The sequence below is a fragment of the Salmo trutta genome, chromosome 23, assembly GCF_901001165.1.
Source record: "Salmo trutta chromosome 23, fSalTru1.1, whole genome shotgun sequence".
NCBI classification, from domain to species: domain Eukaryota; kingdom Metazoa; phylum Chordata; class Actinopteri; order Salmoniformes; family Salmonidae; genus Salmo; species Salmo trutta.
In genome coordinates, this window is record NC_042979.1 from 14,561,711 (window position 1) to 14,633,799 (window position 72,089).

The 72,089-nt window shown below is 42.7% G+C and overlaps 2 protein-coding genes across 4 annotated transcripts; both read left to right on the forward strand.

Moving 5' to 3' along the window:
• Window positions 1–2,013: 2,013 nt before the first annotated feature.
• Window positions 2,014–32,345, forward strand: LOC115159434 (protein phosphatase PTC7 homolog). Its single transcript, XM_029709147.1, has 6 exons — window positions 2,014–2,587; window positions 24,634–24,813; window positions 26,839–27,037; window positions 28,391–28,514; window positions 28,624–28,753; window positions 28,908–32,345. The coding sequence occupies exons 1-6, from the start codon at window positions 2,386–2,388 to the stop codon at window positions 28,964–28,966; spliced, it is 894 nt and encodes a 297-aa protein (XP_029565007.1). The 5' UTR covers window positions 2,014–2,385; the 3' UTR covers window positions 28,967–32,345.
• A 6,327-nt stretch (window positions 32,346–38,672) lies between these two features.
• Window positions 38,673–56,553, forward strand: LOC115159437 (TBC1 domain family member 10A). Of its 3 annotated transcripts, none has more exons than XM_029709155.1 (10): window positions 38,674–39,485; window positions 52,087–52,186; window positions 52,509–52,616; window positions 52,714–52,820; window positions 52,906–53,020; window positions 53,144–53,209; window positions 53,796–53,985; window positions 54,261–54,415; window positions 54,699–54,777; window positions 55,859–56,553. In XM_029709155.1, the coding sequence occupies exons 1-10, from the start codon at window positions 39,283–39,285 to the stop codon at window positions 55,876–55,878; spliced, it is 1,143 nt and encodes a 380-aa protein (XP_029565015.1). In that variant the 5' UTR covers window positions 38,674–39,282; the 3' UTR covers window positions 55,879–56,553. The 3 variants fall into 3 exon arrangements, with proteins under 3 accessions (XP_029565013.1, XP_029565015.1, XP_029565014.1); XM_029709154.1 differs by adding an exon at window positions 39,648–39,738 and having other exon boundaries at window positions 39,396–39,485; window positions 54,699–56,553; XM_029709153.1 differs by having other exon boundaries at window positions 38,673–39,485; window positions 54,699–56,553.
• The last annotated feature ends 15,536 nt before the right edge of the window (window positions 56,554–72,089 follow it).

Sequence of the window (72,089 nt, forward strand, 5' to 3'; positions counted from 1 at the left end):
ACTACCTCAATTAGCCTGACTAACTGGTGTCTGTATGTAGCCTCGCTACTTTTATAGCCTCGCTACTGTTTTTCACTGTCTTTCTACTGTTGTTTTTATTTCTTTACTTACCTATTGTTCACCTAATACCTTTTTTGAACTATTGGTTAGAGCCTGTAAATAAGCATTTCACTGTAAGGTCTACACCTGTTGTATTCGGCGCACGTGACAAATAAACTTTGATTTGATTTGAAGTTGTCATGAAAGCAAAATGTGGCTACTTTATAGAATCTAAAATCTGAAATATATTTTAATTTGTTTAACACTTTTTGGGTTACAACATGATTCCATATCTGTTATTTCATAGTTTTGATGTCTTCACTGTTATTCTACAATGTAGAAAATAGTCAAAATAAAGAAAAACCCTTGAATGAGTTTGTGTGTCCAAACTTTTGACTGGTAGCTCTTTGTTCACAATGTTCACATCAGCAAACTTGTATAAACGCAACATGTAAAGTGTCGGACCCATGTTTCACGAGCTGAAATAAAATACATTTCGCAGAAAAAGATGAAGAGATGGTGGTGGTGGGGTTATGGTATGGGCAGGCATAAGCTACTGACAACGAACACAATTGCAATTTTATTGATGCCAATTTGAATGCACAGAGATACTGTGACGAGATCCTGAGGCCCATTGTCGTGCCATTCATCCGCCGCAATTACCTCATGTTTCAGCATGATAATGCACAGCCCCATGTCGCAAGGATCTGTACACAATTCCTGGAAGCTGAAAATGTCCCAGTTCTTCCATGGCCTGCATACTCACCAGACATGTCACCCATTGAGGATGTTTGGGATGCTCTGGATCGACATGTACGACAGCGTGTTCCAGTTCAGGGGGGCGGGACAACATTCCACAGGCCACAACCAACAGCCTGATTAACTCTATGTGAAGGAGATGTGTTGCGCTGCATGAGGCAAATGGTGGTCACACCAGATACTGACTGGTTTTCTCATCCACGCCCCTACCTTTATTTTTAAGGTATCTGTGACCAACAGATGCATATCTGTATTCCCAGTCATGTGAAATCCATAGATTCGGGCCTAATGAATTTATTTCAACTGACTGATTTCCTTTGAACTGTAACTCTGTCATTCATTTTCACGTGTTTGCCAAAGAGATCTTAGTCGTGCATCTAACTGACTCATCTCTCCTTCGATGATAACAAATACTTAATTGAAGAATCCCTATTGTTGACCAATCACCAATGAAGGGGCGTAGACTTCGGCTCCGAACTTCGCTTGCCTCCAGAAAATGTTTCCTGTTCCCGAACAGCGTTGAAAAAACTCACTGAAGTCCAAAACGTCGTCATAATATATGCACAAACTCTATGAACTGTTTCGGCTGGGAAGCATGCGGACGACTTCAAGCGTCGGGGGCACAATGCTGTTTTCCTCGAAGAGGACGAAGAAGTGGTTTAGCTCGCCGGGAGCTGGTTTTTCCCGTTGTAATCCGTATGGAGTCCCTGCCACATAGCCTACGTCTTGTATCTGAGCCATTGAATTGCGACTCCACCTTGTCCATGTATTGTCGTTTTTCCTCTTTGATTGCTGGTGGTCGCAACTGGTCTGTTTGTAGGCTACACGTCCATTTCCCAGTCACCTTTCCATGATTAAATGCAGTGGTTCACGCTTTCAGTTTTGCACTAATGCTGCTATCTATCCAGGTCATACATTAAGTCTCTTGAAATGTGTCTTTCGTTTAATTAGGCAAGGAGTTCCAGGATGGCTTTGTTTTGCAATCCAAACTACTCTGTGTGAAATAAATAGCCTTAGAATGAATCGTGCAAAACACTGAAATAGCAGTAGACCTAGATTTATGCACTGTTAAAATAGAATTTTCCATATCTGTAGGCTGCGCATGAAGCACTGATGACGCCTATATGGCGTCTGAACTCCCGGTGTTCCTTACAAGTAAATAAAGCGCAACTCTTAAAATGGATTTGTGGTGGAGCGCAGGGAGAACCTGCATTTGCGTGCGCATTAGTTGTGACGTCGAGCAAACGAATCACAAGACTGGAGGACCCGTATTGAGCTGTGTTTCTGGTGTATTTGTGTGTGACTGTGGAAACATGTCGGCAAGGATGGTGCACACCGGAGGACCTGTGTCAATGAAATCCACCAAAACGTAAAGAACCAGTGCAAATTCACCCTATAAAGAATTGGACAAACTCCGGCGACCAGTTTTACGATTGTGTTATCGGTCTACTGACTAGTGGGTTTTATTCAGTGGCAGAATTATCCAAAACGAATGGTGGAAGAATAGTCTCCAAAAGTAGACACGGGACGTCGAAAGTGGAGTGGAGAGAAGGTCTCGGCAGGTAGAGACGGACGCTCGCTCTTGGAATGTTATCCGTACTCTCCTATGGCAGACTGGTCGCGAGGGCTGTCCTTGGCGGACTCTCTCAAACTGATGGTCGGGACTACAGCCTGGTCACAGCTAGCTGCGGGTTTGGGAAAGACTTTCGTAAGGGGATCTTGAAGAAAGGGATGTGTTACGGGGATGACGCTTGTTTCATTGCCCGGCATAGGTCCGCTGATGTCTTGGGTAAGTCTTTTAATATTCCGTTCATCTGTTTGGTAAAGACACCGTTGAAGTAGCCTAACAGTCGTGGATTTTAACAAAAGACGCCCTTAAATATGCTCGGTTTTTGGGGGATAATAGCATTTTTCAGATTTGACCTTCATGTAGCCTAGCACATGTCACCCACAGTCATGTCACGAAAACAAAGGGGGTATTCCCTTTCCTGACTGAACCCCTGTCTTAAGTTGGCCCCCTGTTTTACAATACTTCTACGGTACAGCTGTGGTTTGTAGGACTATACGCGACCGAGAAATATTGCGGCGCCTGGAGTTGCCAAACATGTATACTTTGTTGGGGGGGAAAATGTATACTTTGTTGAGTAATTGAAACGACCTTTCACCTAGAAGTCTGGAAAAGCCCCCCCAGTGCTACTAGTGGCGATAATGTGAACATGTAGGCTACACAAAGTAATACTATGTATACACCATCTATTTTATCAGCGTGACAAAATGTGACTGTCGCACGTTGAATCGAGCAATAAATTGTAACATTTGCTACTAATTGTTCGGATATTCAACGCACATAACAATTGGATCGTTGCGCAGGCGTTACTCGAAATGTATTATTATGCTATTATGACAATTTCAGGAGAAGTGAATGTATCTTAATATTCATTAGCTATCAGTTGTTGTGGATTTTCCAAGTATTTCACGAACGCTTAGGGGAAACTGTCCTGTGCTTTTTAAAGGTCAGAACGGTTGAGCATGGAGGCAGCCATGTTGCCAGGACAATTTCACGTTTCGTGCTCCATTCACAACCAAGTGGGAAGGTGGTAATCACCAGTTGGATGCATTCACGTGCTTTGAACTCGTAGAGAACGCCGATTGCCAAATGGCCAACCAGCTGTGTCAACCATAAACTAAAAGTACAGCTATCATGCTCCCACTGGGCACAGACGTCAATTCAACGTCTGTTCCACGTTAGTTCAACGTAATTTGATTTAAATGACGCAGAAACGTTGTTTCAACCAGTGTGTGGCCAGTGGATTTGGAAACAAATTAGTGTTCAAAAACCATATTAATAGAGAGATTTTTATAAATAATGTTTTGTTGCATTTAACTGCCAAAAAGGCTGTTATCAAGGTCATTAGTAGGTGAGATCAACCCGTGGGAGGGGTCAGAGCTCAGGGATGATAGTTTCCCACTTGTAATTACCAGTTGGAGGGGCATTCGAGTGTATTTTCCCAGTCCTACATGGGTAAATACCACCTTCCCATTTGGTTATGAACACAGCTTCATAGATGCACGGGGAAGTGCATTTGTCCTTACATCAACCACCATGTGTTGTCATTTTACCAATTCATTCATTGGAACAAAAGGGGTTATTTGAAACCCATTGAAATTACTCAATTAAATCACGAGAATGTAATGCATTTGCACAATAGTAGCAATGGACAAATACCAACCAACACTTCATTTGAGAAGATTAGGCATATGCTTCTGGGTGTTGAGCCTTTTGTTACTTGCAGAAAAACACATGCCACGTGGTTGAGCTGGGGGGGGGGGGGTCTGTTTAGAATGAGCAGAGTGAATGATACAACTATCTATCAGGTGGAACAAATAACTGGCAGTTTTCTGGATTAAATTGATATCTCTAACACTCTTATTGTACATCATTGAATAGAGTTGGGGTTAGGCTAGTTTGTCTTAGCTTGGCATAAAGATGCACAAATCACTCATTTCCAAGCCATTTCCTGGTTGCTAAAATTGTAGTAGTTCGCCTAGTTTCAGTTTGTGACAAAACATGTATAGTTTAGAGAATCATTGTACCATATAAAAACCGCTGTGAAATATATATTTCACAAAACCAAACATTTTGTATTTTCAGCTGTTTAAAGCTGTTGTACAAAACCGAAAATAAAAGAGAACAGATCTACCGCTTCTTAGACCTTGCTTTCAATGAGAATGACAAATGTATAACTCACATTTCTATGTGAATTGTCGGGTCAATCAAAAAGTTACATGTTGCCCTGTTTTGATAAGATGTAGGCCTAACCAATGTTTTCTCCAAAAAATTCCATCATTGAGCAAATTTCAGGACTGCTGAGCGCGAACTTGAATGTTGTGAAAATCCTGTGCAATTTACGATGTGTGTTTCCTGTGAACACTGAGGCTATACCCGCTTTAATTTACTGTTTTAAGTGCCCAAGTAGGCTACTGTGGCTATTTGATCATAATTTAGGCCTACCAGAGTGGCCAACCAAAAAATAAAAACGATGGACAAAATGCATCGCTTAACATGGAAATAGCTGTTCTACCATTCAGCCTATAGTAGCAGCCAATGTGTGGTGTTCAATGTAGGTCTACATTCCATGAGACTTTAGAAAGAAATATGCAGGGCTTGACATTGACCTGTTTATCCACTTGTCCTTCAGACAAGGAGGTTACTGAACATTTTGTTTGTTGCAAGAAACCACTTCACAAAATAATATTCATTATTATTCTCATACCATTATTACAGAGAATCACACAAATTGTGTTACCCTCTGCCTATTGGCTACTTAGTTTATTCAAGCCTGTCTCAAAATACATCACTGCCCCTTTAAGACATAACAACAGAAATAATCAGACACCCATTTTTCAAGCTAGCATATAATGTCACAAAAACCCAAACCACAGCTAAATGCAGCACTAACCTTTTATGATCTTCATCAGATGACACACCTAGGGCATTATGTTATACAATACATGCATGTCTGTTCAATCAAGTTCATATTTATATCAAAAACCAGCTTTTTACATTAGCATGTGACGTTCAGAAAAAGCATACCCCCCGCAAACGTCCGGGGAATTTACTAACAGTTTGCTAAATTACTCACGATAAACGTTCACAAAAAGCATAACAATTATTTTAAGAATTATAGATACATTACTCCTCTATGCACTCGATATGTCCGATTTTAAAATAGCTTTTCGGATGAAGCACATTTTGCAATATTCTAAGTACATAGCCCAGCCATCACGGGCTAGCTATTTAGACACCCGGCAAGATTAGCCTTCACCAAAATCATATTTCCTATAAGAAAAATGGTCTTACCTTTCCTGTTCTTCGTCAGAATGCACTCCCAGGACTTCTACTTCAATAACAAATGTAGGTTTGGTCCCAAATAATCCATCGTTATGTTCCATCAGCGACGTTTTGTTCTTGCGTTCTAGACACTATCAGAATTGTAAATCACGGTCGTGCGCATGGCGCAGAACGTGACAAAAAATTCTAAATATTCCATTACCGTACTTCAAGGCATGTCAACCGCTGTTTAAAATAATTTTTTATGCAATTTATCTAGTAGAAAAGCGATAATATTCCGACCGGGAATCTGCAATAAGCTAAACAGCCGAATGAAAATACTCCACGGGGGCGAATCGCGCATGCGCCTAGTTCTATTGTCACCTAATGGGACACTTGGAAGAGGCGATAATGTGTTTCAGCCTGAGGCTGCCTCGTCATCGTTCAGGTTTTTCCCGGGTTCTGAGAGCCTATTGGAGCCCTAGGAATTGTCACGTTACAGCTAAGATCCTTACTCTTCAATAAACAGAGGCAAGAAGAACAACTCCTTGTCAGACAGGCCACTTCCTGCATGAAACCTTGTCAGGTTTTTGCCTGCCATAGGAGTTCTGTTATACTCACAGACACCATTCAAACAGTTTTAGAAACTTTAGGGTGTTTTCTATCCAAACCTGAACAATAATATGCATATTCTAGCTTCTGAGTTGGTGTAGGAGGCAGTTAAAAATGGGCACATATTTTTTCCAAAATTCTCAATACTGCCCCCTAGCCCCAACAGGTTAACTAACGGGGGAAACTCTAGAAAGTTCAATCATGTGCTTTTTTGCATGGGCTGATATTTCTTCCATGTTGCAGTCCCGTGCGCAGCTTACACGGAACCCAAACCGTCTGCACGCGTGCGCCATCGTGCATATATTTATTTTGTCCCCCCACACCAAATGTGATCGCAGGATAAAATATCAAAACAAACTCTGAACCAATTATATTAACTTGGGGACAAGTCTAAAAGCATTAAACATGTATGGCAATTTAGCTAGCTAGCTTGCACTTGCTAGCTAATTTGTCCTTTTTAGCTAGCTTGCTGTTGCTAGCTAATTTGTCCTGTGATATAAACATTGAGTTGTTATTTTACCTGAAATGCACAAGGTCCTCTACTCCGAAAATTAATCCACACATAAAACGGTCAACCGAATCGTTTCTAGTCATCTCTCCTCCTTCCAGGCTTTTTCTTCTCTTGACTTTATAATGCGATTAGCAACTTTCATAAATTAAGTGCTTTACCGCCACTGACCTCGTTCGTCTTTCAGTCACCCACGTGGGTATAACCAATGAGGAGATGGCATGTGGGTACCTGCTTCTATAAACCAATGAGGAGATGGGAGAGGCAGGACTTGCACCGCGATCTGCGTCAGAAATAGAAAGGACTTCTATTTTAGCCCTTGGCAACGCAGACGCTCGTTGGCACGCGCAGTATGGGTGCAATAATTGAATAACAGATTTCTAAATTTATTTTGCAACGTTTGCGCACATGACGCGAGTGGTGTGGTCAGCCTGTTAGAGGGAACATTGGGCCTAACTGCATCATGTAACGTGCTCGATTTGACTCATTCATCACAGGATCAGTCATTGCAACCGGTCATGCCGAACTAAAATGAAATGGTTGGATGTCTAGTGTAGGCTACGGCCTGCCTGCCTCTACCAACCTGAAACATTACTGCAACAGAGCTGTTCAGTATGCTCATTATGTCTATTTCCTGATAACATTGTTGGGAGTTTTTGCGTAGTGATGGATAGCTCTAGTCTGCTCGTGTTTAGGGAAATACAGGTGTGCTCATATTCAGGTCTACTGATTACTCATGACGGGCCACATCAGGCCAGGGGCTGTGCTGTTTTTCTCTGTGGTTAATTAACTGGTCATGAAGACAGGAGACTGGGTCAAACACCCACAGAGAATGCTGGCTCTGGGCTTATGTATATAGTGTCCCACTTGGGTGCTATAGGGTCGTACCACCTCAAAAAGCACACGAAAGAGGATTTTGACATCCACCAATTTAGATTGTTCTGATATCGTTTTTGTACTTAGTAACAGATACTATTAGCATTCCTGAAACCTTATTTTGTGGAAATATAATTTTATCCCTGAGAAATGAAAGCGAAACTTCACCACTACACACTTTGGGGGTTTTTCCAGTCTCCCTACATAATGAGTGAGAGGTGTTTCAGACATAATTATGCACGACAGTGGGATTTTTTTTTTTATTTTCGCGCCAGGGGAGTTCGTTCAATAACGTCATTGGTTGATTGACCCTGCTGTCTGATCAAAAACTTAATGGTGCCATAATTTGTAGGGAATTATTGTGGCCTGTGTGTTTCGTCGATTGCACGATTACATTAGTATAGAGTAGATATGGTTGTCCTTGTTCAATAGAGCCATTGGACTTAACTCAACGATATTCCTACAGTGCTTTCAGAAAGTATTCAGATCCCTTGACTTTACAGCCTTATATAAAACATTTTCTCATCAGTCTACACACAATACCCCATAATGGCAAAGCCAAAACAGGATTGTGGAAATTTTTGCAAATGTATTATTTACATAAGTATTCAGACTCTTTGCTATGAGACTCAAAATTGAGCTCAGGTGCATCCTGTTTCCATTGATCATCCTTGGACTCTAATCAAGTTGTAGAAACATCTATCTGTGGTAAATTGATTGGACATGATTTGGAAAGGAACACACCTTTCTATACATGGTCCCGCAGTTGACAGTGTATGTCAGAGCAAAAACCAAGCCATGAGGTCGAAGGAATTGTCGGTAGAGCTCAGAGAAAGGACTGTGTCGAGGCACAGATCTGGGGAAAGGTACCAAAAGATGTCTGCAGCATTGAAGGTCTTCAAGAACACAGTGGTCTCCATCATTCTTAAATGGAAGAAGTTTAGAACCACCAAGACTCTTCCTAGAGCTGGCTGCCCGGCTAAACTGAGCAATCTGGGGAGAAGGACCTTGGTCAGGGAGGTGACCAATAAACCGATGATCACTCTGACAGAGCTCCAGAGTTCCTCTGTGGAGACTGGAGAACCTTCCAGGACAACCATCTCCCCAGCACTCCACCAATCAGGCCTTTATGGTAGAGTGGCTAGACGGAAGCCACTCCTCAGTAAAAGCACATGACAGCCCGCTTGGAGTTTGCCAAAAGGACTCTCAGACCATGAGAAACAAGATTCTCTGGAATGATGAAACCAAGATTGAACACTTTGGCCTGAATGCCATGAGTCACTTATGGAGGAAACTTGTCACCATCCCTACGGTGGTCACTGCTAGGGCTGTGGTGGTCATGAGATTATGACAGCCGGTGATTGTCATTCAAATAACTGCTGGTCTATCTGTAATTTACCATTAATTAACAAACACTTTAAGCATCTCCGGCTTCCATGCATATCCTACAAGACACTGCTGAGGACCTTTTGGAACATCTACATTTAAAAAAAGTCTAATACATCCTGTTTTATATAGTCTACACCATCAAAATAAATCCATTTATTTTAGGCAGGTCTAAAGAAATTGTAGCCTATTTCCGAAGACCAGGAGAGCATATTCTGAGTTGTCCTTATGTTAGGCTCTGATCTGGCTATGCCATATCGCTGTGGGCTACACTAGTTCATTTAGCAGGCAAGATTTGCATATAATTCTTGTGGCATTTATTTTAAATGATTGAATACTAAAAACAATACGATTGAACATAGCTGAATAAAATGGAAAGGATATTTTTGCCAAAACAATTTTGAGTGCGCACACACAGATATTCTGTGATGAGCATTTAATGATGAAACAGGTCCTCCTATATGTTTAGTTTAGAGTTATTTATGCAACTTTATTTGTGATATAGCCTAAGTTTGTATGTTTTGGATTTCTAATGCATTCTAAGGCTGCATGATGATTTGAAAAAGTCAAATGAAAGGGAAGCGCTCCGCTGTTTCTTGCGCAGGCTGCAAACACTTCATCAGTCTCTCATTCAGAATTTGACAAGCATTTGATAATATGCCGCCACAGTATTCTGTTTAATCTGGTCTTTACATATAGCCTACTACTATACAGTACCAGTCAAAAGTTTGGAACCTACTCATTCCAGGGTTTTTATTTTATTTTTACTATTTTCTATATTGTCGAATAATAGTGTTGGCATCAACTATGAAATAACACATGGAATCATGTAGTAACCAAAAAAGTGTTAAACAAATTAGTAGCCACCCTTTTCCTTGACAGCTTTGCACACTCTTGGCATTCTCTCAACCAGCTTCATGAGGTAGTCACCTGGAATGCATTTCAATTAACAGGTGTGCCTTGTCAAAAGTTAATTTGTGGAATTTTAGCCAATCAGCTGTTGTCAAGGTACGGATCGTATACAGAAGATAGCCCTATTTGGTAAAAGACCAAGTCCATATTATGACAATAACCGCTCAAATAAGCAAAGAGAAACGACAGTCCATTACTTTAAGACATGAAGGTCAGTCAATACAGAAAATTAAAAACTTTGAACGTTTCTTCAAGTGCAGTTGCAAAAACCATCAAACACTATGATGAAACAGGCTCTCATGAGGACCTCAACAGGAAAGGATGACCCAGAGTTACCTCTGCTGCAGAGGATAAGTTCATTAGAGTTACCAGCCTCAGAAATTGTTGCCCAAATAAATGCTTAACAGAGTTCAAGTAAGACACATCGCAACATTAACTGTTCATAGAAGACTGCGTGAATCAGGCCTTCATGGTCGAATTGCTGCAAAGAAATCACTACTAAAGGACACCAATAATAAGAAGAGACTTTCTTGGGCCAAGATATACGAGCTATGGACATTAGACTGGTGGAAATCTGTCCTTTTGGTTTGATGAGTCCATATTTTTGGTTCCAACCACTGTGTCTTTGTGAGACGCAGAGTGGGTGAACGGATGATCTCCGCATGTGTGGTTCCCACCGTGAAGCATGGAGATGTGATAGTGTGGGGGTGCTTCGCTGGGTACACTCAGCGATTTTATGTAGAATTCAAGGCACACATAACCAGGAATGCTACCACAGCTTTCTGCAGCGATACGCCATCCCATCTGGTTTGCGCTATCATTTCTTTTTCAACAGGACAATAACCCAAAACACACCTCCAGGCTGTGTAAGGGCTATTTGACCAAGAAGGAGAGTGGTGCCCTCCACAATCACCTGACCTCAACCCAATGGAGATGGTTGAGTTGGACTGCAGAGTGAAGTGCTCAGCATATGTGGGAACTCCTTCAAGACTGTTGAAAAGCATTCCTCATGAAGCTGGTGAGGAGAATGCCAAGAGTGTGCAAAGCTTTCAATGCAAAGGGTGGCTACTCTGAAGAATCTGAAATATATTTTGATTTGTGTGACACTTATGGTTACTACATGATTCCATGTCTTTTATTTAATAGATTTGATGTTTTCACTATTTACACACAATACCCCATAATGACATTTACACCCAATACCAAATAATGACGCTGCACATCTATTTTCAAGTCTCTCCAGAGATGTTTGATCAGGTTCAAGTCCGAGCTCTGGCTGGGCCACTCAAGGACATTCCGAGAGACTTGTCCCGAAGCCACTCCTGCTTTGTCTCGGCTGTGTGCTTAAGGGTTCTTGTCCTGTTGGAAGGTGAACCATCACCCAAGAGGTCCTGAGCGCTCTGGAGCAGGTTTTAATCAAGGATCTCTCTGTACTTTGCTTCTTTATCTTTACCTCGATCCTGACTAGACTCCTAGTCCCTGCCGCTGAAAAACATCCCCCCCAGCATGACGCTGCCACCACCGAGCTTCACCGTAGGGATGGTGCCAGGTTTCCTCCAGATGTAACGCTTTGCATTCAGGCCAAAGAGTTCAGTCTTGGTTTCATCAGACCAGAGCATCTTGTTTTTCATGGTCTGAGATTTCTTGGTTTGGCCGTGTGTCCAACTCTAGGACGTCTTGGTGGTTCCAAACTTATTCCATTTTAAGAATGATGGAGGCCACTGTGTTCTTGGGGACCCTCAATGCTGCAGAAATGTTTTGGTACCCTTCCCCAGTTCTGTGCCTCGACACAATCCTGTCTCGGAGCTCTACGGACAATTCCTTCGACCTTGTGGCTTGGTTTCTGCTCCGACATGCACTGTCAACTGTGTGCCTTTCCAAATCATGTCCAATCAATTTAATTTACCACAGGTGGACTCCAATCAAGTTGTAGAAACATCTCTAATTTCGAATCCTGTTTTAGTTTTGTCATTATGGGGTATTGTGTGTAGATTTATGGGGGAAATGTTTTATTTAATCCATTTTAGAATAAGGCTGTAACGTAACTGTGGAAAAAGTCAAGGGGTCTGAATACTTTCCCAAATGCACTGTATGAAAAGTTGAGAAATAAATATAGTAGGCTTAGCCTACAGAAAGCTCAAGGGATCCTATTTTTAATAGAGGCCATCAACTGTTTTCTCATGCAAGCAATTGCATATCCTATAGAAATGTTGCACCACAGGAACACATTTTATTCTATGCATCAACCAGCGATGAGGAACTGGCTCTCGCTGCGCAATCCTATTCCGCTCACACTCAGAATGCCAGGGCTCTCATGAACTGTTTGCTTTGATTTTCGACTTGATTTGCATTCATTTCAGAGTGATTAGAGGGACAATAGAGCGCAGAGTACTGGCCATTAGCAACTGGCTGTTAGCAAGTTTGGTATTCTACTAATGACCATCAGAGCACAGTTTTGGAGAAGCTTACTTACCGTGACTCAACGGTCACATGGAATTTGACTGTGTTCATGACTCCTGACTGCAGGTGTAGCGGTAATACGGTCACCGTAACAGCCCTTGTCACTGCAGACCAGGAAGGCAAATGACAAACGCGCTGTTTTGCTGTGGGTAGTTAGCTAGCAATATAAGCTCTCTTTTTACACAAGGCAGTGTTGTTCAGTACAGTATAAGTTTGTGATTAATGGGACTTGCTAGTACCACTACTAGCCAAGTTGAGCTGGCTAGCTTTGTTTACTATACCCAAAATGTACTGTAGCCTAACGTTATAGCTAACATTAGCTAGCTTGCCTCAGTGCATTTCACTAGGAGCAAAACTGAAGAAATGCTTTGATGAAGAGTAAATGCATGACTTTGGCTTTCTCATATTAGTCTTAGAGTAACTACCTTTGTGTTGTAGCTAGCTAGCGTGTGTCTGGAGGTGTGTAATATTAAGCATCATGCTGCTACAGTAGGAATACAGATGCTACACAATGATTGCCCATGATCTAATAGCGTTTTTGTCATCCTCTAACAGACAATACTGCTTTGTGGCCTACAGATTATTTTTGAGTTTGTTCTACTTGGGGAGAAGCTAGGCAGAGGACACTGAATCCCCTTGCCTGCGTGTGTTGTTGGCGCCATTTCAACAAATTATCCCTCACACGATGGACAGTATGCTGGATACTGTTAGGTTCTAATTTTTCAGAGTAAATAACTCACGGACACTAGAGAAGCTTAACCAAGTTTAATTCTTCCCAAAGGGTCGTTACAGCTGTAATTCAGACAGAAACATGTTCTTATCATCACGAGTATATACAGTTGAAGTCGGAAGTTTAGGTTGGAGGGATTAAAACTCGTTTTTCAACCACTCCACAAATTTCTTTTTAACAAACTATAGTTTTGGCAAGTCGGTTAGGACCTCTACTTTGCATGTGACAAGTAATTTTTCCAACAATTGTTTACAGATTATTTCACTTATTCACTGTATCACAATTCCAGTGGGTCAGAAGTGTACATACACTAAGTTGACTGTGCCTTTAAACAGCTTGGAAAATTTCAGAAAATGATGTCATGGCTTTAGAAGCTTTTGATAGGCTAATTGACATCATTTGAGTCAACTGGAGGTGTACCTGTGGATGTATTTCAAGGCCTACCTTCAAACTCATTGCCTCTTTGCTTGACGTCATGGGAAAATCAAATCAGCCAAGGCCTCAGAATTTTTTTTTTAGACCTCCAAGTCTGGTTCATCCTTGGGAGCAATTTCCAAATGCCTGAAGGTACCACGTTAATCTGTACAAACAATAGTACGCAAGTATAAATACCATGGGACCACGCAGTCATCATACCACTCAAGAAGGAGACTCGTTCTGTCTCCTAGAGCTGAACATACTTTGCGAAAAGTGTAAATCAATCCCAGAACAACGGCAAAGGACCTTGTGAAGATGCTGGAGGACACTGGTACAAAAGTATCTATATCCACAGTAAAATGAGTCCTATATCGACATAACCTGAAAGGCCGCTAAGCAAGGAAGAAGCCACTGCTCCAAAACTGCCATAAAAAAGCCAGACTACGGTTTGCAACTGCACATGGGGACAAAGATCGTACTTTTTGGATAAATTAAACAAAAATGGAACTGTTTGGCCACAATGATCATCGTTATGTTTGGAGGAAAAAGGGGGAGCCGAAGAACACCATCCCAACCGTGAAGTACAGGGGTGGCAGCATCATGTTGTGGGGCGTGCTTTGCTGCAGGAGGGACTGGTGCACTTCACAAAATAAGATGGCATCATGAGGAAGGACATTTATGTGGATATATTGAAGCAACATCTTAAGACATCAGTGAGGAAATTAAAGCTTGGTCGCAAATGGGTCTTCCAAATGGACAATGACCCCAATCATACTTCCAAGATATGGCAAGGTGGCATAAGGACAACAAAGTCAAGGTATTGGAGTGGCCATCACAAAGCCCTGACCTCAATCCTATAGAAATTCGTGGGCAGAACTGAAAAAGCGTGTGGAGCAAGGAGGCCTACAAACCTGACTCAGTTACACCAGCTCTGTCAGAAGGAATGGGCCAAAATTCACCCAACTTATTGTGGGAAGCTTGTGGAAGGCTACCTGAAACGTGTGACCCAAGTTAAACAATTTAAAGGCAGTGCTACCAAATACTGAGTATGTAAACTTCTGACCCACTGGGAATGTGATGAAAGAAATAAAAGCTGAAATAAATCATTCTCTCCTATTATTCTGACATTTCACAATCCTTAGTGGTGATCCTCAAATTGATTAGAAATACAGTGTAGACATTGTTAACCTCTCTCGGGCAGGTGGGACGCTATCGTCCCACCCACGGTTCACACTATTCAACAGCCAGTGAAAAATCAGAGCGCCAAATTCAAAACCACAAAATGTCATAATTCAAAGTTCTCAAACAGGACTATTTTACACCATTTTATAGATACACTTCTCCTGAATTGAACCACGTTGTCCGATTTCAAACAGGCTTTACAGCGAAAGCAAAACATTAGATTGTTGGGAGAGTACATAGACACACATAACCACACAGCCATTTTCCAAGCAACTAGATGCATCACAAATACCCAAAACACAGCTAAATGAAGCACTAACCTTTGACGATCTTCATCAGATAACACTCCTAGGACATCATGTTACACAATACATGCATTTTTTGTTTGATCAAGCTCACATTTATATCCATAAACCCCATTTTACATTGGCGCGTGATGTTCAGAAAATATTTTGCCTCCAATACTGCCGGTGAATCAGCACAACAATTTACAAAAATACTCGTCATAAACGTTGATAAAATACACTGCTCAAAAAAATAAAGGGAACACTTAAACAACACAATGTAACTCCAAGTCAATCACACTTCTGTGAAAACAAACTGTCCACTTAGGAAGCAACACTGATTGACAATAAATTTCACATGCTGTTGTGCAAATGGAATAGACAACAGGTGGAAATTATAAGCAATTAGCAAGACACCCCCAATAAAGGAGTGGTTCGGCAGGTGGTGACCACAGACCACTTCTCAGTTCCTATGCTTCCTGGCTGATGTTTTGGTCACTTTTGAATGCTGGCGGTGCTTTCACTCTAGTGGTAGCATGAGACGGAGTCTACAACCCACACAAGTGGCTCAGGTAGTGCAGCTCATCCAGGATGGCACATCAATGCGAGCTGTGGCAAGAAGGTTTGTTGTGTCTGTCAGCGTAGTGTCCAGAGCATGGAGGCGCTACCAGGAGACAGGCCAGTACATCAGGAGATGTGGAGGAGGCCGTAGGAGGGCAACAACCCAGCAGCAGGACCACTACCTCCGCCTTTGTGCAAGGAGGAGCAGGAGGAGCACTGCCAGAGCCCTGCAAAATGACCTCCAGCAGGCCACAAATGTGCATGTGTCTGCTCAAACGGTCAGAAACAGACTCCATGAGGGTGGTATGAGGGCCCGACGTCCACAGGTGGGGGTTGTGCTTACAGCCCAACACCGTGCAGGACGTTTGGCATTTGCCAGAAAAAAACAAGATTGGCAAATTCGCCACTGGCGCCCTGTGCTCTTCACAGATGAAAGCAGGTTTACACTGAGCATGTGACAGATGTGACAGAGTCTGGAGACGCCGTGGAGAACGTTCTGCTGCCTGCAACATCATCCAGCATGACCGGTTTGGCGGTGGGTCAGTCATGGTGTGGGGTGGCATTTCTTTGGGGGGCCGCACAGCCCTCCATGTGCTCGCCAGAGGTAGCCTGACTGCCATTAGGTACCGAGATGAGATCCTCAGACCCCTTGTGAGACCATATGCTGGTGCGGTTGGCCCTGGGTTTCTCCTAATGCAAGACAATGCTAGACCTCATGTGGCTGGAGTGTGTCAGCAGTTCCTGCAAGAGGAAGGCATTGATGCTATGGACTGGCCCACCCGTTCCCCAGACCTGAATCCAATTGAGCACATCTGGGACATCATGTCTCGCTCCATCCACCAGCGCCACGTTGCACCACAGACTGTCCAGGAGTTGGCGGATGCTTTAGTCCAGGTCTGGGAGGAGATCCCTCAGGAGACCATCCGCCACCTCATCAGGAGCATGCCCAGGCGTTGTAGGGAGGTCATACAGGCACATGGAGGCCACACACACTACGGAGCCTCATTTTGACTTGTTTTAAGGACATTACATCAAAGTTGGATCAGCCTGTAGTGTGGTTTTCCACTTTTAATTTTGAGTGTGACTCCAAATCCAGACCTCCATGGGTTGATAAATTGGATTTCCATTGATTATTTTTGTGATTATGTTGTCAGCACATTCAACTATGTAAAGAAAAAAGTATTTAATAAGATTATTTAATTCATTCAGATCTAGGATGTGTTGTTTAAATGTTCCCTTTATTTTTTTGAGCAGTATATTAAACTGTCAAAGAATTATAGATGAACATCTCCTTTATGCTAACGCTGTGACAGAGATTTAAAAAAAAGCTTCAAGAGAAAAGCACACTGCAATAATCTGAGTCCTGCGCTCAGAAAAATACACTAGGCAATAGAGACCTGCCATTTTGGACTCATCTAAAATATTAATTAGCATTAGAAATATTCACTTACCTTTGATCTTCATCAGAAGGCACTTCCAGGAATCCCAGGTCCACAATAAATGTTGCTTTGTTCGATAAAGTCCATAATTTATGTCCAAATAGCTCCTTGTTGTTAGCGCGTTCGGTTAGCTACTCCAAGTGTAGGAAGCGAGCGGAAAATGTCACGACGAAAAGTTAAAAAAAGTTCTATTTACGTTCATTCAAACATGTCAAACGTTGTAAAGCATCAATCTTTAGGGCCTTTATAACGTGAAACTTCAGTAATATTCCAACTGGACGATTCCAGTGTCTTGAAAAACGTTTTGGAACAGCCAACTCTCACGTGAAGATGCGACAATGAACTGATGTCCTTCCCTGGGTCACCAACTTCCCCACCTTGTTCGCTCTATGTTCATTTTAGAAGCCTCAAACAACTTTCTAAAGACTGTTGACATCTAGTGGAAGCCTTAGGAAGTGCAAAATGAACCCTAACTTACTGTGTGTTCGATTGGCAATGACTTGAAAGGACTACAAGCACCAGAATTCTCACTTCCTGGTTAGATTTTTCTCAGGCTTTTGCCTGCCATATGAGTTCTGTTATACTCACAGACATCATTCAAACAGTTTTAGGAACTTCAGTGTTTTCTATCCAAATCTACTAATAACATGCATATTCTAGTTCCTGGGCCCGAGTAGTAGGCCGTTTAATTTGGGTACGTTTTTCATCCGGCCGTGAAAATACTGCCCCCTACCCTAGAGAAGTTAATGTTGTAAAATGACAATTGTAGCTGGAAACAGACGCCTCACAAGTCCTCAACTGGCACTTTCATTAAATAGTACCCGTGACAGAGGAAGATTGGGGAAAAAGTGTTATGGACAGGCGAATCTAAGTTTGAGGTGTTCGGATCCCAAGAAGAACATTCGTGAGACGCAGAAAAAAAGGAAATATTCTGGAGGGGTGCTTGATGCCATCTGTCAAGCATGGTGGAGGCAATGTGATGGTCTGGGGGTGCTTTGGTGGTGGTAAAGCGGGAGATTTGTACAGGATAAAATGGATCTTGAAGAAGGATGGCTATCACTCCATTTTACAACGCCATGCCATACCCTGTGGACGGCGCTAAATTGGGGCCAATTTCCTCCTACAACAGGACAATGACCCAAAGCACAGCTCCAAACTATGCAAGAACTATTTAGGGAAGAAGCAGTCAGCTGGTATTCTATCTATAATGGAGTGGCCAGCACAGTCACCGGATCTCAACCCTATTGAGCTGTTGTGGGAGCAGCTTGACCGTATGGTACTTATTAAGATGTGCCCGTCAAGCCAATCCAACTTGTGGGAGGTGCTTCAGGAAGCATGGGGTGAAATCTCTTCAGATTACCCCAACAAATTGACAACTAGAATGCCAAAGGTCTGCAAGGCTGTAATTGCTGAAAATGGAGGATTCTTTGACGAAAGTGAAGTTTGAAGGACACTATTTAAATTTAAAGAAACATTATTTATAACCTTGTCAACATGTTGACTATATTTCCTATTCATTTTTCATGGAAAACAATGACATTTCTAAGTGACCCCAAACTTTTGAACGGTACTGTATATGTCATACATTACTGTTCCTGCATACTGCTGTGTAAACTCACCTCGGTTTCCACAGCAAATAAACTATCTTGAATACACGCCATGTCTACTTATTTGCTACATTGACCGACTAATCGGTTTTATTTGAAACATGTTTACTTGCCATCAAATGAAAAATGTAAATTATATATCAACTCCTTGCATCGCATCTTTTGTTTTAGCAATAAGATTGTATCTAGTTACTTGCAAATACATTTCATGAATATCACAATGAATTGATCCAGAAGTGAAGTCAACACTTTATTGGTTTCTGATTCAGCTGGAATCATTTAGTCACTTGTCAGTACACTTGTAAAACATATAAAACATTTGATTAAACTCCATATGTGAAAGATCGAACAATCTATACTACAATACAGTTGTCATCATACTAGGGATTCGATATTGTACTACAACATCAATCAAACTGTTCCAGGCAGGGTCCTGAATGTTCTTCAGCTGGTGAACTCTGTCTTGTGTTGGGCAATAGCAGCTGGTCTGGCAGAAATTCATGAGCTCCATGACACTTTGGCTCTTGCCAGCCTCGTGCAGTTTTTTCCCCCCTCTTCCGTGTCAGATGATCTTGAGCTTGTTCCCGGCTGAAAGCTTTCATCCAATAGTTCTACAGGATCTGTACTACCAAAGCTGGTGTCATCAGCAGCAGGATTAGTCTGCAGGACAATATTTTACTACTGTAACCATCAATACACACTCAAACAAGGTACTATATCCACCCATCCCCCTCGTGTCAATAGATCATGCATACTAACCTTCACACACACAAAACAACCCCCCCGAATAAAGACACCAGTCGGTCACCCACACCTTTCCCTCCTTACTAATAACTCTGCTTTTCTCCAATTTAGATTTCAAACTTTGCATAAACAATCAACTAAGTCTACAGATAAAACTACAGTAGACGTTGTAGCCTACTTAAAAACCCAAGTAACGTAAACTCACCCCATTCCGTACAAATGTGCGCAACCGCGACATTCAAACAAGGCTGCAAAGAAAACTAATGGGACTGTAGCGACTGTGTTGACTTCAAAATCTGGGGTGTGAACTACGTTTCTATTCAAGCGTTGATCGACATGGAAATGGCTCTATAGTATTGGAGAAAAGTAGAAAAAACTGACCCTCCGTTACATCGTGACGTGTCATGCCGTTACGTACAGCACGCATAAAGCAACTATTTCTGTCTTACAATCTCTCTCCACCAGGTGTAGCACTTCTCTCATTGTTTAAAAACAAGAAATGGACAGTGACGGGGGTAAGGGGGGGGGGATACCTAGTCATTTTTTGCGTCATCACGGCAAGCATCATGACTCTCAAAGCCGCTGTTTACTTCCGAAGATCGCTTTAGGTATGTATGTAATGACACATTATATAAACTCCTTTATAGTGTTTTATTTACATTTTAGAGGTGATAAGTTGGACAGATGGAGTGAAAAAGAAGCCGTTTCCCCACACACATCTCTCCTTCTCACTACCACCCATTAGTGTCACTTCCCCACCCGCCATTTTTAAAAAGACCCGACGGAGCTCATTGCCTTCTTGAATCATGCAGAAACAGGCAGCGTGGAGGTCATGTAATTGATTCTGTTGGAAAGGGGAGAAATTGTGCTTTACAATGGTATTGACATTACAGTTGATCTGGAAGTATTACGTCAATTGTACAGACCAAGGCGATGTACAAAAGTGAGTGAGTTTACGTTATCCCCATAAGACACATACCATGTTTATGTCTAGCTCCAGTATATGTATTTGCTAATCATAGAGTCAAGATGACATACACTAGTTTCTGGTGCTGAGTTTGATGTTGATTGGATCAAACTCACGTTTATTTTCTGCATTAGTTAATTAGCTAACAGTTAGATACGGTCCAGTAGGCTGTAGCTAACCTAGCTCACGTTAGCTAGCTCACATTGCCAAATAGCAGCTGGCTATTTACTTTGGCATGTCCTGCCGGCGTTTTCTGAAAGCTAGCTAGATTTTGGTTTAGACTAACAAATGTAGTTCGCTGTCTAGTTAACTTCGCTAGCTAACGTATCTACGTTACCTCTGCTCGTCTTCTTAGTAAGGTAACTGATGAAATGTTACCCCAGCAGCCTGTGCTTCCTTGCAGTTTGCACATCCAGTTACTGAGCACCACACCATGACTAAACATTACAGTTATCGATACAAAAATGAATAGTTATCCGCAAGCTGATGTTCTATGAACGAGTGGCTGTTCCAGTGAGTAACATTATCTACCTGTTGACACCCATTCTCAAATGGATCCACCTCGACAGGGGCGACGTTTCCCTTTTAAGCTATAATTGTTTCCACCACAATTTGTTTTATTTATAGGATTTAGATAATATTCAGTAAATAGTAGTACCCAACATTCGATTTGGACCAAACGTACCAATGAGTAACACATGAGTTGTCAAAAAGCCACCCACGGACCCCCCCTCCCATGCCAATCCCATCAACCAGTATACCCTATCTGTTCTCTGTTTGACAAGTATTATGAAGCTGTGGCAGGGTGTATTGCTTCTCCATACTATAATATATTCACTGTGAATCTGGTGATGTTCAGGAAAATTATTCTGAACAAAAATATATAAATGCAACATGCAACAATTTCATTGATTTTACTGAGTTACCGTTCATATGAGGAAATCAGCCAATCTATGGATTTCACATGCATGGGAATACAGATATGCATTTGTTGGTCATGGATACCTTCCGTAACTTATGCCTGCTCGTACCATAACCTCACCGCCACCATGGGGGCACTCTGTTCACAACCTTTGACTTCAGCAAACCGCTCGTCCACACAACGCCATACATGTGGTCTGCGGTTTTGAGTCTGGTAGGACGTACTGCCAAATTCTTTAAAACAACGTTGGAGGCAGGTTATGGTAGAGCAATTAACATTCAATTCTCTGGCAACAGCTCTGGTGGACTTTCCTGCAGTCATCATGACAATTGCACACTCCCTCAACTTGATATCTGTGGCGTTGTGTGTGTGTGTGTGTGTGTGTGTGTGTGACAAAACTGCACATTTTAGTGGCCTTCTGTTGTCACGGTCACAAGGTGCACCATGGTAATGATCATGCTGTTTAATCTGTTTCTTAATATGCCACACCTGTCAGGTGGATGAATTATCTTGGCAAATGAGAAATGCTCACTAACAGATGTAAACACATTTGTGCACAAATTGAGAAAAATAAGCTTTGTGTGAAATGCGTCATTTTTTTTATTTCAGCTCATAAAACATGGGACCAACACTTTACATGTCGCGTTTTATATTTTTTGTTCAGTATATGAAAGTGTGTTTTTAGGCACCAACAAACAACGTTGCTTAGCTAGCAGAGGGGGCTCTCCTTGTATGGGCCCTCACTGTGGAATCTTGAATTTGTGTGTCTGTTTGTTTGTATGGAGTAGTTGGATGGATGTCCTTTTTTTCCCTGGAAACCTGTCCTCTGGCACTGTGCTCTCTGTGAAGGGGAGAGAGAGAGAGGGAGGTAGGTAGGGAGGGGGAAGCTTATCGAGGTATGCAGTGTGTGTTCATGGCTTCTCTCTTCTCTGCCCTCTCTCCCTCCTTTTACCAAAGGTCTTCCACCCTGCAGCACTGCAAAGAAAGTGAATCTTTGAAATATTATTCTCACCTTCTCTCTCTCCTCTGACTGAGTCAGCTCCACAAAGACTGAAGGTTTTGTTATTAAGCAGCAGACAGAGCCCATCTGAGGGAGAACAGGGCCCAGTAGAACTGGTCTTTCTGGGTCTGTGCAGGGAGGAGTGACAGCACTGCAGTGCGCACCGATGCCAGGCCAGTTCTGTCAGTCTGTGTGGCTCATTTGACCCAGTCTCCAGATTGATACTGATGTAACACCTGACCTGAGACAGCCAAGTTCAAAGGTCAACAGTGTCCGTCATGCTGCCAAATCCCCAAATTACTCTTAAGCACTGTAGCTAAGTAGACCACAAGACGTATTACTATCAGCCTACTCCATGGTGCTTATCAGACTGTCTCTCAGGCTCACAGAGCGGCAGAGTAGGCTCCCAGGAAGAGGATGCGGTGTCCAGGGAGGCCCTTACCCTGGTAGCAGCACTGGCTGTAATGGGAAACCACATTGTGTGTTAATCGTATAGTGAGGCTCCAAGGTGTGTGGTCACCGGTCATACCTCCACCTTGTGGCCTACATTGAGAATGTTGTTGCAGCCCTGACTATTGCTTCATGGGCTACAACCAGTTTAAAAGGGAGAGACTTATGGATGTTATTTTCCTAGTCATTTGTTTTTGTGTACTGTGTTCTAGAGATGCTTAACCTGGCCGGTCACATGGCTGTAAATCAAGGCAAGGGACCCAGAGTTCTCCTTTTTAGGCCAGTTTTAATCAAGTGGTTTAATTATATTTATTTATATTGTCAGTCTTGTACCTTTTGGGCAGTCAGTAGTGATAGGTCAAGAATGAGCGGTTCATGGCTTTTTGCTATGTACCATTGCTTGGTGTTTAAGGATCGGCTATTTCTCTTTTTTTGCTGTAGTTGAGGGTTGATGGACTGTGCTGAGAGAGAGAACCTCTTTTGTGCAGGGTTTATGGAGTGGACAACGTTGGTGTTATTACAGCTTTGATAGTAGAAAATGACAAGGGCAATGCTGTTACCGTGGAATTGCATACAGCATTCTTTCTCTGTCCATCGCCATTGTAATATACTGGGAAGTGTTCCCAAAATGTTCCCAAACTGGAGATTTAAATGATGATAGAGAATCCTCCTGGTTTAGCGACCCCACCACTCTCCATTGTAATATACTGGGAAGCCAAAATGTTCCCAAACTGGAGACTTAAATGATGATAGAGAATCCTCCTGGTTTAGCGACCCCACCACTCTCCATTGTAATATACTGGGAAGCCAAAATGTTCCCAAACTGGAGACTTAAATGATAATAGAGAATCCTCCTGGTTTATTGGCTCCACCACTCGCCATTGTACACAACTAGTTCCTGGCTGCTTGTCACAAAAGGACTGTTTTGAAATGCACCAATTTAAGATTAGAATTTTGATTACAACATGCGCTTAGGCTCTAGTTTTTTCAGTTCAGATTTACTCCAGGCAATGTAGTGTATAGCCTATAGGCCTAGTGTTTTACATTTGTTTTGTATTTTACCCCCTTCACAATTTTTGATCTTCTCTCATCGCTGCAACTCCCCAACGGGCTCGGGAGAGGCGAAGGTGGAGTCATGCGTCCTCCGAAACGTGACCCGCCTAACCGCGCTCCTTAACACCCGCCGGCTTAACCCGGACGCCAGCTGCACCAATGTGTTGGAGGAAACACCGTTCAACTGGCAATGAGCCAGGTAAAGCCCCCCCCAGCCAAACCCTCCCCTAACCCCTACGACACTGGGCCAATTGTGCGCCGTCCTATGGGACTCACGGCCACGACTGGTTGTGGCACAGCCGGGGAATAAACCCGTGTCTGTAGTAACACCTCTAGCACTGCGATGCAGTGCCATAGACCGCTGCGCCCCTCGGGAGGCCCTAGGCCTAGTGTTTTAATTAGAAGTATTTATTTTTTTATGTATTAATTCGGGTTCACATTCCAGACCGATCCGAGGTCCCTGTACCGAACGTTTTGGTACGAATAAGTGTACTGGTACACCTGCAGTGGTTAGTGATCTTGGAGGTATTTAGTGTCGTGTGCACTTAGCTAGCTGCCATCCCATAGACTACATTACGTATGAAGTGTGACTGGCTCATCCGTGGATGTACGGAGAAAATGGCCTGGGGTGCATGCTTTCTGATGTGCTCAAAGTTAAGTTGTCGGAAACTGACAAGCATTGCGATTCTACAAGGAGAAATGGTAGATTTGTCGCTACCGGGTCGGCACACAGCACTTACCGCTTTTGTTCTAGCAAGAGAAGGAATGGCCTCCCACTGTGATAAGTACCTATCGGTAGGGAGATTCTCTGTGTTTTAATGCTTTACCGTGGAATTGTCCATAACCATTCACTGTTCTGATACTTATACACTTATTTTTCTCTGTGTGTCTCAGGTGTGGCAGATGGTGTAGGCGGATGGAGGGACTACGGGGTGGACCCGTCCCAGTTCTCTGCCACCCTGATGAGGACATGTGAGCGACTGGTGAAGGAGGGCCGTTTCACCCCCAGCAGCCCTGTGGGCATCCTCACCTCTGGCTACTATGAGCTCCTGCAAAACAAAGTACCCCTGCTTGGTGAGTACACATACTACATTCACTCAATCTCAGTATAATGCATATGGGGGGACAGGACAGGCCAGGTGAGTAATATACACACACAGTATAATGCATATGGGGGAACAGGACAGGCCAGGTGAGTAATATACACACACAGTATAATGCATATGGGGGGACAGGACAGGTGAGTAATATGTATATGCAACAGTTTGGGCCGCCTGGCTCGTTGCGAACTGTGTTTCTTCCTAACAAAGACCGTAATTCATTTGCCAGAATTGTACATAGTTATGACATAACATTGAAGGTAGTGCAATGTAACAGAAATATGTAGGCTTAGGGTTACCACCCATTCGACAAAATATGGAATTGTTCCGTATTTCACTGAAAGAATAAGCGTTTTGTTTTCGAAATGATAGTTTCAGGATATGACCAAAGGCTCGTATTTCTGTGTGTTTATTATATTTACGTCTATGATTTGATAGAGCAGTCTGACTGAGCGGTGGTAGGCAGCAGCAGGCTCATAAGCATTCATTCAAACAGCACTTTACTGTGTTTGCGAGCAGCTCTTATCAATGCTTGAAGCACAGCGCTGTTTATGACTTCAAGCCTAACTCCCAAGATTAGGCTGGCAATACTAAAGTGCCTAGAAGAACATCCAATAGTCAAAGGTATATGAAATACAAATGGTATAGCGAGAAATAGTCCTATAATTCCTATAACTACAACCTAAAACTTCTTAACTGGGAATATTGAACCACCAGCTTTCATATGTTAATCTTAAACGTTAGCTTTTTTACATGGCACATATTTGCACTTTTACTTCTCCAACACTGTGTTTTTGCATTATTTAAACCAAATTGAACATGTTCAGTTATTTATTTGAGACTAAATAGATTTTATTTATGTATTATATTAAGTTAAAATAAAAGGGTTAGTATTGATGTAATTGTCATTATTACAAATATATATAAAATTGGTCCGATTTAATCGATATAGGCTTTTTTTTGCTGCTCCAATAATCGGTGTCGGCGTTGAAAAATCAGAATCGGTCGACCTCGAATACACACACACAGAATAATGCATGTGGGGGGACAGGACAGGCCAGGTGAGTAACACACACACACACACACACTCCAACTAACACATGCATTGTGCTCTGGTAAATAACATCTGCAGCATGAGTCAGAGACTGTGTGCTGTTGCCTGGGTTTCCCTGCCTGCTGAGCTGAACTATCAATCCATCCAAAAATAGCATTATAACAAAGCTTTCCTCCCTAAATGTGGCCCTAATTAAAAAATTGTCCGCTCCCCAAGTAAAATAAAGTTAAAGGTACTGGTTGTTTTGACTTCCCTGTGTTCTAATTCTAAAGGGGCTGGAGATCATTCTTTGATTATGAACTGGACCTTGGAACTGGGTGATGTAATAATCATATAGCTGAAATGGTGCCGTCCTTCAGTCTGCCACCACCTAGTTCCAAGGTCCAGTTCCACAGAGGTCATTGGGACAAACACCTGACCAAGTCTCTAGCCCCCCCCCAGTTACCATTTCAGTCCATTCCAGAGCACCTAAAAGGTCAGTGGAAGGAGCAGTTACTGACGCTGCTCACGGGTCCACATGGTTTTTTTTAACGGCACTGGCGTGTAAAAAACGTGACAGACTGAGGGCACATTTTCAACTGAGACCCGACACCACAGGCATGGCTGCCTGCTCTGAGACACTCCTGTCCACCAAGTCACACGATGTTTGCCTATCAAAAGTGTCCCGCTTCTTATTTTGGGATAGTGTGATAGAAGCTAAAGCCAAGGTCTGTGCTTGACCGTCCCTTCTGAAGGACAGTGGTAGAGTAGGAGCTGCAGAGTGGGGACAGGGGAAGGACTTCTGTTTTTAGTCTGTGCCAGACTGACTGGTCCGGCATGTGATCTCACACACCCCTTCCCTGCTGTACTGGTAACCCCACAGTTTTTAACACAAGGAGAAATGGATATCAGGTGATGGCTAACCACCATATGTTGGTATATTCCCTCTCTTCTCCACTTCTCCAGGGAGCAGCACAGCATGTATCGTGGTCCTGGACCGAAGGAGCCACCAACTGCACACGTGTAATCTAGGGGACTCTGGTTTCCTGGTGGTGCGAGGGGGAGAGGTGGTGCACCGCTCAGACGAACAGCAGCACTACTTCAACACCCCTTTCCAGCTGTCCATTGCTCCCCCAGGGGCAGAGGGAGTGGTACTCAGTGACAGGTCAGTCCCCTTCACCTCCTTCTCTGACCTTCCACCCGGTCTCAAATTACCATTGGTATTGAGAGAACTGGCTTTATGGCCCCGCCATAGACTTTAAAATGACTAACACCAAATTAAAACTGTAGAATGTTATTCTGTTTCTTGACTGTGTCCAGCTTGCTAAAGCTAGACAGTCAGAGAGCATTGGAAATTCCAACAACTATAGATAGTTTACTATTTTTGTCTAATTTTGATGGTGAGGAAAGATAACACATTTTCAGTGTGGCCCGCCGGACCTCGTGGAAGACCAATTGCGCCCCCTGGGGCAAAAATGAGTTTGACCATCCCTGCTTTAGACGATATACCTGGAGCAAATGACAGGTTGTCATTGGAAATAAGGTTAAATAAAATCGTATGTAGAATTTCTCTTCAGTTCACAGAAGGATTTGAAAGGAACGTTGGCTAGATAACGAATAAGCTTTGTCCTCATTCTGGGACTGTATTATTGGCTCAATAACAGCCATGTGACGCTGTGCCCTCGTTAGTTATAGGCCAAACAACAGCCCACCCACCAATAGCCCTCAAGCAATGTTCAGCCTGGCCTGGAGACCACGTGAGCTCCTAGGTCCTGGCAGGGTATGTTTTCCTTCTCTCTTTTCTATTGAGGGACCATGTGACAGCAACCAACCCCTTACTTCAGCTGTTCTGCCAACAGTGTGTAGTGCCTGGGCCCATGCCAGACACACACACACACAGGCCAGTAGCAGACGGGGCAGACCCACCAGACCCCTTTCCGCTGGGCTTGTTCTTTTTCTCTCTCCAGGAATCTCTGAAAAATAGGGATTATTTTGAGCTCAATGTGTTTCTACATTTAAATGAGACCTTTATTGTTTTATATTGCAGTCCTCATTGCAAGACCTTCGGGCTCTCCTATAACGATCGCATTAACACGCAAACTTGCACAACGTCACTATGCTTCCATGCATACGTACTTCTCAGCACACACACACACACACACACACACGTTCACATTTGCTCTCTCTTTCTGGTATGGTAGGGGTTGAATAAGGGGCAATTCCACAGTTTCAAGGGCAGAGGGTTACGTCCGGCTCCCATACCCTGGCTAGGAGCCAGATATCGTGCTGGGCCGGGTGGGTGGGTGGGGCTGGAGCAGGGCAGGCTGCACTGTGTGCCAGGAGGAATTAGCTGTCTTATTACCCAGCCATCATATCCCTCTGAGGCACAGTCACCTTTTGACCTGATTCTTCCTGATCATGTTAGTGAGGATCACTTGTACTGTCTATCTGGTAGCAGCTCTCTGGTGCCCTCTGGCTGGCCCTGATTAACAGTGCTGTCCTGTGTTCTCCTCCCCAGCCCTGAGGCCGCTGATAGCGCCTCCTTCGATGTCCAGCTGGGTGACATCATCCTGACTGCCTCGGATGGCCTCTTCGACAACATGCCCGACTACATGATCCTGCAAGAGCTCAAAAAGCTCAAGGTAACACATCACAGTACCTCCTAGCTGCTTGCACACCCACCTAAATCTACACATTCACCTTAGTAAATACCTGCACACATTTCTTTGTCCTAATGCTTGTATTTCTCAGAGCGCCAACTATGACAGCATCCAGCAGACGGCACAGAGCATTGCAAAGCAAGCGCACGAACTGGCCTATGACCCCAACTACATGTCCCCTTTCGCTCAGTTTGCCTGTGACAATGGCCTGAATGTAAGAGGTACGTATCGGGTTCTTGGGAAGAACTTTACGTCCCTAATGGCACCTCCAGCTCCACTGTATTTTTATACCCACCGTCAGCTTGCAGATTGGGTTATTCAAGGTTGACTTTGATCTCTGGAAAGCCAATTGACACGTTGTCTTGTGTCCTGCAGGGGGGAAGCCTGATGACATCACGGTGCTGCTGTCCATTGTGGCAGAATACACAGACTAAGTGTGTGTGATGCTTATTGGATCCGTTTACTTCCCGCCATTCAAGTCTTCCACCTGCCTCCTCAAGTGCACTGGTTCCTGTCGGATGGACTGCAGACCCCCCCCCCCCCCCATATCCCCTCACTGACCTTCCTATCTCACTGCCACAACATGGAATACAAACTCCTCACCACAGAATTTAGCTCTATCTGTATTTTTCCAGTTTGTTTTGGTACTGTATTAGTGAGAGGAGGCAGGCAGTTAAGACTTTCTCGTGTTAATCATGATGCACACAGTGTAGAACAGCACACTGCTTTCTTCCCATTCTCCCATATCTTATTTCAAAACATCACTTCATTGGGACTGTGACCGAAGTGCAGTACTGAATGCAGGAGGGTTTGCTTTTGCGGGGAGGGACCCGATACGGGCATAGAGTTGGGCTCAGTTGCCCTGAAACAAGCAGTGGTATTATAAGTAAAGTAAGCCATGGTTTGTGGTTGTTAGGGAGATTTGAGTGTCTGTGTTGTAAATGTCGTAGCTGTGTGATGATCTGTTCCAAGTCTTCTATGTGTGTGGCTGAATACTAAGACTGGGGAATTGAGAGGGACTGTGTTGTTGTGGGTTTTAGAGAGGGTTGTGGGTTGTAATAAGAAAGGATGTAGATACAGTATGAGTTTGGTGTTGTCTTGGACTTGTATGAAGGGGTAGCTGGCCAGTACCATTTACTAGCGCCTCCTAGCAGGGGTTTCTCCAGAGTGCCACCTTTAGGCTAGTCTGAAATGTCACCACATTGAGGTTACTGAAAAGTTCTGTCAGTGCACACAGCCTCAAGTATTTGTAAATATTGTGTGTTGTGAAACAAGGCAGAGTGTGTCTTCACTTTGACGCTGATAAGGATGATCATTTTGCTTTGTGACAGATGTGTACGAAGGAGCATTCACAATCTATAAAGGTAAATATTCTCAATCCCTCCCTTCCGTGGCCCGAAAGAACCACGACATTGACATGGACACGTTTGACTCGAAATTAGTGTCAGAAGTGGCATGTCTTTGTCGATATGTGTGTGTGCGTGCGTGCGCGCGCACTAAGTGGGTGTAGGTTCTTGTTTGAATGTCTTTGCTGTTGATACGTGTTAACTTGCAAAGCTAATGCTAGCATCTGGGAATGCTTTCAACCGAACCAATAGGGCAGGTATGAATTATATATAAAGAAAAAAAGATTTATTTTTATAACTTTAATGTTATTAGTTTGAGAGCCATGATGTGACGGTTGAAATGTGTCATCCAACATATGGATTCACCGTGTGATTATTTTGTGACGCCTTATATAGCGCCATGGATGGCAAATAAGAATCACACCATCTTACTACACAGCAGGAATCACACCATCTTACTACTCAGTGGGAATCACACCATCTTACTACACAGCAGGAATCACACCATCTTACTACTCAGTGGGAATCACACCATCTTACTACTCAGTGGGAATCACACCATCTTACTACTCAGTGGGAATCACACCATCTTACTACTCAGTGGGAATCACACCATCTTACTACTCAGTAGGAATCACACCATCTTACTACTCAGTAGGAATCACACCATCTTACTACTCAGTAGGAATCACACCATCTTACTACTCCGTAGGAATCACACCATCTTACTACTCCGTAGGAATCATATGTAGTCTGTGTGGTGGGTGTCATCTCTAAAAATATTTTTTTCTAGATTTGTTCTGTCTCCCAATAATGATTTACTTGCTGCTTTTATTTTGTCATTTCAATGTGTTTGACTGTACATTATTTATGTGAATGGTGTGTGCGCCATTTTGTTATTTTTGATCATCCTGTACTGGTCTTGGCATGCTGTTGATTCTTCTGCATAATACAAACACCTCTCTTCATTCTTAGCCAGTGTTTGCTCTGTTATGATTATGAAGCCAGTGCACCAAAGAGAAGTATTCACTATCTTTGCCCCATTTTCATCTGGTTTTGGAGTAAAACATGCACCAATACTGTAACATAAAATGTCTCTGTATTTTCACATTGAGAGCATATCTGTCAATCTGTTTGACAGGTAATCTGTCATTTTGCTTGTGGGGAATGATGCCCAGTTGTATTTTCGGTGCACAACAGTCAAAGACCACTAAGGTGTCTTTTTATTTGTGCCTAAAATGCAATGTGACCAGAACAGGGTTGTATTGGCATCTCTAGTTGTAAACGGGTGTCCTGACTCTCTGAGGTCATTAAAGATCCCATTGCACTTATTGTAAGAGTAGGGGTGTTAACCCCAGTGTCCTGGCTAAATTCCCAATCTGGCCCTCATACCATCATGGTCACCTAATCATCCCCAGTTTACAATTGGCTCATTCATCCCCCTCCTCTCCCCTGAAACGATTCCCCAGGTCGTTGCTGTAAATGAGAATGTGTTCTCAGTCAACTTACCTGGTAAAATAAATAAAATTGTATGTGACAGGTAGTCTGTGAGCAACAAACTACAATGCAGGCTTTTGAATCCTTAAAGAAACCAAAGAAGGAGAGCTGAACTTCACAAGCATGACCATCTAAAACCTACAGTCAGGCTAACATAGTGTAATGGAGACCAATTAAGTTGTCACTATTTATCATCTTGCTTAGTTTTGCATAAAAAATAATTTAAAAGGACATCAAGCAATCATACAGGCAAGATCAATGGGTACAATTAAATGTATGTTTGTGTACTAAATACGATTTCAATTTGGTTTAAGTTAATTTTCTGTAGCCTTTGACTTCATTTCATGAATATCGTCTCCTATGCGTTCTGTATTTGCATGACAAGCTGTCTTTGTCCCAGCTATTTGAACTACTGGAATTTGCTTACCTGCAAAGGTGCCCCTGTCACTCACAGCTTGCCTCGCCTCAATGTCTGATCAGCTCCCTTTTTAATTTAAAGGTTGTCCTTCAAACACTTAAACATGCACCGATGTTCATTTGGTAATTCTCATATTTCCAGTTTGCTCTTTCTGACAGTCTGTGGGGGTGCACTGTGTTAATGAATTATTACCTGATCTGATTTTGAGATAGTCAACCTCTGGTTTAAGGACACTCTGTGTTGAAGCAGGAAGGGCGAGGCAGGTTGAAGTGCTTTTTATTGATAATGGTGAGCACCGATTCCGCCTTAACAAATAGATGTATCTTGTATGTTGCTCAATGTCAATTAAGTCCCTCTAATTCTGTCCACACTCATGACAGTTTTTCAATGGTGCTTCTGCTGTCAAGACAAGGTCTGTGTTTTTCTCTAAGCAATGTTTGTGAGTATGAAAGCTACGTGTGTGCGCAGTGTAATAATGCAGGACTAGTTTCTGTAAATATGTTTTCAAAGTTGCAAAATATTTAAATAAAGAATATAGTATTTATACTAAGATACATGCCTCTGGGTTTTTGTGGCTATGCATTGAGTAAAGGCTAAAACTGGAATTTCATTAAACCATCTCAAGACTTCATTTATCTTTATCACATAATACCTAGTTTTTATACAGTATTGCTTTCCCCCTGCTACTATATGAAACCGTCATTAAAGAGGACACAATATGCATGGCTGTTGATTGCAGCCTTCACTGTGATGGCATTGCCTCTGACAAATTTCACTAGCAGTGTGAAACATTGCCTAGCTTGCAGATTAACATCCCCTATTGAGGTCAGCTCTATAAAGCTGGGATATTTTTCACATGTCATGATGGGAAGGTACTTGATTAGTTTGCCTTACGGTCAAATGCTGGTCACCTCAACCCATCAGGGATCGCATGGCTGTCAATCAACCCCTTGCAATGTTCTTGATTGCCTCCCAAGCATTCATCAAAGGACTTTGGTATAATGTAAGAGCTAACCTGACCATCATCTGTGTGATGATCTCCCCTCACGTGGAAGACGGCTTATCAAAACCCAAAACCACTGGTCTGGATTAGTTACCATTTTATTTTTGTTTCATGTTTGTTTTTTTGCAATTATGTGCCCAACCAATGATCCCACAGTTTGAGTGAGAGGATTAAGGCAGGGAAAAACCCTCAGAATTACTGCAAATAAGGCTGACCTCATTTCCCCTCAGGTCTTAGGAAGCTTTCCCCATCTTTGCAAATCCACCAGATTTCTAGAGTTCTGAACGTAACAGATTGGACCCTGTTGTGACAAAAGACAATACAATTCCTGTGTATTTCCCACATACAGCGAACTTTGTGCAAATACATTAATGAGCATTGGCATTGTGTCTGAGTGTGTGAGGCCAAGCTTGTGATTTTTTATTTGTGCGCTCCTGCAGCAGCATGTGACTGAACATGAGGGTGAGAATGAGAGGGAAAAGGAGATGGAAGGATGGCGAAGGGAGGGGACTGAAATCCGCCCCGTGGATGAATGTATAACACTAAATCATTCTCTAGAGCAGCGGTTCCCAAACTTTTTATAGTTCCGTATGCCTTCAAACATCCAACCTCCAGCTGCGTACCCCCTCTAGCACCAGGGTCAGCGTACTCTAAAATGTTGTTTTTTTGCCATCATTGTAGCCTGCCACACACACATTATGCGATACATTTATTAAACATAATGAGTGTGAGTTTTTGTCACAACCCGGCTCGTGGGAAGTGACAAAGAGCTCTTATAGGACCAGGGCACAAATAATAATAATCAATAATTTGGTTTTATTTTGCCATCTTACATATAAAACCTTATTTGTTCATCAAAAATTGTAGCTAACTCACCACAGGTTAATGAGAAGGGTGTGCTTGAAAGGATGCACATGACTCTGCAATGTTGGGTTGTATTGGAGGGAGTCTCAGTCTTAAGTCATTTTCCACACACATGTAACCGATGTGAAATGGCTAGCTAGTTAGCGGGGTGCGCGCTAATAGCGTTTCAATCGGTGACGTCACTCGCTCTGAGACCTTGAAGTAGTTGGGGGGCTGCGGCTTTTGTGGAGCGATGATTAACGATGCTTCGAGGGTGGCTGTTGTCGATGTGTCCAGAGGGTCCCTGGTTCGAGCCCAGGTAGGGGCGAGGAGAGGGCCGGAAGCTAAAATGCTACACACAGTCTGTGCTTGAATTTAGTTTTCATGCTAGTGAGGGCTGAGAATCCACTCTCACATAGGTACGTGGTTGCAAAGGGCATCAGTGTCTTAACCAACGCGATTTGCCAAGGTAAGCAACTCTGAGTGCAGCCCTATCCAGAAATCAGGTAGTGGCTTCTGATTAAATTACATTTTCACTGAACCGCTTGTTGCAATTTCGGTGAGGCTCTCTTGTTCAGATATCGGTAAGTGGACGGGAAGCAGGGCATGAAAGGGATAACGAATCCAGTTGCTTGTGTCGTCCGTTTCGGGAAAGTACCTGTGTAATTGCGCACCCAGCTCACTCAGGTGCTTCGCTGTATCATATTTGACATTGTCTGTAAGCTTGAGTTCATTTGCACACAAAAAAATCATACAATGATGGAAAGACCTGTGTGTTGTCCTTGTTAATGCAGACAGAGAAGAGCTTCAACTTCTTAATCATAGCCTCAATTTTGTCCTTCACGTTGAATAGATTTGCGGAGAGTCCCTGTAATCCTAGATTCAGATGATTCAGGCGAGATAAAACATCACCCATATATAGGCCAGTCGTGTGAGAAACTCGTCATCATGCAAGCGGTCAGACAAGTGTAAATTATGGTCAGTAAAGAAAACTAAGCTTGTCTCTCAATTGAAAAAAACGTGTCAATACTTTGCCCCTTGATAACCAGCACACTTCTGTATGTTGTAAAAGCGTTACATGGTTGCTGCCCATATCATTGCATAATGCAGAAAATACACGAGAGTTCAAGGGCCTTGTTTTAACAAAGTTAACCATTTTCACTATAGTGTCCAAAACGTCTTTCAAGCTGTCAGGTATTCCCTTGGTAGCAAGAGCCTCTCGGTGGATGCTGCAGTGTACCCAAGTGGCGTCGGGAGCAACTGCTTGCATACGCATTACCACTCCACTATATCTCCCTGTCATGGCTTTTGCGCCATTAGTACAGATACCAACACATTTTGACCACCAAAGTCCATTTGATGTCACAAAGCTGTCCAGTACTTTAAAAATATCCCCTCATGTTGTCCTGGTTTCCAGTGGTTTGCAGAAGAGGATGTCTTCCTTAATTGACCCCCATAAACGTAAAGGACATATACCAGGAGCTGTGCCAGGCCCGCCACGTCTGTTGACTCATCCAGCTGTAACGCATATAAATCACTGGCTTGTATGGGAAGCAGTAATTGTTTCAAAACATCTCCTGCCATGTCACTGATGCGTCGTGAAACAATGTTGTTTGATGAAGATATTGTCTGTATAGTTTTTTGGCCTTTTCCCCCCAGCCATATCCATGGCAGCAGGAAGCATTAAGTCCTCCACACTAGTATGGTGCTTGCCTGTCCTAGCCACTTGTTAGCTCACCATATAAGACACTTCTAGCCCCTTCTTATTAATGGTATCTGTTGCTTTTATACATGTCTTACTACTCGAAAGACGTCTTTATTCTCGCTCCAAAACTCATGTGGCTTATTTTTCAAATTGTCATGTTTCGTTTCTAAATGTCTGCGCAGTAGTGAAGGTTTCCCGCGAGAGTGTAAGGGTTAATGTGATTGGATGTTAATTATTTGACTAAGCTACCTGTATTTGACATTGTGTTGTTATTTCGCTGAACACTAGATGGTTTAATTTGGCAGTGAAACGAGGCTACTCAGGCGATAAAAAAAAAACTCACCCAAATGTATAGCCCCGTTGGAAAATATAAATGTACTGTTTGAAAATGTGAAGGAAAAAAAAAGGAAAAAAATAGAAAAAGTTCATCATATTTTTATTTGGCGTACCCCCGACGGCATTGCGCGTATCCCCGTTTGGGAATACCTGCTCTAGAGTCCTCTCTTTCTGTCTACCCCTCTCTCAATCATTGTCTTGCACATCCCTTTTTATAATCCTATTTCCACCTTGTCATTGTATCTCATTCAGTCTTTAATATCTTTCTCAGTTCATCGCTCTATCTTCTCTCTTTTCCCACACGTTTCAGACAATATGGCATATGAGCCTTTGTGACCTTGAACAAACTCACATGCCTCTGTGTCACCACCCAAACAGCCCCCTATCTGCAGGCTATGTATTGAATACAGATGCCAAACCAATTTCCATATCCACCCACATGATGAACAATGCTAAATGTGATGTGTGTTGTGATCTGAGCTCTAAGCAGAGTGTGAAAGGACTGCACGGAAACCACGAGACAGACATGTGCTAGCCGACCTATTGTATTTGTGCCAGTGCCAGGGTGCCACACACTGGGAACCGATCAGGGGTTTTCTGTCCTCCACATATAGACTGACATCTCAAATTAGAGGCAACTCATAAGTGAGTTGTGGGTAATCATAACTGGGACAGTGTCCAGGATGATTAGTGGTGTTTCCAGTCAAACAGCCCTGAGCACTATAAGTAATTTATTATTAGCTATTATTATTTGGCTATTTATACGTAGTTTTATTTATGAATAAAATGCATTTTCATTATATTCCTCTATTCCTATCAGGCATTATCCAAGACAATTGTTCAAACATTAACCTTAAAGGTGTCTCCCATATTTGCGCCGGAGGGGCTTGATATGAATAAGGTCAGCTATTTGCACTTGCACAGAAGAGGTTAAATACGGTCCTCCCCAAACCCACACGTTCTCTGAGCCATTTGTGGCCCTCATGGTAGGACAACATCAAGAGGGTTAACAGCAAACAAAGTCTGTTGACAGTTTGACAGTATCCCCTACCACCTGCACCAGTCATTTTGGAAGGTTTGAGGCCAAACCACCATTTTGAGAATCATCCATTGCGTTAAAGTGTTATCATTCCATTTCTGTGGAATCAATACCTCAGTGCACTCAAAATTCATTATAGCCACTGAAAAAGAGACATTCACTTTCATCTCATGGAGCAGTAATTTAGGACATGTTAGCTAAATGCATCGATAGGTGGCGACAAATATCAACTAACACTATTTGCTGACAACAGCCATAGACATTAAAACCAAACACCCGAGATTTATGGGCGCGTTCCAGGTCATCTTTGTTGTAGTTGCGCTGCGCAGATGATCTCACGAGCCCTGGACAAGTGTTTGGCTTGTCTGGAACCACATTCATATGATATGGCTGTCATTGTAAATAAGAATTTGTTCTTAACTGACTTGCCTAGTTAAATAAAGGTTAAATAAAATAAAATAAAAATATGAACACTTGCAAAATATGTCTATACCATATTGATATGGTTTCCAAGAACTAAACTTATCCAATCTTTGTCATATACATATATATGTATATATTGAAAAAAATATAAACGCAACATGCAACAATTTGAGTTAGAGTTACAATCAGTAAATTGAAATAAATTCCTCTGGCCCTAATCTATGGATTTCACATGACTGGGAATACTGATATGCATCTGTTGGTCACATATACCTTTAAAAAAAAGTTAGGGGTGTGGATCAGAAAACCAGTCAGTATCTGGTGTGATCACCATTTTCCTCATGCAGCGCAACACTCATTTGCATAGAGTTGATCAGGCTGTTGATTGTGGCCTGTGGAATGTTGTCTCACTCCTTTTCAGTGGCTGTGTGAAGTTGCTGGATATTGGCAGCAACTGGAACATGCTGTCGTACACGTCAATTTAGAGCATTCCAAACATGCTCAATGTGTGACATATCTGGTGAGTATGCAGGCCATGGAAGAACTGGGACATTTTCAGCTTCCAAGAGTTGTGTACAGATCCTTGCTACATGGGGTCATGCATTATCATGCTGAAACATGAGGTGATGGTGGCGGATGAATGGCACGACAATTCACCTCAGGATCTCATCACGGTATCTTTGTGCATTCAAATTGCCATCAATAAAATGCAGTTGTGTTCGTTGTCCATAACTTATGCCTGCCCATACCATAACCTCACCTCCACCATGGGGGCACTCTGTTCACAACGTTGACGTCAGCAAACTGCTTGCCCACACGGCGCCATACACGTGATCTGCCATAGAGGCCAGTTGGACATACTGCCAAATACTCTAAAACGACGTTGGTTGGCGGCTTATGGTAGAGAAATTAACATGAAATTCTCTGACAACAGCTCTGATGGACAGTCCTGCAGTCAGCATTCCAATTGCATCCTCCTTCAAAACTTGAGACATCTATGGCATTGTGTTGTGTGACAAAACTGCACATTTTAGAGTGGCCTTCTATTGTCCTCAGCACAAGGTGCACCTGTGTAATGATCATGCTGTTTAATCAGCTTCTTGATATGCCACACCTGTCAGGTGGATGAATGATCTTGGCAAGGGAGAAATGCTCACTATAAGGGATGTAAACAAATTTGTGACACCATTTTGAGAGAAATAAGCTTTTCATGCCTATGGAACATTTCTGGGATCTTTTATTTCATATCATGAAACATGGGACCAACACTATACATGTTGCGTTCATATTTTTGTTCAGTATATATATATATAAGCAATAACGCCTGGGTGTGGTATGTGGCCAGTATACCAAGGCTAAGGGCTCTTCTTATCACAAAGCCCCAAGGTGCCTTATTGCTACTATAAACTGGTTACCAACGTAATTTATTTATTTTTTGTTATAGTACACGGTCTGATATACCACGGCTGTCAGCCAATCAGCATTCAGGGCTCGAACAACCCAGTTTATAAATAAACGACCTCGAACATGGTCTTTGCTGAACTGACTGTCAGCTGACGCTAGCAAGCAGTGTCTCGGTCTAATTAATCTGCTCTAGGCCTGTCAGAGTGAGTTATTGATGAGAGGTTGATTCATATTGGATTTCAATGGTTTTATCTGGCTGACCAGTCGTTCAACAACACCATCTTGCTTGCTAGTAACGGTCCAATTAGACTGCTTTTTGTGTTGCTCTGATTTGTGATGGTGTTGTTGACAAATAGTGGCATGTTTCTCACTGCTAGCGGTTAGCTACCGTTAATGCTAACCTAGCCAGCTAGCTTCTTTAGCTGTCTATCCAGTTAATTGATTCTAACTTTCCATTTTATTTTTCGCTAACGTTAATTGGTTGGTTAGCTAACTGTAGCTAGTCAAGAGTGGTTTTTGATTTAGACTAGTTAGCTAGCTATGTCGCTCTAATTTACCTCGACGATGCTATGCGGGTTACGATAGCTGACTAGGGTTACGATAGTTGACGGCCATAAACTTCACTTCAGACAGTAGCTAAGGTTTTCACTGAAATGTTTGACTTAGAATTAAATAACTGGAGGTTTACTTGACTAATGGTATTAGAAGAAGTTAAGCTAGAGAGAGGGTGGTTTAAATGGCAAGAATTAGAATTGAGTCAGGTAATGGACTTCAGTCAGCAGAGTCCATCAAAAGTTTGCGGGGCACCAGAGAAAGCCTGGCACTGACAGATGAAGGCAACTCTTTCGGCTCGGACTCAGAACTAAATGGCTATACCAGCGAGAGACAGACGGATAAATATGGATTTATTGGGGGTGCACAACAATATTCAGAACAATCGTAAGTATGACCCGTCTGTTTATAACTTTCCACCAGCAATGAAGTAGCCAAGATCTGTGGCTGACAAAATTGTCAAAGTGCATCTTCCTTCCAGATTAGGCACCCTTTTCATCTGACTAAACACACCACTTTTTATTGTTTGTAATTCTCCAATATTCACAGTAGCCTGTTATTTGCGGTATAACTCCAGTGGATGCTCTCCACCAAAGACACAGAAAATGGCAGACGCTCTTATCCAGAGCTACTTACAGTAGTGAGTACATATATTTTGGTACTTTTTTATACTCTTCCACCGTGGAAATCGAACCCAAAACCCTGGCGTTGCAAGCGCCATCCTCTACCAACTCAGCCCCACAGGAGGACTTGGAGGTCAACAGAAAGTTATTCCTCTCATGTTCTGTGTTACTCAGATGTAATTTGTCAAAAAATGACCTGCCATATTCTGTCTAGAGTCCCTTACTAGCCTTTAGTAACACCTGCGTTGTCCAGAATGACCCCCTACCCCACCCTTTGCAAGTTTATAGTTTGCTGCTCTGTGAACCTCCTTGAGGAAGCTGTGTACAGAGTGTCTGGTCAGACAAGATGGATGAGAAAGCCTCTGTCATGTAAGCCTCTGCGTCACTCAGAGTAACTGATAGAAAAAGGACCTGCAGTTCTTCCACGGTACCCGGGTGTATCAACCCTCATTCTATCTTTCCACCCTCTCAGCAGCTACTCTTCCTGGGGTCCAAACAGGGTTAAAACAGTTACATCACGACAAAACACAACCACTTAGATCATAAATAAAACAATGCATCATACAATATTACTCTAATATTAAACATTTACTATAGAAAATCTAGAATACCAATACATCAGGGTTTGTGTGTGTCACCTCAGTCTGCGTTGTGCCATGAGGTGTTGTTTTATCAGTTTCTTAAATGTGATTTTACTGCTCGCTTGAATTACTTGACATGGAAGAGTTCCAGGTAGTCATGGCTCTATGTAGTACTGTGCGTTTACCAGAGTCTGTTCTGGACTTGGGGACTGTGAAGAGACCCCTGGTGGCATGTCTTGTCAGGTATGTATGGGTGTTTTGATCTGTGTTAGCTGTTTGGAAAGAGGGTTTGGAGCTTTCAACACTAATACCCCTCTCAAAGACATAGTGTTGCGGTCAATCTCTCCTCTACGTTGAGCCAGGAAAGATTGACCACATTTACATGCGCACAGTATTCTGGATAGTAGCTCAAATCCCGCCTAAGGTCTTATTCGGGGTAAGCTGTTTACATGGACCTTTTGATATCCCACTCATAGTATCCCTGTAACCATGAATAAACAGAATACCCGACCTCACTAATGCTCTTGTGGCTGAATGGCAGCAAGTACCTGCAGCAATATTCCAACATCTTTTGGAAAACCTTACCAGAAGAGTGGAGGCTGTTATAGCAGCAAAGGGGGGACCAATTCCATACTAATGCCCATGATTTTGGAATGAGATGTTCGACAAGCAGGTGTCCACCTACTTTTGGTCATGTAGTGTATCTTAAATATATGTGGGTTTTGGCAATGTTTCTTAAACTTAGTTCAGACAGAACATTTTCTCAAACTAAATATGTTGATGTTAGTTGGCGGGGATCTTTACTTCAGCATTATTGTGTTTTGATGCATTTCTAATACCTTAAGACTTTTTCTAGTTTGTTTTCAAATACCCCTTTTCCATCTGTTGCTTATTCAACATGTTTGGGATGGAAAGTGGTAGGAAATGTATGCCTTCGTTTCTCAAATATAGACTTTTAGCTTTCATTTGACACCCAATTTGACGTGCTCCTATGAACTTTACATGTTGGTGCTCATGGGTCCTTTTACATGGAAATGCCCATACATAAACTCACAGGCTTTACTCAATGCTAGTGGTAAATCATTAGTAAAAATATACAAACGTACGGGGCCAAGACAGCTACCATGAGGTATGCCTAACTCTTCCTGGTTTACGTTAGAGAGGCTTTAATTAAAGAACACCCTCTGTGTTCTGTTAGATGGGTAACGTTCGATCCACGGTGTGGTAGATGACATAAAGTCATACATTTTTTTAGCCTATGATCGAGAATGTCAATAGCTGTACTAAAGTCTAACAAAACAGCTCCCACAATCTTATCAATTTCTTATCGCCAATCATTAGTCATTTGTGTTCATGCCGTACATGTTGATTGACGATCCCTATAAGCGTGCTGAAAGTCAGTTGTTCATTTGTTTACTGTGAAAAAGCATTGCATCTGGTGAAAAAAAAAAAAAATGTTCCCAAAAAAGTTTACTAAGGGTCAGTAGCAGGCTGATTTGGTCGGCTGTTTGAACCAGTGAAGGGTGCTGCTTTGCTATTTTTGGTTAACGGTATGACTTTTGCCTCCCTCCAGGCCAGAGGGCACATACTTTCCTGTAGGCTTAGATTGAAGAGATGGCAAATAGGAGTAGCACTATAGTCCACTACCGTCCTCAATCATTTTCCGTCCAAGTTGTCATTACCAGGTGGTTTGTCATTATTGATGGACAATTTTTTTCACCTCTTCCACATTCACGTTACAGAGTTAAACGACAATGCTTGTCTTTCATAATCTGATCAGTAATGCATGGATTTGAAGGTTCAGAGTTTATTGGCACGTGATGCCTAAGTTTGCTAATCTTGCCAATGAAAGTCATTAAAGTATTTCGCAATATCAGAGGGTTTTGTGATGAATGAGTCATCTGATTCAATGAAGGATCGAGCGGACTTTGACTTTTTGGCCAAAATGTCATTTTGACTGTCATCCATTATATAATTTCTCTTTAGAAGAAGCAATTTCATAAATGCGTCTAGTTTACAAAACACAATGCAGTTGAGGTGACCAGGGCATGTGTTTGCTTAAATGTTGTCGCAGGAAGAGGAAACCTCCTTGACTAACATAAATTCAGGGTTCTATGGTGACATGTTCTCCTATGTTGAAAAATGTAGACCCACACAAGTAAATTTAGGAGCACAATGAAAAATATTTGAGGAAAGATGTGAATTGCCAGCAATTACAAATACAGGGTTTTGGAGCACCAGAAAAATCCGTTTTTAAGATTGAGATATAAGCCTACATTGGACGTGTATTTATCCTAGCTACTTTTGAAGCTCAGCTCGTGAAGAAGCTCTCCTTTTTTCTTTCTGTGCCACCACGTTTGCTTGTTTTGTTCTAAGAGGCACTGGTGCTCCCAAATAAAAATTCCAGGTAGCACAGCAAAATATTTCAGAAATATTCTTTCTGTGCTTACTAAATGGTACCAACTGCACTGTTGGTTAAGGGCTTGTAAGTAAGCATTTCACGGTAAGGTCTACACTTGTTGTATTTGACGCATGTGACAAAGTTTGATTCGATTGGCTCAAATGCATTAAGAAGGAAAGAAATTCCACAAATGAACTTTTTTAAGATGGCACACCTGTTAATTGACATTTATTCCAGGTGACTACCTCATGAAGCTGGTTGAAAGAATGCCAAGAGTGTGCAAAGCTGTCATCAATGCTAAGAGTGGCACCTTTGAAGAATCTCAAATATATTTTGATTTGTTGAACACTTTTTTTGGTTACTACATGATTCCTTAAGTGTTATTTCATAGTTTTGATGTCTTAACTATTATTCTACAATGTTGAAAATAGTAAAAATAAAAACACTTGAATGAGTAGGTGTCCCAACTTTTGACTGGTACTATATCATTTTTCAAATAGCTTCTCTAAATAATTGTGGTTGTAAAATTGAAGGTCAAATACACTGCATTTCAAACAATCAGCAGTAATCTAATGAATTCAGGGCTTGGGAAGTTATACCTAGGCTTAATCGAAGCCTTCCACAACCATGGGACCCACTAATAATTTATTTTATGAAAATAGTTTAACCTGCATTTTTTGGGGCAATAAACACTGATTGGCCTTTCAAGTCTATGAAAATGCCCCTTTTTTTTGTTACAAATTTAACTAGTTCTATTCATAATGCACATTCAATAATAATGACTAACTTCTTGTAGCAGGCATTAGGCCAGGGTCCCCCAACTGGTGGTCTGAGGGTTGAATTTGGCCCACATGTGGTTTTACTTAATTTTTTTATACTGAACTAAAATATAAACGCAACAAATAATTTCAATGGTTTTACTGATTTACAGTTCAAATAAATTAATTATGCCCTAATCTATGAATTTCACATGACTGGGCAGGGCACAGCCATGGGTGGGCCTGGTAGGGCATAGGCCCAAACACTTGGGAGCCAGGCCATCCAATCAGAATGATTTTATAAATTTTTTCCCACAAAAGGGCTTTATTACAGACAGAAATTTTCCTCTGTTTCATCAGCTGTCCGGGTGGCTGGTCTCAGATGATGATGAAGAAGCCGGATGTGGAGATCCTGGCGTGGTACACATGGTCTGCGGTTGTGAGACCGGTTGGATGTACTGCCAAATTCTCTAAAACAATGTTTGAGGCGCCTTATGGTAGAGAAATTAACATCAAATTCTTTGGCAACCGCTCTGGTGGATGTTCCTGCTGACAGCATGCCATTTGCACCCTCCCTCAAAACTTGAGACATCTGTAACATTGTGTTGTGTGACAAAACGGCACATTTTACTGTGGCCTTTTATTGTCCCTAGCACAATGTGCACCTGTGTAATGATCATGCTATTTAATCATCTTCTTGATATGCCACACCTTTTAGGTGGATGGATTATTTTGGCAAAGGCAAAATGCTCACTAACAGGGATGTAGACAAATTTGTGCACAAAATTTGAGAGATTTTTGTGCGTATGGAAAATATCAGATCTTTTATTTTAGCTCGTGAAACATGGGCACAACACTTTACATGCAGCATTTATATTTTTGTTTAGTGTAGAATTTTCATTGTTGGACATAAGACTGTAAAAATTCCAAAATCAGCTTTTGGAAATCTGTTCCCAAGTATTCCCACGGATAATAGAGAGCAGTGATCATATACAAATGTAAGCAAGGTTTAAAGTTATGTTTGTGTCAAATTGCAGTCTACAAATTATTTGTAATTATGTTCCAACCATCCGCTCAATAAATAATCGGCCCGCAGCTGGATCTAGTTGATTATCCCTGCATTAGGCTATGGAAAATTAATATGGGTCTCATCAATAATCTCTCAAGGCCATGTGATTAGCCAGCTATTCTTTTATATTTCAAGTTTAGCCAACTTGGCTCTATTTGCTAGCTAACAAGGTTGAACAGTTAAATTGTTATGAACACACCCTTCTGTCTGTCTCCCAACTGTTTGAAAAGCATGTTGACCTCTCCACTTTGTTCAGATGTTGAAATCAAGTGGCCTACATTTATTTCTCAATGAGAAATTCCTTTATATAATTGTTTTATACTTACTGCATGTTTATAAAACAGACTAAACAGCTAATATAACAGTCTTTGGATAAAATGCTGCTAGCGTTATGTGGTACCCCAATGCTGTGCTCGACAAACTGAGTATTTTCCAGAATCAATGTTCATTGATACACTTGTTTTAGGTGTCTGCTCTGCTCGCAACTTGAGTAGTTGAGACATAAAAAGGGTATCGTTAGGAAACTTAACTTCTCTATTACAGTCAATATCCAGTGTGGCTCAGTTGGTAGAGCATGGTGTTTGCAACGCCAGCGTTGTGGGTTCGATTCCCACGGGGGACCAGTACGGAAAAAATAAATGAAATGTATGCACTCACTACTGTAAGTCGCTCTGGATAAGAGCGTCTGCTAAATTACTAAAATGTAAATGTAAATATGTTTTGGTGTCCATATGACCGATTCTGTTGGATCAAACCTCAAATGCAAATACTGAGTTGAAACCTCTTGTCAAAGAGGAAGATGTGATCGCTCAACTTTGTTGGCGTGAGAGGCAGGAGGAGGGGCTTGGTGTGTGTGTGTGTGTGTGTGTGTGTGTAGACCATAGCGGAAGAGGCGAAGCAAGTGGTTTCACTCGCAAATTTGTTTTTCCAAAATGAGGCGTGTGTTTCTATGGGCTTATTTTGGACCTAAGCTTGTCGCCTGCCTTCCCGCCTTTGGGACGACTCTCGTTGTTAGGGCGGAGACATGAGCATCTCGTCATTATATACAGATCTCTGGTATAAATCGGAAGGTGCACACAGGAGCGAAGAAGACGAGACCAAAAATACAGCATGAGAACAAGCGGACTTAAGAGCTCATAAAAACGAAAAAGAACAACCTTGATTCTTGCTATACAGGCGTTTGGAATATCGCACAAAAACATTTTGAATTAATCAAATTGTAAAGTCCATGGAGAATAAGAGCACCTCCTCCCAGCTGCCCACTGCACTGAGGATAGGAAACTCTGTCACCACCGATAAATCCACTATAATTGAGAATTTCAATAAGCATTTTTCTACAGCTGGCCATGCTTTCCATCTGGTTACTCCTACCCCGGTCAACAGCACTGCACCCCCCACAGCAACTCGCCCAAGCCTTCCCCATTTCTCCTTCTCCCAAATCCAGTCAGCTGATGGTCTGAAAGAGCTGCAAAATCTGGACCCCTACAAATCAGCCGGGCTAGACAATCTGGACCCTTTCTTTCTAAAATTATCTGCTGAAATTGTTGTAACCCCTGTTACTAGCCTGTTCAACCTCTCTTTCGTGTCGTCTGAGATTCCCAAAGATGGGAAAGCAGCTGCGGTCATCCCCCTCTTCAAAGGGGGGGACACTCTTGACACAAACTGCTACAGACCTATGTCTATCCTACCCTGCCTTCCTAAGGTCTTCGAAAGCCAAGTCAGCAAACAGATTACCGACCATTTCAAATCCCACCGCACCTTCTCCGCTATGCAATCTGGTTTCAGAGCTGGTCATGGGTGCACCTCAGCCACGCTCAAGGTCCTAAACGATATCTTAACCGCCATCGATAAGAAACAATACTGTGCAGCCGTATTCATTGACCTGGCCAAGGCTTTCGACTCCGTCAATCACCACATCCTCATCGGCGACTCAATAGCCTTGGTTTCTCAAATGATTGCCTCGCCTGGTTCACCAACTACTTCTCTGATGGAGTTCAGCGTGTCAAATCAGAGGGCCTGTTTTCCGGACCTCTGGCAGTCTCTATGGGGGTGCCACAGGGTTCAATTCTTGGGCCGACTCTCTTCTCTGTATACATCAGTGATGTCGCTCTTGCTGTTGGTGAGTCTCTAATCCACCTCTACTCAGACGACACCATTCTGTATACTTCTGGCCCTTCTTTGGACACTGTGTTAACAACCCTCCAGACAAGCTTCAATGACATGCAACTCTCCTTTTCGTGGCCTCCAACTGCTCTTAAATACAAGTAAAACTAAATGCATGCTCTTCAACCGATCGCTGCCTGCACCTGCGCATCCGCCCAGCATCACTACACTGGACGGTTCTGACTTAGAATATGTGGACAACTACAAATACCTAGGTGTCTGGTTAGACTGTAAACTCTCCTTCCAGACTCACATCAAGCATCTCCAATACAAAGTTAAATCTAGAATTGGCTTCCTATTTCGCAACAAAGCATCCTTCACTCATGCTGCCAAACATACCCTTGTAAAACTGACCATCCTACCGATCCTCAACTTCGGCGATGTCATTTACAAAATAGCCTCCAATACCCTACTCAATAAATTGGATGCAGTCTATCACAGTGCCATCCGTTTTGTCACCAAAGCCCCATATACTCCCCACCACTGCGACCTGTACGCTCTCGTTGGCTGGCCCTCGCTTCATACTCGTCGCCAAACCCACTGGCTCCAGGTCATCTACAAGACCCTGCTAGGTAAAGTCCCCCCTTATCTCAGCTCGCTGGTCACCATAGCAGCACCCACTTGTAGCACGCGCTCCAGCAGGTATATCTCTCTGGTCACCCCCAAAGCTAATTCCTCCTTTGGCCGGCTCTCCTACCAGTTCTCTGCTGCCAATGACTGGAACGAACTACAAAAATCTCAACTGGAAACGCTTGTCTCCCTCACTAGGTTTAAGCACCGGCTGTCAGAGCAGCTCACAGATTACTGCACCTGTACATAGCCCATCTATAATTTAGCCCAAACAACTACCCCTTCCCCTACTGTATTTATTTATTTAGCTCCTTTGCACACCATTATTTCCATTTCTACTTTGCACTTTCTTCCACTGCAAATCTACCATTCCAGTGTTTTACTTGCTATATTGTATTTACTTCTCCACCATGGCCTTTTTTTTGCTCTTACCTCCCTTCTCACCTCATTTGCTCACATTGTATTTAGACCTATTTTTCTACTGTATTTTTGACTGTGTTTGTTTTACTCCATGTGTAACTCTGTTGTTGTATGTGTCGAACTGCTTTGCTTTATCTTGGCCAGGTCGCAATTGTAAATGAGAACTTGTTCTCAACTTGCCTACCTGGTTAAATAAAGGTGAAATAAAATTAATTTGACATCGCCAAGCCCTAACTTATTAATTGATTTAAAACTTGTAATTCTGTTAACAAATCGGTAACCGAATTACCCAAAAAATCAGTAAAGGAATTACTGCAATTGAATTGTCTACAATGGCATATCATAGGAGTCACAAACCACAGTTTAGTCACCTGCTACTGTCCTTCCTTCAACTGGCATTCTGTTATGTTCAGCTCATAAGTGTTTTCTTTTCTCTTTCTGTCAGTCTAGTGGTCTAAGCGAGAGTGTTAAGACAGTCTGGACAACTCCTCCCTCGCTCCCTCTCTGCGTCTCGCTGCTTAATGTTATCTCTCCCGGCTCTTACTGACACCTACCCATGAGCCTCCTCTCTTCCATTAACTGTAACCAGCATCTGTACTGAACCGACACTGGTGTCCATGGACGTTGAAAAGTAGTTGAAATTTGATCAGTCCGCCCTAGCCTTGATTTCGATGTCCACAGACCAAAAAACTTGGGCCGGTCCAGGCCGGCCTTGATTTGAACGTCTATAGATAGAGTTTTGGTCTGGAATGAATCTGAACCAATCAGGTGTCTGTTTCACAAGTTTGGAAAGTACAGTGTGTAGAGTAATACCCATATGCAAAGCAGGATATTGCATATTTCTACATTTGTGTACCTATTTAGGATACATCACCATGAAGAGAGTGACATTCAAATCCATAATTATGCATTTCTTTGTAGTACAGATCAGGGACCATGATGTAATTCTGTTACTGGAATTCTGTTACTGCGTGTAAATCCACTTTACTTTTTTTTTCAAACTCAAGGTGTCATGTCATAGCTGACACCCCATTCTTTCTGCGGACCTCGTTGAATCTTAATTTGGAGCAGATATTTAGCGTTGAAGGTACGATTATACAGAAATTTCGTTAACAAACTTTGTATCTGCACAGTTCTTCCAGTGAATGTGTTTTTGTACAATTTCAGTGTAAATTGTTAAAATATGTCCTTTTGAGTACAGTTGTGTGGTTAAACTTGGAAATAAATTGTTTTGTTTGGCATACATTTTAAGGGATTCTGTTACCTTGAAATTGCCCATCAACACTTAGGATAGGGTAGTTGTTTATAGACTATAGTAGACTTGGGTGCTTTGTTTTAATTCATTGGCCTCTTCTGGTGACTGTCAGCCATTTTATTTTTTTGCGAGACTGTCTCAGCCAAGTCACTGTTGGCTGTACTGTTACAAATGGAGGCGTTTAGGACAATCCAACAGATTATTCTCAGTGGGCCCTTTCGCTGCATAAGATTCTGGAAGTCCTGCAGTACCTTAAATAATCAGTTTCAGACATGACATCTTTTGTAGATTAGCCTACATGGTATGACAAGGTTTTCTCCATTGTAAAAAGCAAGATCACCATACAGACTCTTAGTTTGTTGTTTTCTAGTTGTTTACTGCTGCCATGGTGACTTGACAACCTTTTTGTGTATTATGGCATTGTTTTCCCTCTCATTTTGCTTACCAATGTGGTATGTTAGACCGGGTACTGCTGCCTTGCAAAACAGAATACAGGCCTGATGTGTCACCTCTTGTTCTGAACAAACGCCTTCTAACTCATCTGCTTACAGCCTATTGTGATGTGCATTTCTCTCCAGTGTTTAGGCTCCCAGTGAGTGGTTGCTGAGCAAGAGTAGGAATGGCGAGGTAATTTCCTGTTTTTTGTGTGCTTTGCGGGTCGTGGCAAGTGTCCCACTGTTTTGTCTGAGGATGGATTTCCTGTGAGGAGTAGGAAGGGATCGGCCGCTGCCCCGCCCCTTCCCCCAAGAGTGCCAGGATGTGATGAAGTATACCACATCCCTGCACTGTGCTGTTTGTATGGTGTTTTGTATTTGAGAGTGAGTGCTCCGAATAGGGTTGGGCTGATTATATGATTTTATTGTGATGTTTGACATCTAACGTGATGTGCAAGACTATACTCTATTTGAACTTTACAAATCAAAACTATGCAGTTTAATCAGTTAGGCTGTATCAAGATGTTGAAAATGAAGTCTAAATTAATTAACTAAGCCTTGTTTTTTTGTTGCCACACAGAATATTTCATGAGAATCTGACTAATATTGTAAATGAGCACAAAATGCAGTCTGGAATGATTTAGTCGTTAACGGCGCAAATTATTTTATATCGGATATCGCAACATTTGGAGTAACATATCGCACAACCCTAGCTCAGAATGATCATCTTTGGACTACACCTGTCCCTGTTTACCTAGTCTCCATTTCTGAGATCAACCTCGACCCAGGATACCTGTAATATGATAGTCTTCACTAATCCAGCAAGGTTAATGCTAATCACTGTGCTTAGCCCTGTGCTTGCTGCTATTTCTCCACCTTGTAAAGCAATTGCTTGTGAGGCACTGCTGTGTACACAGAATGAGTGGCCACTCTTCCGCTCTGGGGTTTTAGGTCTAGTATCTATGTCATGTGATCTGATCTGGCCTGCTGGACGGAAAGAGAATTTAGGCCTAAGTGTTCAGCCCATTTGGTTGGATGTAGACTAATGACTGCAAGGCTATCCCTAAAAGGAAATAAAACAAACGTAAACATAAAGCAGACTTGTCAGACAGAGCCTTTTAGGCTAAGAGCTTGTTAGTTTTAGCCTGTCCAATCTGTCATGTGTTATTGTTAAGCCTCTTTGTTGTGGGTTCTGTAGCAGGCTTATCTGGCTGTTCGGTCCTGCTCCATTGGAAGGGAAGGACATGTTGTCCTTCTCCTAATGCTGCTACGGTTACCACAGTTGCCACCACTGTGACAGAACGTGTGTGTCTCAAATCAATTCCATTTAAGGGCCTTTATTGGCATGGAAACATATGTTTACATTGCCAAAGCAAGTGAAATGGATAATAAACAATAAATGAACAGTAAACATTACACGCACAAAAGTTCCAAAAGAATTAAGACATTTCAAATGTCATTATGTCTATATATATATATATACGATGTAATGATGTGCAAATAGTTGAAGTACAAAATGGAAAATAAATAAACATAAATATAGGATGTATTTAAAATGGTGTTTATTCTTCACTGTTTGCCCTTTTCTTGTGGCAACAGGCCATAAATCTTGCTGCTGAGATTGTACACTGTGGTATTTCACCCAATAGGTATGGGAGTTTATCAAAATTTGACTTTTCAAATTCTTTGTGGGTCTGTGTAATCTGAGGAAAATATGTCTCTATGGTCATACATTTGGCAGGAGGTTAGGAAGTGCAGCTCAGTCTCCACCTCATGTTGTGGACAGTGTGCACATAGCCTGTCTTCTCTTGAGCGCCAGGTCTGCTTTCGGCGGCCTTTCTCAAGAGCAAGGCTATGCTCACGGAGTCTGTACATAGTCAAAGATTTCCTTAATTTTAGGTCAGTCACAGTGGTCAGGTATTTTGCCACTGTGTACTCTCTGTTTAGGGCCAAATAGCGTTCTAGTTTGCTCAGTTTTTTTTGTAAATGATTTCCAATGTGTCAAGTAATTATCGTTTTGTCATGATTTGGTTGGGTCTAATTGTGTTGCTGTCCTGGGGTTCTGTCTGTCTCTCATATTCATGTAGCCCTATAACAGACGCCCTAGTTTCATTCATTCCAGAGAAAAAGGATAGGCTATGCTTAATGAGTGCAAAAAATACTGTCATGGTGTTCTCCCCTCCTCTCTGCATCCCCCTTGGTAATTTGACCACAGTCGGTCCAGTGTACTGGGTGTGTCCGTCAGCTGGTTACAATAAAGATGCTCTTTCTCTGAGCGACACTGAAACACACGCAGCCTCTTTAGGGCCCCTTTGAACCTCACTCTCCTCCTACCAAGGGAAGGAGCCCAAGCCCAGCAGTCCTCCAGAACTATGTTGTCAGCTTTCTTCTTCATCTGGAGAGGCGCAACAATGGCAGCTATTGTCCTTGTCTCTTATCTTTTTCCATTTCCATTCTGGTTCCAATGGACACTACGATCATATGGCTCCACTTTTCTAGTCAAAAGTCTTTTTCTGTAAGAAAAAGAAAGTACGCTCCTCTGGCGAATGATTTTCGGAAGCTACAGGAAGCAGCTTCCTGTGTGGGATGGCTCTTCCTGTTTGGCCCTCCCTCCTTCCCTCACTCGCCTCTGGTTTCGCTGGTGTATGCATTGTGTTTTGGAGACGGGTGTGTAGCTGTAGACTAACCCTCTGTCTGTCCCCTCACTCCCACAGAGCTGAAGACATCCCTCCTGAAGTGCTGAGACAGAGAGAGGCCAAATGGCTGGACATGCTCAACAACTGGGACAAATGGATGGCCAAGAGACACAAGAAGGTCAGCAAGTCCAACATCTGCTGCTCAATACCGGCTGATAGGATACCGAAATCCCAATGCTGACCATAACCGCTTTCTTTATCGAAAGCATGTTAATAACATTGCAAGGTTTCATGTGTCACCCCTTCTCCTCTTATTGAGTGACTGTTATGCAGTAAGCACCAGAAAGTATGTAAGGAAAGTAATTGAACACATACTTGAACAATCTACCCCCCCCTTGCCTGATATTGAATCTGTTCCACTGAATGAATTCCCATGATTTTTAATCTCACTGTGCATGATTGAGTGGCTGTGACAGTAGCACTAACTCCCTGCCCCCCAGATGAAGCTGCGCTGTCAGAAGGGCATCCCCCCCTCTCTGCGAGGCCGGGCGTGGCTCTACCTGTCAGGAGGAAAGGTGAAGAGGGAGCAACACAAGGGCAAGTTCGAGGTCGGTCACTAACCACCATCGCTACACACATTCATACACACAGTCTTGTACTTTTACACATGAAGCATGTGAATTCAGCTAACTGCGGTTTTTAAAGGAGCTGGACAGGCAAGCAGGAGACCCTAAGTGGGTGGATGTGATCGAGAAGGACCTCCACAGACAGTTCCCCTTCCATGAGATGTTTGTGGCGAGAGGAGGCCATGGGTGAGTAGCTCACTTGACGTGGACCCATGGCTATTTCTCAGTACATGTTTGTTTTTTTGTAACCCAAAATCATGTGCGCGTGTAGGCAGCAGGACCTGTACCGTGTCCTCAAAGCCTACACACTGCACCGGCCTGAAGAGGGTTACTGCCAAGCTCAAGCTCCCATCGCTGCTGTGCTGCTAATGCACATGCCTGCTGAGGTCAGTCCACGCATACCATCCCTGTATATGCAAAAAATGTTGAATACGCTTGTTACTCACACTAGAGGAATGTGGCATACACCACAGCCGTGCTGAATTCATGCTTGCGCTTTTATTTAACAGGATGCATTCTGGGGTCTGGTGCAGATTTGTGAGAAGTACCTTCCTGGATACTACAGTGTAGGGCTGGTAAGACTGACCACAGGCGTACCACACTGATACTCTAACACAAAGAATACAAGGAACCCAGGTCCCATGTTGAAGAGAATCCGCTGTTTGTTGGTTGGGACAGGGAGAGGTTTTATATCAGGGTTTAAAGATCAGGCTTACCGCGGGCAGTTCGTTGGGTTTTCCCAAGGGCAGAGCTAGAGAGTAACTCGGATGAGCTTACCTGTCACTAAAATACAGTTAAACATTAATTCAGCATGTTTATCATTGTCTGGAACCACCGTGTCTTGGAAAAGAAAAGCTGTACAATGTTAGGTGACACTCATGTTGAATGCAGGTATCATATGACTGGGCAAGCTCTTTAGCTGACATGTGCTGCTGTCATTACGTGTCCTGTAGCCTGATGTCTGTGACCAGCTAATGACAAATGGCCCTGAGTGAGCGGGTAACTAGGCAATGTGGGCCGGTTAATGAAACTATTACATTTAAAAAAGAGGAAGGAGTCTGTTCTCTCTCCCCCTCACCCCTCTCTGCGTCTCAACCCCTCCATTTGTCTTTCTCCCCCCCATCTCTCCATTCTGATGGTGGTTCCTGTGTGCTCCTGAAGGAGGCGATCCAGCTGGATGGGGAGATCCTGTTTGCTCTGCTGAAGCGGGTGTCTCCTCTGGCCCACCGCCACCTGAAGAAGCACAAGCTGGACCCCATCCTGTACATGACGGAGTGGTTCATGTGTGCCTTCTCCAGAACCCTGCCCTGGGCCTCTGTGCTACGTGTCTGGGACATGTTCCTTTGTGAGGGTGAGATGCAAAATGTAATTTAACCGGATCTTTGTAGAGTGCAATATGTTTAATGCATGTGGCTATATGAAACACGTACAATGTATGTAATTTGCTGATTCCACACAGTAAACACACATTTACATTCCACTGACATGGACACACACCCCAGCATACTCATAATCACCTATATTACAGACACATTCAAACATACAAAAAAACACACACAAATATGTCATACAAACAAGACTCTCAGGACACTGTGCGACTTCATCTGTTTGTCTGGTGTTGTCCAGGAGTGAAGATCATCTTCCGGGTGGGCCTGGTGCTGTTGAAGTGCATGCTGGGCTCCCAGGACAAGCTGAAGACGTGTCAGGGACAGTACGAGACCATGGAGCTGCTCAAGACCATAGACACACGCTACATGCTGGAAGGATTCCTAGTGCGGGAGGTAGTGATGCGCAACCACCATCCACAGCCAGACTTCTAGAAACATCCATACTGGAAAATGCTCAGTGTCATGGTTTTTAGCCACTTTGACAATTGCTGACATGAATGTGATGACTCTCAGGGCTGTTAAATGCTAAGGGCTATGGTGTAAACTGAAGACTTTGCTGCCACCTAGTGGCACTTTAATAAACTATGATATTACAGTCATGATTTCTGCTACCTTGTCAAGCTGACAAGAGTTTTAGACCGCTAGGTTAACCACTGCCTCTTATGCTCTGTCCAAGGTTATAGAGCTGCCGTTGTCAGAGCGGGACATTGAGAAGGAGCACCTGGCCCAGCTGCGGCGCTGGAAGGAGACCCGGGGTGAGTTGCACTGCAAGTCCCCTCCCAGAATGCATGGCGCCAAGGCTATCATGGCTGCTGAACCACCCAATCGCCAAGACCTGAGACAGAACCCCACCATCATAGTTGAGTCATCCCTGGCAACCAATAAGAATGGGGAGGGCCAGGAGGAGGACAAGGCGAGGAAAAAGACCAAAGAGCAGAAGAATGGGAAGAAGAACGGCACCCCGGTGGCAGCCAACCCTGAACCCAGCGACACCTCTACCAAGCCCTCCCCACCCCTCAAAGACACACCCCTGCAGGGCTCCAATCAGAGCCTGATTAGCACAGAACATGACACCTACCTGTAGCAGATGGAAAGAGCTTGGACCAGCCGGGGATTACAAAGCCTGTTTACTGCTCACTGACTCCAGATCCCCAGTATACCCTTAACCTCTGACCCCACCCCTTCCCATTCCCACCCTTTTGACTGACTCTTTCCATTATAGCCAAATGCATCTATAGCAAAACACTCCATAAGAATGGAAGCCTCTGGCGTTAATGTATCTTCCATATTGTCCTGGGTGCTACTACAAGTGTAGACCAAGCAGACTGTTGTTTTTCACATGTATGGGGGAATGACAATTTAATCATCAGTTGGGAGAGTGCAGCACTTCGTTCAGTGGACCATACGGGTATACAGGCACTTTGGCTTAGGGTAGATTGATTTCAGCGGCAGACTGTACAATCACGTCAGTTTATCTCAATCTTTTCTTATTTAATTAAGTCTTTTAGGCTGATTCAAGATCAGGTGCCATAACTATGAAGTCTGTTTAGCCAGGAGTCCTGGCCCTGTCCCAGCTGATCCGGGGTCATTACTGGATGCTTGAGCACTATGCCTGTTTCTGTCACTTAATGTCTGTCACTTAATATGTACTGTAGTATGAGACACTACATTGCCAACGTACACCAATCCTGCATTGTTAGATTAACAGGAAATGTCAATAGTTAAATTGTAATCACAATAGAATATGGTTTGGGTACCGTAGGTTGCCAACATATTGTATAAAGATAAATGCTGTTCTCATTCACTCATTGGTGCATCCTTTCTCTCTGGTTGTAGTTGATGTTGATGAACACTAGAGGGCTCTGTGGGGCCATTGTTCAGCCCTGACCAATGAAGGACCTGAACAACAGGCTCAAGGGGAAACCAATCATCTGTATCATCTTTTATACTTTCTAATGAAGTAAATTAACATTTGCTGGACAATTCCTGTCACTAGACCAACGATTTGATGGTTTACCATGTTTATGTGTTGTAAGAGCCATGCTGTCTAAATCATTCCTTAGTGTGTATGATTCTGTGCAGAGCTCCAGGGAACAGAGTGTGTAGTTATGTAGTGGGAGAATGCCAAACGATGGGACGCTCATGTCATACTCAGCCATGTTGATTCAGCGTTGTCTATATAATGAGCTTAAGTATACGCTATTTGTGTATACTCGTTTATTAGATCTGTGCATAATTGCTTTATATGTAATCGTCAATATTACACACAGGTGTGTTAGTTAAATATTTGCCTTTAGATTAGAACTGCAGAAGTTATTTTCTGAAGGGACCGTTTTATATGAAGTAACTAGATAAAAAAAAAATTAAAAGTATGGTAAAAGGATGATTTCTGTCAAAATTGCTATGGATTTTCACACTTGCACATAGTTTAGAACTTCACATACTATAGATTTATATTTGTCTAAGATGAAGCACTTTGTCCCTGGTCAAGTCCTTTAAGAATAAAATGTATTTTGTTTGTCTTCTGTAAAGTTGCCCGTGTTTATATTGTGTGACGTCTATATCCACGTAACCTCTGCCACACATTTAACCAACACTCTGACACGCCACAATGTATTACACGTCTATTGCACTTTTCATAATAGAAATCTCAAACCTCTTCATAAGCAAAAGACTAACAAACAAGCTATATCATGACCGGTCAACCAATGGAGGCCAAGTCTTTGACAGCTGCATCCTCTGCAGATAGAGGGTCAGTTCATGGCTTGAGTGGAGAGAACTGGTCAGAGGATGGTGATGGAGTCTGCTGCTGATCCTGTAGAGGGCAAGTCTGGGAACCAGCCTGAGTCATATATCCACTGGACTTCTCTTCCACTCTGTAAAACACCCACTTAGGTGATGCCTTAGCAGCTCTGGGTGCCAGAAAAATCACCACACAAAGTTCAGAGTAGTAGCCAGTAGTCCTCTCTACGAGCCCTCTGCCTCCACTGTATTCCTCCATCTCCCATTCTATTCCACTCCTCACATGTTCTCAAAAGAGCAGGAATTGGCAGCCAGATGAAATTACAAAGCTATATGTGAGCTGTGGAGAGATTACAGCAGTTTTTCATATACTTGTGTATACAGTAGGGGGTGTCATTGTCATTTGAACAGGAAACTAGCATGGGTCCAATCCTATTGAAAAGTGCTAATGAGCGTTGATCCTGGGACATGTTTTGTACACCCACGTTAAGTGTGGATGGATCTCTTCCAGCTTGGACCACATTTGGGAATAGTGAATAGGCTACTAATGGTGAAACAGTTAGAAATGAAGCACTCTGGGGGACATTTGGGAGATTCTCTGTTGCTGGAACTTAATCTGTAAACATTTCAAATTGTGGCCGCCTAAATGCTGAAGTGTTAGGCCTTGTGTTGGTCTCATTGTAAGTAATACTCAGAATAGAATCAGAATAGTCAAGCTATCAACTTTCCACATGGCCATGGGTGATGATTACACAGTAAAAGCACTCCTTTCACCCTTTTTGTTTGCTTATGAGACTACATCTCCCTGTATCTACTTGCTGTATCTCTACCAAACCAATCACGTTTACATGAATACAATTCAATACTCTTGGACTAATCTGTTTTTGTCTGTTTCTCGTTTGATATGGTGGGATATTTGGTGCAAAAGAGAGTGATGGCAGAACAGAAAGACCAGAGAGGACTGGACAGAGGGTTATGTGATCTCTATATACTCCCCCAGTCCCCCACCCTCCCATACACACATTAGCCACTTCCTTGGACACCTGTTTCTCTGGGTCTTTCAGCTCTGAGCGCTATTTGCATCTCAAAGACGGCGGAATCCCACAACACGTCTCGCGTTAATGGATGTGCAGAGCCTGTAAAATGTGCAGCAGCACAACAATAAGGACAGCCTTCTCCCTCGCTCTGATGCATTTATCTAGACCAGGGTTTCCCAAGCTCGATCCTGAGGCCACCCCTGGGTGAACGTTTTGGTTTTTGCCCTAGCTCTACACAGCTGATTCAAATAACTCATCAAACTTTGATTATTTGAATCTCCCAGGGGGGCCCCAGGACCAAGTTTGGGAAACCCTGATCTAGACAGTCATAATGATCAGAAAAGCCATTTTCTCACTCTTTTTTTTACATCAAAACATCCTGAAATATTCTTTGACTTTTTGTTGCAGCTGTCTCACTGCCATAGATACACTGTAACTTAAGGTAACACAGACCTGAGATGTCTGCTCTTCATTTTGTGGTGTGTCCTCTCCATACACTTACAATCCTTTGTAACGGAATACATTTTAGGGCCTCTGTGGATAGTTTCTTCCGTGGAGATGATTTAGTTACTACACCCCAAGGAAAAGGAGAGGGGGAATCCTCTCTTTCACAGATGGCCAAAAGATAAAATATGAATTAGAGATCAGACGATGGAGTCTATGTCTTTCCTCCGAGCTACCATCATTGTGTCCAATTATCAGAGGATGCCTGTCTTTGGAAACTTTTCCATGGCTTCTCTCTTGTCTCCTTTTGGCCTTTCTCCTGTTTACCGGGGTAAACAATGTATCTCTTTCTGCTCTCCACCTGTCCCCCCCTGCTCCACAGAGACATTCAGACAGAGGCCCAGACTACAGGGGGCGTAATAGGAGACCAGTGAATAGCCTCTTAGCTAATCTGTGCAGAACAAGACTTGACCCAGACATGCCCCTAGAACCAACTCAACCTATGGGACCCAGACATACTGTAGCAGTGTAGCCCACCATAACCACTGAGGTATGACTATAACTAGCCACCCGTACAGACTCTCAACATTTACTTCTCAAAGTATATCCCCCAAAAAATGAAGAAATTGTTCCCGGTACAGTCATGTTTTAAAAGATTAGGATCCTGTGTTATGAATCCCTTGCTCATCATATTTCCATTATGTGATAAATGTTTTATAGGGAGATGTATGATGGTGTGGAGGGATGATCTCACATGGCCATATGTGGACAGTGTCTGTCTGGGGGATTACAGTCTGGTTTAATGAGCCCTAATGCTCCTCAAAAGCTTTTTGGTGACTGAGGGTCTCCCTCTCCAGTTATCCCAGTCATTCGGCCCACTGTCTCGCTGTTCATGAAGGGGTGCAGAGAGAATCTAGAGTTCAAGGGCACAGGTCAATGATATTACGACACTCTTTTTGTCTTGATTGGTTAATCTGACATGCAACATCTGAAGAAAAAATTATAATCTTGCCTTTATAGTGAGAACCACTACTATTGTGATGCTGTCTGAAATGTGCAAAAGTACATTTATATATACCAGCCATAAAACACTGCAGCATATTACTCTAGTTGTCACATGCAAGAGTGCAAAGTTCTCTTTTTATATTTACAAATGTAAAATGGAACACTCCCATTGAGGAGGGGCAAGTTAATTATAACTGTCACTTTGTTATTCATCATCTGATTGTCCTAAACCATGAGATTCAATGCCGCCACTGAATGAAATGGATTTCCCCAATCCATTCATATGATGTTTCCATGTCCTTCATGTCTTTGGGAAACAGCTTTGATGAACCCAAATTTCAGTAGTCTCCTCCTGCGCGTGTGGGACAGGAAGTTGGTTCAGAGTAGCAGGGGTCAGGGGTCAAACAGATGCTTTTACAGTAGACCAAGGACAGGAAGTGTATGTGTATTTTTATTGTGCACACTAGATAACACTACCCAGCTAGCATGTCATGTTCTGAGAACCATATGTTTACTAGAGCTTGGTAAGAGCGTAGTTGTTATTTTCCCACAACTTTATTGGAATGGTGCAGGATAGTTGCTTGAACATTAAGTGGGAATTTCAGCACTTCAGCATAACATTTCCTACAGGTTTCCTCATGGTTCTATTTAAAGTCATGTTCTCAAATTGTTCCATGAACGTTAAGAAACAATGTTCTTCTGTGCGAATTTCAGTATTTCAGCGATACATTTTCTACAGATTTCCAAATGGTTCTATTTAAAGTCATGTTCTCAAATTGTTCCAAGAACCTTAAGAAACAACATTCTTCTGTGGCAATTTAAGTATGTTGAGAGGTCCTTTGCATTGGGTGATGTAAGTTTCCTTTAACAATCAGTCTTCCAGATAGATGACAAGACACAGGAACCTTGGTCTAAAACTCTTTAGTAATAAAATGCAATTGCAGACAAAGATTCACATACAGAATACCTCAGTAGTCAATAGTAAAGATCTGTGTGGCGAAACAGGAGACCACACTCTTTATACAACCTACCGTCAATCATATCTTAACATTGTTGCATTGGATTAGATACAAAGTATCTAAGATGAGAAAAACATGTCTAGACTGTGGTTTCTCACTCTGCTATCTCGCCTTGAGCCTGTGTGACTATCAGCAGATGCAGACAATTCTCAGCCTGAGAACTAAAGCAGTACCCAGTACTTTTCCATCATTGTGCATTGCAAGCATACAAAGGTTATCACATATTTACAGTAATCATGACATTGGTGTAGCCCCACACCTGACCCCCAGGGTAACCCCCAACAAGTACTTCAGCATAACGTTTCCTATAGGTTTCCTGTTCTCAAATTGTTCCGAGAATGTTAAAACGTTCAATAAAAACCACAAGAAAAATGTTCTAACGTTCGGAGAACGTTCTAAGAATGTTATTTAATAACATATACATTCCGTTCTCAGCATCAACAAAATTCTTTCTAGCCTATATCTTGCTAACCTTTTCACCTGTGAGTTCCAAATATCTAACGGTCGCCCCAGCGTGAGTTGTTTTATGCAAGTGATGTCACAATGTACTCACTGTTCCAAAATGTGATTGTTACAGAACAGTTAACACGCGCTGCATTATAGGTTGTTTCAACTTGTCAATTTCAATTTATTTTCTAATAACAGTTTGAATTGAGGCGTCTTCCGCCTCATTAATTCACATAGAAGTAGCCATTTCAGTGTTGCGGCCAATTTATGTTTGAGGCTTTACTGAGCCGAACAAACTTCTCACTCTCTTCGAGGAGAGCCCAAGCACTTACCCAGTGTTTCCGCAGATCAAGTATGCAGACATTTGCGCAGTCTTGCACGAACTGGTATATTTTCTGGCTGGCTGTCGCATTGCCTTCATTGTTGTTTTCCTTACAAATAATAACTTTGGACATGTGTGCGTTCCTATCAAGGTAAGTGCCTTATTTTCTGTATATTGTGTTGTTGTTTCTACTATAGCATTCATTATGTATGTATGTATGTATGTATGTATGTATGTATGTATGTTCACTACCGTTCAAAAGTTTGGGGTCACCTAGAAATGACCTTGATTTTGAAAGAAAAGCAAACTTTTTGTCCATTAAAAAAACATCAAATTGATCAGAAATACAGTGTAGGCATTGTTAATGTTGTAAATGACTATTGTAGCTGGAAACAGCTGATTTTCTATTGAACATCTACATAGGCATACAGAGGCCCATTATCAGCAACCATCACTCCTGTGTTCCAATGTCACGTTGTGTTAGCTAATCCTAGTTATCATTTTAAAAGGCTAATTGATCATTAGAAAATAATTTTGCAATTATGTTAGCACAGCTGCAAACTGTTGTTCTGATTAAAGAAGCAATAAAACTGGCCTTCTTTAGACTAGTTGAGTATCTGGCGCATCAGCATTTGTGGGTTTGATTACAGGCTCAAAATGTCCAGAAACAAGCACTTTCTTCTGAAACTCGTCAGTCTATACTTGTTCTGAGAAATGAAGGCTATTGCATGTGAGAAATTGCCAAGAAACTGAAGATCTGGTACAACGCTGTGTACTACTCCCTTCACAGAACAGCGCAAACTGGCTCTAACCAGAATAGAATGAGGAGTGGGAGGCACCAGTGCACAACTGAGCAAGAGGAAAATTACATTAGAGTGTCTAGTTTGAGAAACAGATGCCTCACAAGTCCTCAACCACCAGCTTCTTAAATAGTACCTGTAAAACACCAGTCTCAACATCAACAGTGAAGAGGTGACTCCGGGATGCTGGCCTTCTAGGCAGAGTTGCAAAGAAAAAGCCATATCTCAGACTGGCCAATAATAAGAAAAGATTAAGATGGGCAAAAGACCACAGACACTGGACAGAGGTACTCTGCCTAGAAGTCCAGCATCCCGGAGTCGCCTCTTCACTGTTGACATTGAGACTGGTGTTTTGCGGGTAAGTGACCCCAAACTTTTGAACGGTAGTGTATTATATGGAGCATACTCTATTTACAGTTTTATTCAAATGTTTTCAAGTACTGGTAACAAATAATGTATTCCGATTATTGCATAGATTGTAATGGACACCTATGATGTGTGTAAAATACTTTTTTGAAGGTTGTACTGATTAAAATGAACTAATGCTAAGCTATTTGCCAGCTATGTGTGGTGCCATGTTCGTTGACATTATACAATGCATTCTGGGTGTCACATAAAAGTTTGTCAGACCAAAGATGCTATAATGAGGTGAGGAATGGTTCACTCATCTTTTGAGTAAACTTCCGGAAGTGAATGAAGGGAAGTGAATGATCATAGACGTCACACCCCCTTCAACATGCACACCCCCATGCAACATGCTCCTCTTATTATCTTTGGTTGTGGACTATAGGACAAAAGTGGGGAGAGCACACCCCGATCCACATCAACAGGGCTGTTGTGGAGCGGGTTGAGAGCTTCAAGTTCCGTGGCGTTCACATCACTAAGGAATTCACATGGTCCACGCACACCCGTACAGTAATGAAGAGGGCACAGCAGTGCCTCTTCCCCCTCAGAAGGCTCAAAAGATTTGTCATGGGCCCTCAGGTCCTCAAAAGGTTATACTGCTGCACTATAGAGAGCATCTTGACTGGCTGCATCACCGCTTGGTATGACAATTGCACCGCCCTTGACTGCAAAGTGCTACAAAAGGTGGTGCAGACAGACCAGTACATCCCTGGGGCAGAGTTCCCTACCATCCAGGACCTCTATATCAGGCAGTGTCAAAGGAAGGCCCAAAAGACTCCAGCCACCCAAGCCATAGATTGCTTACTCTGCTACAATCCAGCAAACCGTATTGGAACGTCAGCTCTCGAGACAGCTTCTACCCCCAAGCCATAAGACTGCTAAATAGCCAGACTGCTAAATTGTCAATTAATGGTACCAGGACTATATGCACTGAATCCAGCTTGCACTGACCTTACACACACTCACTAAACTATACATACACATCATATACACACAATAGGCTGTTACTCTGTCACAAAACCCTCACACATTCACAAGCACTACACACACACACACACACACACACAGTTGAAGTCAGAAGTTTACATACACTTAGGTTGGAGTCATTAAAACTCATTTTTCAATCACTCCACAAATTTATTTTTAACAAACTATAGTTTTGGCAAGTTGGTTAGGACATCTACTTTGTGCATGACACAAGTCATTTTATCAACAATTGTTTACAGACAAATTATTTCACTGTGTCACAATTACAGTGGGTCAGAGGTTTACATACACTAAGTTGACTGTGCCTTTAAACAGCTTGGAAAATTCCAGAAAATTATGTCATGGCTTTAGAAGCTTCTGATGGGCTAATTGACATAATTTGACTCAATTGGAGGTGTACCTGTGGATGTATTTCAAGGCCTACCTTCAAACTCAGTGCCTCTTTGCTTGATATCATGGGAAAATACAAAGAAATCAGCCAAGACATTATTTTATACCTCCACAAAGATTTTATACCTCCACAAGTCTGGTTCAGCCTTGGGAGCAATTTCCAAATGCCTGAAGGTACCACGTTCATCTGTACAAACAATAGTTGCCAAGTATAAACACCATGGGACCACGCAGCCGTCATACCGCTCAGGAAGGAGTGTCACGGTTGTCGTCGGTGAAGGAGGACCAAAACGCAGCAGGTACGTGTATGCTCATCTTGTTTTTAATAAATACAACATGAACACCAAAATAACAAAGAATGAACGATCAACAAAAACAGTCTGGTAAGGCACAAGACTAAACACAGAACAATCACCCACGAATCACAAACACACCCCAATATATGGGACTCTCAATCAAAGGCAAAGAGAAAACACCTGCCTTCAATTGAGAGTCCCAACCCCAATTAACCAAACATAGAAACACACACACTAGACTAACCATAGAATACATAAACATAGACCATCAACCAAAAACCCGGAAATACTAAATCAAACACCCTTTAAACAAACACACCACCCTGAACCACATAAAACAAATACCCTCTGCCACGTCCTGACCAAACTACAATACTAATTAACCCTTATACTGGCCAGGACGTGACAAGGAGACGTGTTCTGTCTCCTAGAGATGAACATACTTTGGTGCGAAATGTGCAAATCAATCCCAGAACAACAGCAAAGGACCTTGTGAAGATGCTGGAGGAGACAGGTACAAAAGTATCTATATCCACAGTAAAACGAGTCCTATATCGACATAACCTGAAAGGCCGCTCAGCAAGGAAGAAGCCACTGCTCCAAAACCGCCATAAAATAGCCAGACTACAGTTTGCAGCTGCACATGGGGACAAAGATCATACTTTTTGGAGAAATGTTCTCTGGTCTGAAGAAACAAAAATAGAACTGTTTGGTCATAATGACCATCGTTATGTTTGGAGGAAAAAGGGGGAGGCTTGCAAGCCAAAGAACACCATCCCAACCGTGACGCACGGAGGTGGCAGCATCATGTTGTGGGGGTGCTTTGCTGCAGGAGGGATGGTGCACTTCACAAAATAAATGGCATCATGAGGCAGGAGAAGTATGTGTATAGATTGAAGCAACATCTCAAGACATCAGTCAGGAAGTTGAAGCTTGGTCGCAAATGGGTCTTCCAAATAGACAATGACCCCAAGCATACTTCCAAAGTTATGGAAAAATGGCTTAAGGACAACAAAGTCAAGGTATTGGAGTGGCCATCACAAAGCCCTGACCTCAATCCTATAGAATATTTGTGGGCAGAACTGAAAAAGCATGTGCGAGCAAGGATGCCTACAAACCTGACTCAGTTACACCAGCTCTGTCAGGAGGAATGGGCCAAAATTCACCCAACTTATTGTGGGTGGTTGTGGAAGGCTACCCGAAATGTTTGACCCAAGTTAAACAATTTAAAGGCAATGCTACCAATTACTAATTGAGTGTATGGTAACTTCTGACCCACTGGGAATGTGATGAAAGAAATAAAAGCTGAAATAAATAATTCTCTCTACTATTATTCTGACAATTCACATTCTTAAAATAAAGTGGTGATCCTAACTGACCTAAGACAGGGAATTTTTACTAGGATTAAATGTCAGGAATTGTGAAAAACTGAGTTTAAATGTATTTGGCTAAGGTGTATGTAAACATCCGACTTCAACTGTACATACACACACTCACACACTTTTACACTCATTTGCTGTTGCTACTCTTTTCTTTATTTTATTATTTATCCAGATGCCTAGTCACTTTACATATCTGCAACAAGTACCCCGTACCTCTGCACATTGATCTGGTACTGGTACTCAAATCAAATCAAATCAAACCAATACTCCCTGTATATAGCTCCATATTGATCTGGTACTGGTACTCCCTGTATATAGCTCCACATTGATCTGGTACTGGTACTCCATATATATAGCTCCACATTGATCTGGTACTCCCTGTATATAACTCCACATTGATCTGGTACTGGTACTCCCTGTATATAGCTCCACATTGATCTGGTACTGGTACTCCCTGTATATAACTCCACATTGATCTGGTACTGGTACTCCCTGTATATAGCTCCACATTGATCTGGTACTGGTACTCCCTGTATATAGCTCCACATTGATCTGGTACTGGTACTCCCTGTATATAGCTCCATTCGTGTGTATTTTATTTTATTTAGCTTGTATTAGTTAGTATTTAATTTTGTGTATTCTTTTTAACTCTGCATCATTGGCAAGGTTTATAAGCAAGCATTCCACTGTAAAGTCTATACCAGTTAGTTGCATGTGATGAATACGATTTGATTTGATTTGGTGAGAGGAGAGTGTGCTTTTTGTTGATTTGTCGTTTGGGGAAGTTTGTTTTGTGTTTATCTGTCTATGTGTTTGCCACTAATCTGTGTTTGATCTCGAGTCTTTTCCTGCCATTGTTGTGTCACATCCCCACTGTCTCCCCTTTTCCCGTCCATCCAGTCCTCTCTCCCCCAGCAAGGAAACCAGGGGCTCAGAGAGCATACGCACAGAGGGGAATAGGGACTGTGTGTGTGTCGTGTGCACCATGGAACACTTGCCCTGATAAAGCTGGGACCATAGATATACAGTATAATTGCTGGGACACACACAGACAGACATACGCTGATATGAATTGGGAACTGCAGCAGCAACAGCAGCAGAGGAGCCAGTGATAAGAATGAGTTAGGGACAGACAGAGTAGAGGGGTTTCCTATTACTGGCTTCCCAGGGATGAGACTACTTGACCAGAGAATATGTAGGTCAATGGTACAACAGAGGCCAAATGTTTGTGGTAGAAATGAATACACATACAGGAAGTGCGTTTAACTCTGATTACAGTAAACAGTAGGCAAAATGGTACATGATGTCATACATGTGTGTGTATGTGTGTTGCAGGGAGCATATAAGGGTTGAATTGGTAGATACAGAACCTGAACCTGAGAGGTAACTGCAGCGACCTCAGAGTTCTATTATAATTGAGACTGATGACAAAACCATATGGGCGGCAGGACCTTTGGTCTCAGGGTACAATAGCTTATTTTGTTCCAACTGGTGTGGTCATGGGTGTTACGTACAAACGCCATAGCACGTGTGTGTGTGTGTGTGTGTGTGTGTGTGTGTGTGTGTGTGTGTGTGTTCTTCTCTGGAACTTCACCTCAGATAAAATGTAGGGTTGGGTTACAAAAATGCCTCGAAACCAAGACCTACCGTAAAACGGCTTTGACAATTCTCATGTTACATAGGGAGGATAACACACCAGAGGACCACTAATCTCACCATACATTTAGAATATTCCTCACAGTTTGTTAAAACTTTGGAATTCCTCCCTTTCTCCTGCCCACCAGTTCAGATGGTGGGAACGATACCGGTCCTAATTAGACCCCGGAGAGAAGAGTAGTAAAGCAGGGGGAGGAAGGGCCTCATGGTCCAATACAATGGCAGATATTACCCATAGGAAGAGGAAAACGCTGGCACTTTATTGCAGGTCTGTTGTTGTTGTTTTAGACAGCAGGGGCCAAGGCCCCGGTCCTTATCTCCATCGCCTCCTGAACAGGTTTATATGAATCAGATGGGATCCTCAAATCAGGGGAAGAGGCCAAAGTGATTGAGACAGAGACCATGTTCTCATCAACCTGAGTATTTCAATGCAATTATCTTTCTTTTTATCCTTTCTGTCTTGCCCCTCCTGTGCTCCTACCGCCAACTGCCACTGCTTGGATCAATCACAGTGTTATGGGAAACATGATCACATACTGTAGGGTGCTCCCCAGTCCCCAACATCTTATTTACCCAAACCTGAGGTCATGGCCTGAAGCACTGGTCCACATCCTGTGCCAGACAGGAAGTCCCAGTTAGCTCTGAATCTCTATCTTCTCTTCCCTCTTGGGTCTAAACTCTCTCTTCCTTCCTGCTTATAAGACTTGTTGGGGCCCCACCTTCATATGATGGTTGTTGTATTCTCTGTTGTATTAGCTATTTATACCCAATATGAAAACAATGGATTGGGATTTTCCCTGTTGTGCACATGTTTACTCTAAATATTCATATTGCACAGTCCCTCTTTATTAAAACAACAACTGAGGGAAAGGAGGATGCTTTATCTAAACAAGCATAGTTGTCACGGTCTTGGAAATGAGCGGACCAAGGCGCAGCGTGAGTATAGTTCCACATATTTATTTAAGTGAAACTAACAAAACAAAATAACAAAACTTACAAAGACCGTGAGGACGTAGTGCCCAAACACACTAACAAACAATCAATATCCCACAAAACACAGGTGGGGAAATAGCTACCTAAATATGGTTCCCAATCAGAGGCAACAATAAACAGCTAACTGCCTCTAACTGGGAACCCCATTAGCACCAACATAGAAATAGATATACTTGATCACGCCCTGACACTAGCAGTTCTGGGGGGGGGGGGGCAGTGCCCCTGTGACAACAATTTTGGACCCCCTTGTGGCCCCCCTAAATGTGGAGTATGAAATACTTTTTACATAACAAATTTTTGCTATCGTTCTTTTTTTACATCTGTTATTAGACAGTGGCAACGATGATGATTATGAACATGGTCTTTTGCCTGCTAATGCCTGCAATGCAGTGAAGAAAACGATATGACAACAATAACGTCTAATGTAACTGGCCCCTCTAACAGTACAACTGGCCCAAGCTTGGCCCCCCCCCCCAGTTGAAATGGTCTAGAACCGCCACTGCCCTGACCTACTACACCATAGAGAACCAAGGGCTCTCTATGGTCAGGGCGTGACAATAGTGAAGTGTGACCCACAAACAGAGACCGGACACTGGTGCGTCAGCCAAGGTTTAGAGCACATGTCAAACTCATTCCACTGAGGGCCGAGTACTTGATTGATGATTTAAGGTCACGAATTAGTAATTAGTAAGGAACTCCCCTCACCTGGTTGTCTATCCCACATGAAAGTTCTTCACTACTTCCAAGTCACTGTAAAAAAAAATGATGATATCTAGACTACACATTTCAAGAACAGATTCCTCTGGAGTCAGATGTGTAATTTAGCCTATTAAACACAAAACTTCTCTCAAGTGAGAATTAAGACGGTCTGATACCGAAAAAGAAAGGAAATTCTTGCATACTTCACCCATATTTATTTTATATTAGCAAATAAAGTAGAGTGTAGTTCCAGGAGTTAGCTACACCACTACATGGCAAAAAAACTACTGAAAACACTACCAAGATTTGAATTTACTTCAACTACCACCAAGCTACTGCTAAATGTAATTTAATTACAAGTTGAACTACATGTAGGGTGAATTCTGAAAGAGTGGAACATCATATAAACTGGGACAGCTTAATCCTGACGTGTTTATTTCTTGTTCTGACAAGAGAAAATGTTAACTATTGTTGCTAAACCCATGCAGAGAAACCACATGATCAAAATCACATCACTTCATTGTGACATCATAGAGGGGGGCAGAGCAAGTTTTAGATAGGAGCTCACGGTAAGATCAGTGACATAGTTTTTTTTTCTGCTTTGAAGTTAAGGCTATAAAACTGTCATAAATAATGCACTGTGCCCAAAGCTTGACTTGGACTGAAATAGATGCCGGTACAAATTTTGGGTGCCAGTACCATTTATATTTAGGTGCAGGAGCTCTACAATACTTTAGAGTTAGTAGTCTATAAAATGAACAGGAGCTCAAACAGTAGAAAATGTGGGGTCCCGGTACTCAGCTCCAGTGAGCTCCTGCCCAAGTCAAGCACTGACTGTGGAAACTGTGATGTTAATGTGCATACTATGTACTGGTGCATTAAAATACATAAAAAAATAGCCTATATTTTGTTTCAATGTTTTTGTTCAGTTATTTTTTGTTGTTGTCCCGCTTTACCAACCATAGCTAGCTAAAGTAGGACAGCATGGAGCAGCTAAAGTAGGAGAGCATGGAGCAGCTAAGGTAGGACAGCATGGAGCAGCTAAAGTGGGAAAACATGGAGCAGCTAAAGTGAGACAGCGTGGAGCAGCTAAAGTGGGACAGCGTGGAGCAGCTAAAGTGGGACAGCGTGGAGCAGCTACAGTGGGACAGCGTGGAGCAGCTAAAGTGGGACAGCGTGGAGCAGCTAAAGTGGGACAGCGTGGAGCAGCTAAAGTGGGACAGCGTGGAGCAGCTAAAGTAGGACAGCGTGGAGCAGCTAAAGTGGGACAGCGTGGAGCAGCTAAAGTGGGACAGTGTGGAGCAGCTAAAGTAGGACAGTGTGGAGCAGCTAAAGTGGGACAGCGTGGAGCAGCTAAGGTGGGACAGCGTGGCGCAGCTAAAGTGGGACAGAATGGAGCAGCTAAGGTGGGACAGCATGGAGCAGCTAAAGTGGAACAGCATGGAGCAGCTAAAGTGGGACAGCATGGAGCAGCTAAAGTAAGACAACATGGAGCAGCTAAAGTAAGACAACATGGAGCAGCTAAAGTAAGACAACATGGAGCAGCTAAAGTAAGACAACATGGAGCAGCTAAAGTAAGACAACATGGAGCAGCTAAAGTAAGACAACTTGGAGCAACTAAAGTAGGACAGTCTTATAGGCTTTTTCAATGGAGGAAAGAGATCTAGTTTACATTAACCACAGAGAAACAAACCGTCTCTCAGGTCAGGGCATGACAGTGCGTGGAGCTGGAACTGGTCTCACAGGACTGGGGAGGCGCACAGGAGACTGGGTGCGCAGAGCAGGCACAGGGTATACTGGGCCGTGGAGGCGCACTGGAGGTCTGGAGCTTAGGGCTGGCACACCCCGTCCTGGCTGGCACACCCCGTCTGGTACGGGGGGTACCGTGCGTAGAGCTGGCACAGGATAACCTGGGCCGAAGAGACGCACCGGAGACCAGGAACGCTGAGCAGGCACACTCCTTCCTGGCTGAATGCCAACTCTAGCACGGCAACGGTGAGGAGCTTGCACAGAGCGCACCGGGCTGTGAGTGCGCACTGGCGACACAGTGTGCATCCATGCATAACACGGTGCTTGCTCGGTCACTCGCTCCCCACGGTAAGCACGGGGAGTTGGCTCAGGTCTCAACCCCGACTTCGCCAATCTCCCCGTGTGTCCCCCCAAAAAATGTTTTGCCGCTGCCTCTCGGGCTTCCGTTGTTTCCTTGCCTGTTCCTCCCAGTATCGCCGTTCCGCTTTCGCTGCCTCTATCTCCTCTTGCGGACGGCGATACTCCCCAGGACTTGTCCAGGGTCCTGCCCCATCCAGGATTTCTTCCCAGGTCCAGTCATCCGGCCCACATGTTCATCTTGAATTTATTTTAACTCAGAACACTTCAACAAAAGAATAAACAATAACAAACGACCGTCACGTCTTGCAGGCTATAACGAGCAGTACAAAAACAAGATCCCACAACTACAGGTGGGGAAAGGCTGCCTAAGTATGATTCCTAATCAGAGACAGTGATAGACAGCTGCCTCTGATTAGGAACCATACTCGGCTCAACACAAAGAAATAGACACCATAGAATGCCCACCCCACACCCTGACCTAACCACAAACCGTCTCTCTCAGGTCAGGGCGTGACATGCAACTAATTACCTGTCAAACACACCTTGGTAATGGCTGAAATGGACTCAATGGAATACATTGTCTTTCCGGTAAATCTATAAGAACACTAACAGTGGCTTTTAACCAGAGGCGGAGCCTCCTCTTGACAGTGCTTCGCTCCAAGGCTTCACTTCGCTTAAAATTTGCATAAAGTACAGCGGAGCTCAACTTTTTCTACTGCTCCGCTAGAAGGGTTCTTGCCACTCACCTTCCCACCACTGGAGGCTCCTCAGAGGAGGAAGGGGAAGACCATCCACCTCAGTTAATTTCATAAAAATAAAAACAGTGAAACATTAAAAAAGTTATCCTTTTTAGATAAAACTATATTAAATATATTCACGTCACAAGTAATAGATTAAAACACACTGTTTTGCTATGAAGGTCTACAGTAGCCTCAACATCACTCTGTAGGGTAGCACCATGATGTAGCTGGAGGACAGCTAGTTTCCGTCCTCCTCTGGGTACATTGACTTCAATACAAAACCTAGGAGGCTCATGGTTCTCACCCCCTTCCATAGAATTACACAGTAATTATGACAACTTTCAGAGGATGAACTTTCAGAGGATGAACTGACATGTTGTCCACCCAATCAATGGATCAGAGAATGAATCTAGTACTGAAAGCATAAGCTGCAGCTAGCCAACACTGCAGTGCATAAAATCTGGTGAGTAGTTGACTCAAAGAAAGAGAAAGACAATAGTTGAACAATTTTGAACAAATTAATTTCTTTAAAAATGAAGGAGAAGCAAGAGAGAGAGGGAGAGCTAACTATATTTTTTATTTATTTTTTCACTT

Bases quoted from the DNA above. Each gene is read 5' to 3' on its own strand.
- LOC115159437 (XM_029709153.1), top strand. From the start codon at position 39,283: ATGGCAAGAATTAGAATTGAGTCAGGTAATGGACTTCAGTCAGCAGAG. The intron at 52,187-52,508 runs GTCAGCAAGTCC...CCTGCCCCCCAG, and splicing joins TGGCCAAGAGACACAAGAAG to ATGAAGCTGCGCTGTCAGAA. The intron at 53,021-53,143 runs GTCAGTCCACGC...TTTATTTAACAG, and splicing joins TAATGCACATGCCTGCTGAG to GATGCATTCTGGGGTCTGGT.
- LOC115159434 (XM_029709147.1), top strand. From the start codon at position 2,386: ATGTTATCCGTACTCTCCTATGGCAGACTGGTCGCGAGGGCTGTCCTT. The intron at 2,588-24,633 runs GTAAGTCTTTTA...TGTGTGTCTCAG, and splicing joins TAGGTCCGCTGATGTCTTGG to GTGTGGCAGATGGTGTAGGC. The intron at 28,515-28,623 runs GTAACACATCAC...TGTATTTCTCAG, and splicing joins AAGAGCTCAAAAAGCTCAAG to AGCGCCAACTATGACAGCAT.